The sequence below is a fragment of the Triticum dicoccoides genome, chromosome 7B, assembly GCF_002162155.2.
Source record: "Triticum dicoccoides isolate Atlit2015 ecotype Zavitan chromosome 7B, WEW_v2.0, whole genome shotgun sequence".
Lineage (NCBI taxonomy): Eukaryota > Viridiplantae > Streptophyta > Magnoliopsida > Poales > Poaceae > Triticum > Triticum dicoccoides.
In genome coordinates, this window is record NC_041393.1 from 733,139,441 (window position 1) to 733,206,981 (window position 67,541).

The 67,541-nt window shown below is 42.2% G+C and overlaps 2 long non-coding RNA genes across 3 annotated transcripts; both read left to right on the forward strand.

The window, feature by feature from the left end:
• The first annotated feature begins 2,301 nt into the window (after positions 1–2,301).
• LOC119336001 lies at positions 2,302–4,051 on the forward strand. Its single transcript, XR_005162152.1, has 3 exons — positions 2,302–2,486; positions 3,109–3,253; positions 3,899–4,051. It is a non-coding gene; the product is annotated as an uncharacterized LOC119336001 (long non-coding RNA).
• A 35,730-nt stretch (positions 4,052–39,781) lies between these two features.
• LOC119338177 lies at positions 39,782–47,133 on the forward strand. 2 transcript variants are annotated; one of them, XR_005163824.1, is made up of 11 exons: positions 39,782–39,923; positions 40,410–40,715; positions 41,339–41,483; positions 42,066–42,275; positions 42,899–43,043; positions 43,626–43,835; positions 44,459–44,594; positions 45,566–45,711; positions 45,952–46,368; positions 46,613–46,671; positions 46,774–47,133. It is a non-coding gene; the product is annotated as an uncharacterized LOC119338177 (long non-coding RNA). The 2 variants fall into 2 exon arrangements; XR_005163823.1 differs by having other exon boundaries at positions 45,952–46,671.
• The last annotated feature ends 20,408 nt before the right edge of the window (positions 47,134–67,541 follow it).

Genomic DNA, 67,541 nt, shown 5'->3' on the forward strand with positions numbered 1-67,541 from the left:
TTTAAGCTTCAGAAAAATATGAAGCAGTTGCTGGCTGGTATATCTTTAGAAAAGAAATATTGAGGGTTTTGTTATTCTCAAGAAGTCAAGAGAGAAGTGGATGAAACCGTGTGGTTACCTATAACCTGTTATTCTAATTTTCATGTGCAAATGTGTGCGTAGTTTCATGCGTCCGGTTAAGCCCCTTGTCCCATTTTGCTTTATATATATATACACCGCCTCTATTAATCTGATTTTCATGTTCAAACCGTGGGGTCTCTGCTATGCCTTCATATAGACATGATTTATTAGTACTACACTTTGCTTGGTTTGAGCTGCTAGTTTGTATTGCACCGCCTTCACTCAATGACTAAACTAAGATGATCATTTTCTTTTTTGCTACTGAATGCAAGATAATCTTTATAGATTATGTGTTTTATGTATGTATTAATAGTAGAAGAAAGTTGCTGATTGTAAACATGCATTACTGATAATTGTTGTTAACTTCCAAATGAATATATACCTTATTTTATCTTTCTCATTATCTGGGAAGTTTGGCAGCAACTAATATTGATGTATTAGCAGGTTGGTCTTAACGTCGCATGCATGTAGACCCGCAGCTTCATTCGGAACATTGCGCGACCTAGTGGTTACCATCGTTGTCCCTAGCGACGGTGGTGCGCCTTCTAGAACCTTGGTGTCGTCTCCTCCCCTACCACTATTCGGTGAGTCCCTGGCCTCTCCTTTCTCCTCTGTCTATTCTGCGACATAGCATCGAGCTAATGGCCATACCACGCTGTGCTTTGGTCATCGAGCCGATGATCTGGTGCTTGTATATGTTATCATTCAAAGAATGTTTATTTGTTTGTAGCTCCTTGCTTTGGTATTTGTATGCCATTCTGCATACTTTCATATACAAATCGGTGTCATTATTTCAAAGGCTCCCATTTCTAGATATTGCAAAGTCATGATTAGGAGAGCATTAGTACTTGTAGAATAATGATCTTCTGTTATTTTCATGCTTTCATGATGTTTTCCTCATCTTTCAACATTAAAAATATATTAAAAGCAATGCTGATTCCTGTAGCGCTTGCCTTGACTTGTTTGAACCACCTGCATTGAGCTCCTGATGCAATTATTTGGTATCTTTCTTGTCTTCCATGAGGCATTTTGTTTTAGTGGACTATCACAAGCTCGCAGTAAGATCTAACCTGAGAAGCATGTCGCTTCCTAATCATTTCTGCTAAGCTTTCGTATCAACACAATCAATTAGTATTACAATTCGCTAGAGTTGAGCTGCTAGTTTGTATTGCACCATCTTGACTCAACGACTACTCGGGATTCTGATTTTAAATCCCATGAGTTTCACATGCAGATGATCATTTTCTATTTTGCTACCGTAATGCAAGATAATCGTTTTATGCATGTATTAATACTAGAACAAAGTTGCGGATTGCAAACATGCATTGCTGACAATTGTTGTTAACTTCTGAACAAATATATTCCTTATTTTATCTTCCTCGTTATCTGGGATGATTGGCAGTGACTAATACTATTGATGTATAAGCAGGTTGGTCCTAGAGTCGCGTGCACACAGACCAACAGCTCTCTTTGGCACTTGGCATGACCTGGTGTTTACCATCCCAGTCTCCTGCGATGGTGATGCGCCGCCTTGTTTCCAGAACTTTGGCGTTGGCTCCTCGGCTACCTCTTAGGTGAGTCCCAGGTCTCACCGAGCTAATGGCCATGCTATGCTCTGCTCCAGCCATCGAGTTGTTGATCTAGTGCTTGTATACATTGTTATCAAAAGAATTGTTTATTTGTTTGTAGCTTCTTGCTCGTCTTTGTATGCTAGCCTGCATACTTTCATATACAAAGTAGTGTCCTTATTTCAAAGGATCCCATCTCTAGATATTGCCAACTCATGTATAGGAGAGCATTAGTAGTTGTAGATTAGCGACCTTGTAGCATTTGCATGCTTTCATGCTGTAATCTTCAGCTTTCCCCATTACAAGTATGTTTGAACCACTGTCGATTCCTGTAGCACTTCCTTTTAGAAAATATTCCTGTAACACTTGCATTGAGCTCATGATTCAATTATTATTTGCGATGCTTCTAGAAAAAAGTAACTCTACATTGCCATGATTCTTTTGCAACTACATTTCATGGCCTCCCCTTTTTACATGCTTAGTGTTTTGCAGGTCCATGTTATCATGTCGAACCAACGTGTATACTTTAGAATTTATTCCAATCAGTTATAACTTTTGTCACGACATCTTCTCTTGATGTATGAGCAGGTTAATCCTTGCATTGTACCACCTGCGGCTCTCCTCGGTGTGACCTGGTGGTTGTTGCCGCAGTCTGTTGCAAAGGTTCTGGGCCCCAACCGTAGCCTCTTGCGAGGTTTGAAGCCTTGGTTTGGTGTCCCATGGCCTTGTCTGCGTGGGCCTTTTGTCGTGCAACATCAGTGGCGTGTTGTATGTCCTTGGCTACAACAACCCTTTGTGGTAAGTTCCTAGTTTCTGTGGGTCCTCCCCAATCGGTATAAACTGGTTAGTGTTCTCAAATTAATGTTCTCCTCAGCTTTCAGCATTAAAAGTATATTAAAAGCATTGCTGATGCTTGTAGTGCTTGCCTTGACTTGTTTCAACCACCTGCATTGAGCTCGTGATGCAATTATTAAGTATGTTTATTGTCTGCCATGAGGCATTTTGGTTTAGTGGACTATCACAGGCAATGAAGTAATATCTAACATGATAAACATGTCGCTTCTTAATCATTTCTGCTATGCTTTCGTATCGACACAATAGATAGGTATTACACTTCGCTGGCATTGAGCTGCTAGTTTGTATTGCACTGTCTTGACTGAATGACTAGACTAAGGATTCTGATTTTAAACCCCATGAGTTTCCCATGCAGATGATCATTTTCTATTTTGCTACCGTAATGCAAGATAATCTTTACTGATTGTAAGTGTTTTATGTATGTATTAGTACTAGAACAAAGTTGCGGATTGCAAAATGCCTTATTGACAATTATTGTTAACTTCCGAGCAAATATATTCCTTATTTTATCTTCCTCGTTATCCGGGATGATTGGCGGTGACTAATACTATTGATGTATAATCAGGTTGGTCCTAGAGTCGCGTGCACACAGACCAACAGCTCTCTTTGGCACTTGGCATGACCTGGTGTTTACCATCCCAGTCTCCTGCGATGGTGATGCGCCGCCTTGTTTCCAGAACTTTGGCGTCGGCTCCTCGGCTACCTCTTAGGTGAGTCCCAGGTCTCACCGAGCTAATGGCCATGCTATGCTCTGCTCCAGCCATCGAGTTGTTGATCTAGTGCTTGTATACATTGTCATCAAAAGAATTGTTTATTTGTTTGTAGCTTCTTGCTCGTCTTTGTATGCTAGCCTGCATACTTTCATATACAAAGTAGTGTCCTTATTTCAAAGGATCCCATTTCTAGATATTGCCAACTCATGTATAGGAGAGGATTAGTAGTTGTAGATTAGCGACCTTGTAGCATTTGCATGCTTTCATGCTGTAATCTTCAGCTTTCCCCATTACAAGTATGTTTGAACCACTGTCGATTCCTGTAGCACTTCCTTTTAGAAAATATTCCTGTAACACTTGCATTGAGCTCATGATTCAATTATTATTTGCGATGCTTCTAGAAAAAAGTAACTCTACATTGCCCTGATTCTTTTGCAACTACATTTCATGGCCTCCCCTTTTTACATGCTTAGTGTTTTGCAGGTCCATGTTATCATGTCGAACCAACTTGCATACTTTAGAATTTATTCCATTCAGTTATAACTTTTGTCACGACGTCTTCTCTTGATGTATGAGCAGGTTAATCCTTGCATTGTGCCACCTGCGGCTCTCCTCAGTGTGACCTGGTGGTTGTTGCCGCAGTCTGTTGCAAAGGTTCTGGGCCCCAACCGTAGCCTCTTGCGAGGTTTGAAGCCTTGGTTTGGTGTCCCATGGCCTTGTCTGCGTGGGCCTTTTGTCGTGCAACATCAGTGGCGTGTTGTATGTCCTTGGCTACAACAACCCTTTGTGGTAAGTTCCTAGTTTCTGTGGGTCCTCGCCAATCGGTATAAACTGGTTAGTGTTCTCAAATTAATGTTCTCCTCAGCTTTCAGCATTAAAAGTATATTAAAAGCACTGTTGATGCTTGTAGTGCTTGCCTTGACTTGTTTCAACCACCTGCATTGAGCTCGTGATGCAATTATTAAGTATGTTTATTGTCTGCCATGAGGCATTTTGGTTTAGTGGACTATCACAGGCAATGAAGTAATATCTAACATGATAAACATGTCGCTTCTTAATCATTTCTGCTATGCTTTCGTATCGACACAATAGATAGGTATTACACTTCGCTGGCGTTGAGCTGCTAGTTTGTATTGCACTGTCTTGACTGAATGACTAGACTAAGGATTCTGATTTTAAACCCCATGAGTTTCCCATGTAGATGATCATTTTCTATTTTGCTACCGTAATGCAAGATAATCTTTACAGATTGTAAGTGTTTTGTGTATGTATTAGTACCAGAACAAAGTTGCGGATTGCAAACATGCCTTATTGACAATTATTGTTAACTTCCGAGCAAATATATTCCTTATTTTATCTTCCTCGTTATTTGGGATGATTGGCAGGGACTAATACTATTGATGTATAAGCAGGTTGGTCCTAAAGTCGCGTGCACACAGACCAACAGCTCTCTTTGGCACTTGGCATGACCTGGTGTTTACCATCCCAGTCTCTTGCGATGGTGATGCGCCGCCTTGTTTCCAGAACTTTGGCGTCGGCTCCTCGGCTACCTCTTAGGTGAGTCCCAGGTCTCACCGAGCTAATGGCCATGCTATGCTCTGCTCCGGCCATCGAGTTGTTGATCTAGTGCTTGTATACATTGTCATCAAAAGAATTGTTTATTTGTTTGTAGCTTCTTGCTCGTCTTTGTATGCTAGCCTGCATACTTTCATATACAAAGTAGTTTCCTTATTTCAAAGGATCCCATTTCTAGATATTGCCAACTCATGTATAGGAGAGCATTAGTAGTTGTAGATTAGCGACCTTGTAGCATTTGCATGCTTTCATGCTGTAATCTTCAGCTTTCCCCATTACAAGTATGTTTGAACCACTGTCGATTCCTGTAGCACTTCCTTTTAGAAAATATTCCTGTAACACTTGCATTGAGCTCATGATTCAATTATTATTTGCGATGCTTCTAGAAAAAAGTAACTCTACATTGCCATGATTCTTTTGCAACTACATTTCATGGCCTCCCCTTTTTACATGCTTAGTGTTTTGCAGGTCCATGTTATCATGTCGAACCAACGTGTATACTTTAGAATTTATTCCATTCAGTTATAACTTTTGTCACGACGTCTTCTCTTGATGTATGAGCAGGTTAATCCTTGCATTGTGCCACCTGCGGCTCTCCTCGGTGTGACCTGGTGGTTGTTGCCGCAGTCTGTTGCAAAGTTTCTGGGCCCCAACCGTAGCCTCTTGCGAGGTTTGAAGCCTTGGTTTGGTGTCCCATGGCCTTGTCTCCGTGGGCCTTTTGTCGTGCAACATCAGTGGCGTGTTGTATGTCCTTGGCTACAACAACCCTTTGTGGTAAGTTCCTAGTTTCTGTGGGTCCTCCCCAATCGGTATAAACTGGTTAGTGTTCTCAAATTAATGTTCTCCTCAGCTTTCAGCATTAAAAGTATATTAAAAGCACTGCTGATGCTTGTAGTGCTTGCCTTGACTTGTTTCAACCACCTGCATTGAGCTCGTGATGCAATTATTAAGTATGTTTATTGTCTGCCATGAGGCATTTTGGTTTAGTGGACTATCACAGGCAATGAAGTAATATCTAACATGATAAACATGTCGCTTCTTAATCATTTCTGCTATGCTTTCGTATCGACACAATAGATAGGTATTACACTTCGCTGGCGTTGAGCTGCTAGTTTGTATTGCACTGTCTTGACTGAATGACTAGACTAAGGATTCTGATTTTAAACCCCATGAGTTTCCCATGCAGATGATCATTTTCTATTTTGCTACCGTAATGCAAGATAATCTTTACAGATTGTAAGTGTTTTGTGTATGTATTAGTACCAGAACAAAGTTGCGGATTGCAAACATGCCTTATTGACAATTATTGTTAACTTCCGAGCAAATATATTCCTTATTTTATCTTCCTCGTTATTTGGGATGATTGGCAGGGACTAATACTATTGATGTATAAGCAGGTTGGTCCTAAAGTCGCGTGCACACAGACCAACAGCTCTCTTTGGCACTTGGCATGACCTGGTGTTTACCATCCCAGTCTCTTGCGATGGTGATGCGCCGCCTTGTTACCAGAACTTTGGCGTCGGCTCCTCGGCTACCTCTTAGGTGAGTCCCAGGTCTCACCGAGCTAATGGCCATGCTATGCTCTGCTCCGGCCATCGAGTTGTTGATCTAGTGCTTGTATACATTGTCATCAAAAGAATTGTTTATTTGTTTGTAGCTTCTTGCTCGTCTTTGTATGCTAGCCTGCATACTTTCATATACAAAGTAGTGTCCTTATTTCAAAGGATCCCATTTCTAGATATTGCCAACTCATGTATAGGAGAGCATTAGTAGTTGTAGATTAGCGACCTTGTAGCATTTGCATGCTTTCATGCTGTAATCTTCAGCTTTCCCCATTACAAGTATGTTTGAACCACTGTCAATTCCTGTAGCACTTCCTTTTAGAAAATATTCCTGTAACACTTGCATTGAGCTCATGATTCAATTATTATTTGCGATGCTTCTAGAAAAAAGTAACTCTACATTGCCATGATTCTTTTGCAACTACATTTCATGGCCTAGCCTTTTTACATGCTTAGTGTTTTGCAGGTCAATGTTATCATGTCGAACCAACATGTACACTTTAGAATTTATTCCATTCAGTTATAACTTTTGTCACGACGTCTTCTCTTGATGTATGAGCAGGTTAATCCTTGCATTGTGCCACCTGCGGCTCTCCTCGGTGTGACCTGGTGGTTGTTGCCGCAGTCTGTTGCAAAGGTTCTGGGCCCCAGCCGTAGCCTCTTGCGAGGTTTGAAGCCTTGGTTTGGTGTCCCATGGCCTTGTCTGCGTGGGCCTTTTGTCGTGCAACATCAGTGGCGTGTTGTATGTCCTTGGCTACAACAACCCTTTGTGGTAAGTTCCTAGTTTCTGTGGGTCCTCCCCAATCGGTATAAACTGGTTAGTGTTCTCAAATTAATGTTCTCCTCAGCTTTCAGCATTAAAAGTATATTAAAAGCACAGCTGATGCTTGTAGTGCTTGCCTTGACTTGTTTCAACCACCTGCATTGAGCTCGTGATGCAATTATTAAGTATGTTTATTGTCTGCCATGAGGCATTTTGGTTTAGTGGACTATCACAGGCAATGAAGTAATATCTAACATGATAAACATGTCGCTTCTTAATCATTTCTGCTATGCTTTCGTATCGACACAATAGATAGGTATTACACTTCGCTGGCGTTGAGCTGCTAGTTTGTATTGCACTGTCTTGACTGAATGACTAGACTAAGGATTCTGATTTTAAACCCCATGAGTTTCCCATGCAGATGATCATTTTCTATTTTGCTACCGTAATGCAAGATAATCTTTACAGATTGTAAGTGTTTTATGTATGTATTAGTACCAGAACAAAGTTGCGGATTGCAAACATGCCTTATTGACAATTATTGTTAACTTTCGAGAAAATATATTCCTTATTTTATCTTCCTCGTTATTTGGGATGATTGGCAGTGACTAATACTATTGATGTATAAGCAGGTTGGTCCTAGAGTCGCGTGCACACAGACCAACAGCTCTCATTGGAACTTGGCATGACCTGGTGTTTACCATCCCAGTCTCCTGCGATGGTGATGCGCCGCCTTGTTTCCAGAACTTTGGCGTCGGCTCCTCGGCTACCTCTTAGGTGAGTCCCAGGTCTCACCGAGCTAATGGACATGCTATGCTCTGCTCCGGCCATCGAGTTGTTGATCTAGTGCTTGTATACATTGTCATCAAAAGAATTGTTTATTTGTTTGTAGCTTCTTGCTCGTCTTTGTATGCTAGCCTGCATACTTTCATATACAAAGTAGTGTCCTTATTTCAAAGGATCCCATTTCTAGATATTGCTAACTCATGTATAGGAGAGCATTAGTAGTTGTAGATTAGCGACCTTGTAGCATTTGCATGCTTTCAAGCTGTAATCTTCAGCTTTCCCCATTACAAGTATGTTTGAACCACTGTCGATTCCTGTAGCACTTCCTTTTAGAAAATATTCCTGTAACACTTGCATTGAGCTCATGATTCAATTATTATTTGCGATGCTTCTAGAAAAAAGTAACTCTACATTGCCATGATTCTTTTGCAACTACATTTCATGGCCTCCCCTTTTTACATGCTTAGTGTTTTGCAGGTCCATGTTATCATGTCGAACCAACGTGTATACTTTAGAATTTATTCCATTCAGTTATAACTTTTGTCACGACGTCTTCTCTTGATGTATGAGCAGGTTAATCCTTGCATTGTGCCACCTGCGGCTCTCCTCGGTGTGACCTGGTGGTTGTTGCCGCAGTATGTTGCAAAGGTTCTGGGCCCCAACCGTAGCCTCTTGCGAGGTTTGAAGCCTTGGTTTGGTGTCCCATGGCCTTGTCTGCGTGGGCCTTTTGTCGTGCAACATCAGTGGCGTGTTGTATGTCCTTGGCTACAACAACCCTTTGTGGTAAGTTCCTAGTTTCTGTGGGTCCTCCCCAATCGGTATAAACTGGTTAGCGTTCTCAAATTAATGTTCTCCTCAGCTTTCAGCATTAAAAGTATATTAAAAGCACCGCTGATGCTTGTAGTGCTTGCCTTGACTTGTTTCAACCACCTGCATTGAGCTCATGATGCAATTATTAAGTATGTTTATTGTCTGCCATGAGGCATTTTGGTTTAGTGGACTATCACAGGCAATGAAGTAATATCTAACATGATAAACATGTCACTTCTTAATCATTTCTGCTATGCTTTCGTATCGACACAATAGATAGGTATTACACTTCGCTGGCGTTGAGCTGCTAGTTTGTATTGCACTGTCTTGACTGAATGACTAGACTAAGGATTCTGATTTTAAACCCCATGAGTTTCCCATGTAGATGATCATTTTCTATTTTGCTACCGTAATGCAAGATAATCTTTACAGATTGAGTGTTTGATGTATGTATTAGTACCAGAACAAAGTTGCGGATTGCGAACATGCCTTATTGACAATTATTGTTAACTTCTGAGAAAATATATTCCTTATTTTATCTTCTCGTTATTTGGGATGATTGGCAGTGACTAATACTATTGATGTATAAGCAGGTTGGTCCTAAAGTCGCGTGCACACAGACCAACAGCTCTCTTTGGCACTTGGCATGACCTGGTGTTTACCATCCCAGTCTCCTGCGATGGTGATGCGCCGCCTTGTTTCCAGAACTTTGGCGTCGGCTCCTCGGCTACCTCTTAGGTGAGTCCCAGGTCTCACCGAGCTAATGGCCATGCTATGCTCTACTCCGGCCATCGAGTTGTTGATCTAGTGCTTGTATACATTGTCATCAAAAGAATTGTTTATTTGTTTGTAGCTTCTTGCTCGTCTTTGTATGCTAGCCTGCATACTTTCATATACAAAGTAGTGTCCTTATTTCAAAGAATCCCATTTCTAGATATTGCCAACTCATGTATAGGAGAGCATTAGTAGTTGTAGATTAGCGACCTTGTAGCATTTGCATGCTTTCATGCTGTAATCTTCAGCTTTCCCCATTACAAGTATGTTTGAACCACTATCGATTCCTGTAGCACTTCCTTTTAGAAAATATTCCTGTAACACTTGCATTGAGCTCATGATTCAATTATTATTTGCGATGCTTCTAGAAAAAAGTAACACTACATTGCCATGATTCTTTTGCAACTACATTTCATGGCCTCCCCTTTTTATATGCTTAGTGTTTTGCAGGTCCATGTTATCATGTCGAACCAACGTGTATACTTTAGAATTTATTCCATTTAGTTATAACTTTTGTCACGACGTCTTCTCTTGATGTATGAGCAGGTTAATCCTTGCATTGTGCCACCTGCGGCTCTCCTCGGTTTGACCTGGTGGTTGTTGCCGCAGTCTGTTGCAAAGGTTCTGGGCCCCAACCGTAGCCTCTTGCGAGGTTTGAAGCCTTCGTTTGGTGTCCCATGGCCTTGTCTGCGTGGGCCTTTTGTCGTGCAACATCAGTGGCGTGTTGTATGTCCTTGGCTACAACAACCCTTTGTGGTAAGTTCCTAGTTTCTGTGGGTCCTCCCCAATCGGTATAAACTGGTTAGTGTTCTCAAATTAATGTTCTCCTCAGCTTTCAGCATTAAAAGTATATTAAAAGCACTGCTTATGCTTGTAGTGCTTGCCTTGACTTGTTTCAACCACCTGCATTGAGCTCGTGACACAATTATTAAGTATGTTTATTGTCTGCCATGAGGCATTTTGGTTTAGTGGACTATCACAGGCAATGAAGTAATATCTAACATGATAAACATGTCGCTTCTTCATCATTTCTGCTATGCTTTCGTATCGACACAATAGATAGGTATTACACTTTGCTGGCGTTGAGCTGCTAGTTTGTATTGCACTGTCTTGACTGAATGACTAGACTAAGGATTCTGATTTTAAACCCCATGAGTTTCCCATGCAGATGATCATTTTCTATTTTGGTACCGTAATGCAAGATAATCTTTACAGATTGTAAGTGTTTTATGTATGTATTAGTACTAGAACAAAGTTGCGGATTGCAAACATGCCTTATTGACAATTATTGTTAACTTCTGAGCAAATATATTCCTTATTTTATCTTCCTCGTTATCTGGGATGATTGGCAGTGACTAATACTATTGATGTATAAGCAGGTTGGTCCTAGAGTCGCGTGCACACAGACCAACAGCTCTCTTTGGCACTTGGCATGACCTGGTGTTTACCATCCCAGTCTCCTGCGATGGTGATGCGCCGCCTTGTTTCCAGAACTTTGGCGTCGGCTCCTCGCCTACCTCTTAGGTGAGTCCCAGGTCTCATCGAGCTAATGGCCATGCTATGCTCTGCGCCAGCCATCGAGTTGTTGATCTAGTGCTTGTATACGTTGTCATCAAAAGAATTCTTTATTTGTTTGTAGCTTCTTGCTCGTCTTTGTATGCTAGCCTGCATACTTTCATATACAAAGTAGTGTCCTTATTTCAAAGGATCCCATTTCTAGATATTGCCAACTCATGTATAGGAGAGCATTAGTAGTTGTAGATTAGCGACCTTGTAGCATTTGCATGCTTTCATGCTGTAATCTTCAGCTTTCCCCATTACAAGTATGTTTGAACCACTGTCAATTCCTGTAGCACTTCCTTTTAGAAAATATTCCTCTAACACTTGCATTGAGCTCATGATTCAATTATTATTTGCGATGCTTCTAGAAAAAAGTAACTCTACATTGCCATGATTCTTTTGCAACTACATTTCATGGCCTCCCCTTTTTACATGCTTAGTGTTTTGCAGGTCCATGTTATCATGTCGAACCAACGTGTATACTTTAGAATTTATTCCATTCAGTTATAACTTTTGTCACGACGTCTTCTCTTGATGTATGAGCAGGTTAATCCTTGCATTGTGCCACCTGCGGCTCTCCTCGGTGTGACCTGGTGGTTGTTGCCGCAGTCTGTTGCAAAGTTTCTGGGCCCCAACCGTAGCCTCTTGCGAGGTTTGAAGCCTTGGTTTGGTGTCCCATGGCCTTGTCTGCGTGGGCCTTTTGTCGTGCAACATCAGTGGCGTGTTGTATGTCCTTGGCTACAACAACCCTTTGTGGTAAGTTCCTAGTTTCTGTGGGTCCTCCCCAATCGGCATAAACTGGTTAGTGTTCTCAAATTAATGTTCTCCTCAGCTTTCAGCATTAAAAGTATATTAAAAGCACTGCTGATGCTTGTAGTGGTTGCCTTGACTTGTTTCAACCACCTGCATTGAGCTCGTGATGCAATTATTAAGTATGTTTATTGTCTGCCATAAGGCATTTTGGTTTAGTGGACTATCACAGGCAATGAAGTAATATCTAACATGATAAACATGTCGATTCTTAATCATTTCTGCTATGCTTTCGTATCGACACAATAGATAGGTATTACACTTCGCTGGCGTTGAGCTGCTAGTTTGTATTGCACTGTCTTGACTGAATGACTAGACTAAGGATTTTGATTTTAAACCCCATGAGTTTCCCATGCAGATGATCATTTTCTATTTTGCTACCGTAATGCAAGATAATCTTTACAGATTGTAAGTGTTTTATGTATGTATTAGTACTAGAACAAAGTTGCGGATTGCAAACATCCCTTATTGACAATTATTGTTAACTTCCAAGCAAATATATTCCTTATTTTATCTTCCTCGTTATCTGGGATGATTGGCAGTGACTAATACTATTGATGTATAAGCAGGTTGGTCCTAGAGTCGCGTGCACACAGACCAACAGCTCTCTTTGGCACTTGGCATGACCTGTTGTTTACCATCCCAGTCTCCTGCGATGGTGATGCGCCGCCTTGTTTCCAGAACTTTGGCGTCGGCTCCTCGGCTACCTCTTAGGTGAGTCCCATGTCTCACCGAGCTAATGGCCATGCTATGCTCTGCTCCAGCCATCGAGTTGTTGATCTAGTGCTTGTATACATTGTCATCAAAAGAATTGTTTATTTGTTTGTAGCTTCTTGCTCGTCTTTGTATGCTAGCCTGCATACTTTCATATACAAAGTAGTGTCCTTATTTCAAAGGATCCCATTTCTAGATATTGCCAACTCATGTATAGGAGAGCATTAGTAGTTGTAGATTAGCGACCTTGTAGCATTTGCATGCTTTCATGCTGTAATCTTCAGCTTTCCCCATTACAAGTATGTTTGAACCATTGTCGATTCCTGTAGCACTTCCTTTTAGAAAATATTCCTGTAACACTTGCATTGAGCTCATGATTCAATTATTATTTGCGATGCTTCTAGAAAAAAGTAACTCTACATTGCCATGATTCTTTTGCAACTACATTTCATGGCCTCCCCTTTTTACATGCTTAGTGTTTTGCAGGTCCATGTTATCATGTCGAACCAACGTGTATACTTTAGAATTTATTCCAATCAGTTATAACTTTTGTCACGACGTCTTCTCTTGATGTATGAGCAGGTTAATCCTTGCATTGTGCCACCTGCGGCTCTCCTCGGTGTGACCTGGTGGTTGTTGCCGCAGTCTGTTGCAAAGGTTCTGGGCCCCAACCGTAGCCTCTTGCGAGGTTTGAAGCCTTGGTTTGGTGTCCCATGGCCTTGTCTGCGTGGGCCTTTTGTCGTGCAACATCAGTGGCGTGTTGTATGTCCTTGGCTACAACAACCCTTTGTGGTAAGTTCCTAGTTTCTGTGGGTCCTCCCCAATCGGTATAAACTGGTTAGTGTTCTCAAATTAATGTTCTCCTTAGCTTTCAGCATTAAAAGTATATTAACAACACTGCTGATGCTTGTAGTGCTTGCCTTGACTTGTTTCAACCACCTGCATTGAGCTCGTGATGCAATTATTAAGTATGTTTATTGTCTGCCATGAGGCATTTTGGTTTAGTGGACTATCACAGGCAATGAAGTAATATCTAACATGATAAACATGTCGCTTCTTCATCATTTCTGTTATGCTTTCGTATCGACACAATAGATAGGTATTACACTTCGCTGGCGTTGAGCTGCTAGTTTGTATTGCACTGTCTTGACTGAATGACTAGACTAAGGATTCTGATTTTAAGCCCCATGAGTTTCCCATGCAGATGATCATTTTCTATTTTGCTACCGTAATGCAAGATAATCTTTACAGATTGTAAGTGTTTTATGTATGTATTAGTACTAGAACAATGTTGCGGATTGCAAACATGCCTTATTGACAATTATTGTTAACTTCCGAGCAAATATATTCCTTATTTTATCTTCCTCGTTATCTGGGATGATTGGCAGTGACTAATACTATTGATGTATCAGCAGGTTTGTCTTGGCGTCGCGTGCAGGCCAACCAACAGCTCTCTTTGGCACTTGGCTTGTCCTGGTGTTTACCATCCCAGTCTCCTGCGATGGTGATGCGCCGCCTTGTTTCCAGAACTTTGGCGTCGGCTCCTCGGCTACCTCTTAGGTGAGTCCCAGGTCTCACCGAGCTAATGGCCATGCTATGCTCTGCTCCGGCCATCGAGTTGTTGATCTAGTGCTTGTATACATTGTCATCAAAATAATTGTTTATTTGTTTGTAGCATCTTGCTTGTCTTTGTATGCTAGCCTGCATACTTTCATATACAAAGTAGTGTCCTTATTTCAAAGGATCCCATTTCTAGATATTGCCAACTCATGTATAGGAGAGCATTAGTAGTTGTAGATTAGCGACCTTGTAGCATTTGCATGCTTTCATGCTGTAATCTTCAGCTTTCCCCATTACAAGTATGTTTGAACCATTGTCGATTCCTGTAGCACTTCCTTTTAGAAAATATTCTTGTAACACTTGCATTGAGCTCATGATTCAATTATTATTTGCGATGCTTCTAGAAACAAGTAATTCTACATTGCCATGATTCTTTTGCAACTACATTTCATGGCCTCCCCTTTTTACATGCTTAGTGTTTTGCAGGTCCATGTTATCTTGTCGAACCAACGTGTATACTTTAGAATTTATTCCAATCAGTTATAACTTTTGTCACGACGACTTATCTTGATGTATGAGCAGGTTAATCCTTGCATTGTGCCACCTGCGGCTCTCCTCGGTGTGACCTGGTGGTTGTTGCCGCAGTCTGTTGCAAAGGTTCTGGGCGCCAACCGTAGCCTCTTGCGAGGTTTGAAGCCTTGGTTTGGTGTCCCGTGGCCTTGTCTGCGTGGGCCTTTTGTCGTGCAACATCAGTGGCGTGTTGTATGTCCTTGGCTACAAAACCCTTTGTGGTAAGTTCCTAGTTTCTGTGGGTCCTCCCCAATCGGTATAAACTGGTTAGTGTTCTCAAATTAATGTTCTCCTTAGCTTTCAGCATTAAAAGTATATTAACAGCACTGTTGATGCTTGTAGTGCTTGCCTTGACTTGTTTCAACCACCTGCATTGAGCTCGTGACGCAATTATTAAGTATGTTTATTGTCTGCCATGAGGCATTTTGGTTTAGTGGACTATCACAGGCAATGAAGTAATATCTAACATGATAAACATGTCGCTTCTTCATCATTTCTGCTATGCTTTCGTATCGACACAATAGATAGGTATTACACTTCGCTGGCGTTGAGCTGCTAGTTTGTATTGCACTGTCTTGACTGAATGACTAGACTAAGGATTCTGATTTTAAACCCCATGAGTTTCCCATGCAGATGATCATTTTCTATTTTGCTACCGTAATGCAAGACAATCTTTACAGATTGTAAGTGTTTTATGTATGTATTAGTACTAGAACAAAGTTGCGGATTGCAAACATGCCTTATTGACAATTATTGTTAACTTCCGAGCAAATATATTCCTTATTTTATCTTCCTCGTTATCTGGGATGATTGGCAGTGACTAATACTATTGATGTATCAGCAGGTAGGTCTTGGCGTCGCGTGCAGGCCAACCAACAACTCTCTTTGGCACTTGGCTTGACCTGGTGTTTACCATCTCAGTCTCCTGCGATGGTGATGCGCCGCCTTGTTTCCAGAACTTTGGCGTCGGCTCCTCGGCTACCTCTTAGGTGAGTCCCAGGTCTCACCGAGCTAATGGCCATGCTATGCTCTGCTCCGGCCATCGAGTTGTTGATCTAGTGCTTGTATACATTGTCATCAAAAGAATTGTTTATTTGTTTGTAGCTTCTTGCTCGTCTTTGTATGCTAGCCTGCATACTTTCATATACAAAGTAGTGTCCTTATTTCAAAGGATCCCATTTCTAGATATTGCCAACTCATGTATAGGAGAGCATTAGTAGTTGTAGATTAGCGACCTTGTAGCATTTGCATGCTTTCATGCTGTAATCTTCAGCTTTCCTCATTACAAGTATGTTTGAACCACTGTCGATTCCTGTAGCACTTCCTTTTAGAAAATATTCCTGTAACACTTGCATTGAGCTCATGATTCAATTATTATTTGCGATGCTTCTAGAAAAAAGTAACTCTACATTGCCATGATTCTTTTGCAACTACATTTCATGGCCTCCCCTTTTTACATGCTTAGTGTTTTGTAGGTCCATGTTATCATGTCGAACCAACGTGTATACTTTAGAATTTATTCCAATCAGTTATAACTTTTGTCACGACGTCTTCTCTTGATGTATGAGCAGGTTAATCCTTGCATTGTGCCACCTGCGGCTCTCCTCGGTGTGACCTGGTGGTTGTTGCCGCAGTCTGTTGCAAAGGTTCTGGGCCCCAACCGTAGCCTCTTGCGAGGTTTGAAGCCTTGGTTTGGTGTCCCATGGCCTTGTCTGCGTGGGCCTTTTGTCGTGCAACATCAGTGGCGTGTTGTATGTCCTTGGGTACAACAACCCTTTGTGGTAAGTTCCTAGTTTCTGTGGGTCCTCCCCAATCGGTATAAACTGGTTAGTGTTCTCAAATTAATGTTCTCATCAGCTTTCAGCATTAAAAGTATATTAAAAGCACTGCTGATGCTTGTAGTGCTTGCCTTGACTTGTTTCAACCACCTGCATTGAGCTCGTGACGAAATTATTAAGTATGTTTATTGTCTGCCATCAGGCATTTTGGTTTAGTGGACTATCACAGGCAATGAAGTAATATCTAACATGATAAACATGTCGCTTCTTCATCATTTCTGCTATGCTTTTGTATCGACACAATAGATAGGTATTACACTTCGCTGGCGTTGAGCTGCTAGTTTGTATTGCACAGTCTTGACTGAATGACTAGACTAAGGATTCTGATTTTAAACCCCATGAGTTTCCCATGCAGATGATCATTTTCTATTTTGCTACCGTAATGCAAGATAATCTTTACAGATTGTAAGTGTTTTATGTATGTATTAGTACTAGAACAAAGTTGCGGATTGCAAACATGCCTTATTGACAATTATTGTTAACTTCCGAGCAAATATATTCCTTATTTTATCTTCCTTGTTATCTGGGATGATTGGCAGTGACTAATACTATTGATGTATCAGCAGGTTGGTCTTGGCGTCGCGTGCAGGCCAAGCAACAACTCTCTTTGGCACTTGGCTTGACCTGGTGTTTACCATCCCAGTCTCCTGCGATGGTGATGCGCCGCCTTGTTTCCAGAACTTTGGCGTCGGCTCCTCGGCTACCTCTGAGGTGAGTCCCAGGTCTCACCGAGCTAATGGCCATGCTATGCTCTGCTCCGTCCATCGAGTTGTTGATCTAGTGCTTGTATACATTGTCATCAAAAGAATTGTTTATTTGTTTGTAGCTTCTTGCTCGTCTTTGTATGCTAGCCTGCATACTTTCATATACAAAGTAGTATCCTTATTTCAAAGGATCCCATTTCTAGATATTGCCAACTTATGTATAGGAGAGCATTAGCAGTTGTAGATTAGCGACCTTGTAGCATTTGCATGCTTTCATGCTGTAATCTTCAGCTTTCCCCATTACAAGTATGTTTGAACCACTGTCGATTCCTGTAGCACTTCCTTTTAGAAAATATTCCTGTAACACTTGCATTGAGCTCATGATTCAATTATTATTTGCGATGCTTCTAGAAAAAAGTAACTCTACATTGCCATGATTCTTTTGCAACTACATTTCATGGCCTCCCCTTTTTACATGCTTAGTGTTTTGCAGGTCCATGTTATCATGTCGAACCAACGTGTATACTTTAGAATTTATTCCAATCAGTTATAACTTTTGTCACGACGTCTTGTCTTGATGTATGAGCAGGTTAATCCTTGCATTGTGCCTCCTGCGGCTCTCCTCGGTGTGACCTGGTGGTTGTTGCCGCAGTCTGTTGCAAAGGTTCTGGGGCCCAACCGTACCCTCTTGCGAGGTTTGAAGCCTTGGTTTGGTGTCCCAGGGCCTTGTCTGCGTGGGCCTTTTGTCGTGCAACATCAGTGGCGTGTTGGATGTCCTTGGCTACAACAACCGTTTGTGGTAAGTTCCTAGTTTCTGTGGGTCCTCCCCAATCGGTATAAACTAGTTAGTGCTCTCAAATTAATGTTCTCCTCAGCTTTCAGCATTAAAAGTATATTAAAAGCACTTCTGATGCTTGTAGTGCTTGCCTTGACTTGTTTCAACCACCTGCATTGAGCTCGTGATGCAATTATTAAGTATGTTTATTGTCTGCCATGAGGCATTTTGGTTTAGTGGACTATCACAGGCAATGAAGTAATATCTAACATGATAAACATGTCGCTTCTTAATCATTTCTGCTATGCTTTCGTATCGACACAATAGATAGGTATTACACTTTACTGGCGTTGAGCTGCTAGTTTGTATTGCACTGTCTTGACTGAATGACTAGACTAAGGATTCTGATTTTAAACCCCATGAGTTTCCCATGCAGATGATCATTTTCTATTTTGCTACCGTAATGCAAGATAATCTTTACAGATTGTAAGTGTTTTATGTATGTATTAGTACTAGAACAAAGTTGCGGATTGCAAACATGCCTTATTGACAACTATTGTTAACTTCCGAGCAAATATATTCCTTATTTTATCTTCCTCGTTATCTGGGATGATTGGCAGTGACTAATACTATTGACGTATCAGCAGGTTGGTCTTGGCGTCGCGTGCAGGCCAACCAACAACTCTCTTTGGCACTTGGCTTGACCTGGTGTTTACCATCCCAGTCTCCTGCGATGGTGATGCGCCGCCTTGTTTCCAGAACTTTGGCGTCGGCTCCTCGGCTACCTCTTAGGTGAGTCCTAGGTCTCACCGAGCTAATGGCCATGCTATGCTCTGCTCCGGCCATCGAGTTGTTGATCTAGTGCTTGTATACATTGTCATCAAAAGAATTGTTTATTTGTTTGTAGCTTCTTGCTCGTCTTTGTATGCTAGCCTGCATACTTTCATATACAAAGTAGTGTCCTTATTTCAAAGGATCCCATTTCTAGATATTGCCAACTCATGTATAGGAGAGCATTAGTAGTTGTAGATTAGCGACCTTGTACCATTTGCATGCTTTCATGCTGTAATCTTCAGCTTTCCCCATTACAAGTATGTTTGAACCACTGTCGATTCCTGTAGCACTTCCTTTTAGAAAATATTCCTGTAACACTTGCATTGAGCTCATGATTCAATTATTATTTGCGATGCTTCTAGAAAAAAGTAACTCTACATTGCCATGATTCTTTTGCAACTACATTTCATGGCCTCCCCTTTTTACATGCTTAGTGTTTTGCAGGTCCATGTTATCATGTCGAACCAACGTGTATACTTTAGAATTTATTCCAATCAGTTATAACTTTTGTCACGACGTCTTCTCTTGATGTATGAGCAGGTTAATCCTTGCATTGTGCCACCTGCGGCTCTCCTCGGTGTGACCTGGTGGTTGTTGCCGCAGTCTGTTGCAAAGTTTCTGGGCCCCAACCGTAGCCTCTTGCGAGGTTTGAAGCCTTGGTTTGGTGTCCCATGGCCTTGTCTGCGTGGGCCTTTTGTCGTGCAACATTAGTGGCGTGTTGTATGTCCTTGGCTACAACAACCCTTTGTGGTAAGTTCCTAGTTTCTGTGGGTCCTCCCCAATCGGTATAAACTGGTTAGTGTTCTCAAATTAATGTTCTCCTCAGCTTTCAGCATTAAAAGTATATTAAAAGCACTGCTGATGCTTGTAGTGCTTGCCTTGACTTGTTTCAACCATCTGCATTGAGCTCGTGACGCAATTATTAAGTATGTTTATTGTCTGCCATGAGGCATTTTGGTTTAGTGGACTATCACAGGCAATGAAGTAATATCTAACATGATAAACATGTCGCTTCTTCATCATTTCTGCTATGCTTTCGTATCGACACAATAGATAGGTATTACACTTCGCTGGCGTTGAGCTGCTAGTTTGTATTGCACTGTCTTGACTGAATGACTAGACTAAGGATTCTGATTTTAAACCCCATGAGTTTCCCATGCAGATGATCATTTTCTATTTTGCTACCGTAATGCAAGACAATCTTTACCGATTGTAAGTGTTTTATGTATGTATTAGTACTAGAACAAAGTTGCGGATTGCAAACATGCCTTATTGACAATTATTGTTAACTTCCGAGCAAATATATTCCTTATTTTATCTTCCTCGTTATCTGGATGATTGGCAGTGACTAATACTATTGATGTATCAGCAGGTTGGTCTTGGCGTCACGTGCAGGCCAACCAACAGCTCTCTTTGGCACTTGGCTTGACCTGGTGTTTACCATCCCAGTCTCCTGCGATGGTGATGCGCCGCCTTGTTTCCAGAACTTTGGCGTCGGCTCCTCGGCTACCTCTTAGGTGAGTCCCAGGTCTCACCGAGCTAATGGCCATGCTATGCTCTGCTCCGGCCATCGAGTTGTTGATCTAGTGCTTGTATGCATTGTCATCAAAAGAATTGTTTATTTGTTTGTAGCTTCTTGCTCGTCTTTGTATGCTAGCCTGCATACTTTCATATACAAAGTAGTGTCCTTATTTCAAAGGATCCCATTTCTAGATATTGCCAACTCATGTATAGGAGAGCATTAGTAGTTGTAGATTAGCGACCTTGTAGCATTTGCATGCTTTCATGCTGTAATCTTTAGCTTCCCCCATTACAAGTATGTTTGAACCATTGTCGATTCCTATAGCACTTCCTTTTAGAAAATATTCCTGTAACACTTGCATTGAGCTCATGATTCAATTATTATTTGCGATGCTTCTAGAAATAAGTAACTCTATATTGCCATGATTCTTTTGTAACTACATTTCATGGCCTCCCCTTTTTACATGCTTAGTGTTTTGCAGGTCCATGTTATCATGTCGAACCAACGTGTATACTTTAGAATTTATTCCAATCAGTTATAACTTTTGTCACGACGTCTTCTCTTGATGTATGAGCAGGTTAATCCTTGCATTGTGCCACCTGCGGCCCTGTCGGTGTGACCTGGTGGTTGTTGCCGCAGTCTGTTGCAAAGGTTCTGGGCCCCAACCGTAGCCTCTTGCGAGGTTTGAAGCCTTGGTTTGGTGTCCCATGGCCTTCTCTGCGTGGGCCTTTTGTCGTGCAACATCAGTGGCGTGTTGTATGTCCTTGGCTACAACAACCCTTTGTGGTAAGTTCCTAGTTTCTGTGGGTCCTCCCCAATCGGTATAAACTGGTTAGTGTTCTCAAATTAATGTTCTCCTTAGCTTTCAGCATTAAAAGTATATTAACAGCACTGTTGATGCTTGTAGTGCTTGCCTTGACTTGTTTCAACCACCTGCATTGAGCTCGTGACGCAATTATTAAGTATGTTTATTGTATGCCATGAGGCATTTTGGTTTAGTGGACTATCACAGGCAATGAAGTAATATCTAACATGATAAACATGTCGCTTCTTCATCATTTCTGCTATGCTTTCGTATCGACACAATAGATAGGTATTACACTTCGCTGGCATTGAGCTGCTAGTTTGTATTGCACTGTCTTGACTGAATGACTAGACTAACGATTCTGATTTTAAACCCCATGAGTTTCCCATGCAGATGATCATTTTCTATTTTGCTACCGTAATGCAAGACAATCTTTACAGATTGTAAGTGTTTTATGTATGTATTAGTACTAGAACAAAGTTGCGGATTGCAAACATGCCTTATTGACAATTATTGTTAACTTCCGAGCAAATATATTCCTTATTTTATCTTCCTTGTTATCTGGGATGATTGGCAGTGACTAATACTATTGATGTATCAGCAGGTTGGTCTTGGCGTCGCGTGCAGGCCAAGCAACAACTCTCTTTGGCACTTGGCTTGACCTGGTGTTTACCATCCCAGTCTCCTGCGATGGTGATGCGCCGCCTTGTTTCCAGAACTTTGGCGTCGGCTCCTCGGCTACCTCTGAGGTGAGTCCCAGGTCTCACCGAGCTAATGGCCATGCTATGCTCTGCTCCGTCCATCGAGTTGTTGATCTAGTGCTTGTATACATTGTCATCAAAAGAATTGTTTATTTGTTTGTAGCTTCTTGCTCGTCTTTGTATGCTAGCCTGCATACTTTCATATACAAAGTAGTATCCTTATTTCAAAGGATCCCATTTCTAGATATTGCCAACTTATGTATAGGAGAGCATTAGCAGTTGTAGATTAGCGACCTTGTAGCATTTGCATGCTTTCATGCTGTAATCTTCAGCTTTCCCCATTACAAGTATGTTTGAACCACTGTCGATTCCTGTAGCACTTCCTTTTAGAAAATATTCCTGTAACACTTGCATTGAGCTCATGATTCAATTATTATTTGCGATGCTTCTAGAAAAAAGTAACTCTACATTGCCATGATTCTTTTGCAACTACATTTCATGGCCTCCCCTTTTTACATGCTTAGTGTTTTGCAGGTCCATGTTATCATGTCGAACCAACGTGTATACTTTAGAATTTATTCCAATTAGTTATAACTTTTGTCACGACGTCTTGTCTTGATGTATGAGCAGGTTAATCCTTGCATTGTGCCTCCTGCGGCTCTCCTCGGTGTGACCTGGTGGTTGTTGCCGCAGTCTGTTGCAAAGGTTCTGGGGCCCAACCGTACCCTCTTGCGAGGTTTGAAGCCTTGGTTTGGTGTCCCAGGGCCTTGTCTGCGTGGGCCTTTTGTCGTGCAACATCAGTGGCGTGTTGGATGTCCTTGGCTACAACAACCGTTTGTGGTAAGTTCCTAGTTTCTGTGGGTCCTCCCCAATCGGTATAAACTAGTTAGTGCTCTCAAATTAATGTTCTCCTCAGCTTTCAGCATTAAAAGTATATTAAAAGCACTTCTGATGCTTGTAGTGCTTGCCTTGACTTGTTTCAACCACCTGCATTGAGCTCGTGATGCAATTATTAAGTATGTTTATTGTCTGCCATGAGGCATTTTGGTTTAGTGGACTATCACAGGCAATGAAGTAATATCTAACATGATAAACATGTCGCTTCTTAATCATTTCTGCTATGCTTTCGTATCGACACAATAGATAGGTATTACACTTTACTGGCGTTGAGCTGCTAGTTTGTATTGCACTGTCTTGACTGAATGACTAGACTAAGGATTCTGATTTTAAACCCCATGAGTTTCCCATGCAGATGATCATTTTCTATTTTGCTACCGTAATGCAAGATAATCTTTACAGATTGTAAGTGTTTTATGTATGTATTAGTACTAGAACAAAGTTGCGGATTGCAAACATGCCTTATTGACAATTATTGTTAACTTCCGAGCAAATATATTCCTTATTTTATCTTCCTCGTTATCTGGGATGATTGGCAGTGACTAATACTATTGACGTATCAGCAGGTTGGTCTTGGCGTCGCGTGCAGGCCAACCAACAACTCTCTTTGGCACTTGGCTTGACCTGGTGTTTACCATCCCAGTCTCCTGCGATGGTGATGCGCCGCCTTGTTTCCAGAACTTTGGCGTCGGCTCCTCGGCTACCTCTTAGGTGAGTCCTAGGTCTCACCGAGCTAATGGCCATGCTATGCTCTGCTCCGGCCATCGAGTTGTTGATCTAGTGCTTGTATGCATTGTCATCAAAAGAATTGTTTATTTGTTTGTAGCTTCTTGCTCGTCTTTGTATGCTAGCCTGCATACTTTCATATACAAAGTAGTGTCCTTATTTCAAAGGATCCCATTTCTAGATATTGCCAACTCATGTATAGGAGAGCATTAGTAGTTGTAGATTAGCGACCTTGTACCATTTGCATGCTTTCATGCTGTAATCTTCAGCTTTCCCCATTACAAGTATGTTTGAACCACTGTCGATTCCTGTAGCACTTCCTTTTAGAAAATATTCCTGTAACACTTGCATTGAGCTCATGATTCAATTATTATTTGCGATGCTTCTAGAAAAAAGTAACTCTACATTGCCATGATTCTTTTGCAACTACATTTCATGGCCTCCCCTTTTTACATGCTTAGTGTTTTGCAGGTCCATGTTATCATGTCGAACCAACGTGTATACTTTAGAATTTATTCCAATCAGTTATAACTTTTGTCACGACGTCTTCTCTTGATGTATGAGCAGGTTAATCCTTGCATTGTGCCACCTGCGGCTCTCCTCGGTGTGACCTGGTGGTTGTTGCCGCAGTCTGTTGCAAAGTTTCTGGGCCCCAACCGTAGCCTCTTGCGAGGTTTGAAGCCTTGGTTTGGTGTCCCATGGCCTTGTCTGCGTGGGCCTTTTGTCGTGCAACATTAGTGGCGTGTTGTATGTCCTTGGCTACAACAACCCTTTGTGGTAAGTTCCTAGTTTCTGTGGGTCCTCCCCAATCGGTATAAACTGGTTAGTGTTCTCAAATTAATGTTCTCCTCAGCTTTCAGCATTAAAAGTATATTAAAAGCACTGCTGATGCTTGTAGTGCTTGCCTTGACTTGTTTCAACCATCTGCATTGAGCTCGTGACGCAATTATTAAGTATGTTTATTGTCTGCCATGAGGCATTTTGGTTTAGTGGACTATCACAGGCAATGAAGTAATATCTAACATGATAAACATGTCGCTTCTTCATCATTTCTGCTATGCTTTCGTATCGACACAATAGATAGGTATTACACTTCGCTGGCGTTGAGCTGCTAGTTTGTATTGCACTGTCTTGACTGAATGACTAGACTAAGGATTCTGATTTTAAACCCCATGAGTTTCCCATGCAGATGATCATTTTCTATTTTGCTACCGTAATGCAAGACAATCTTTACCGATTGTAAGTGTTTTATGTATGTATTAGTACTAGAACAAAGTTGCGGATTGCAAACATGCCTTATTGACAATTATTGTTAACTTCCGAGCAAATATATTCCTTATTTTATCTTCCTCGTTATCTGGATGATTGGCAGTGACTAATACTATTGATGTATCAGCAGGTTGGTCTTGGCGTCACGTGCAGGCCAACCAACAGCTCTCTTTGGCACTTGGCTTGACCTGGTGTTTACCATCCCAGTCTCCTGCGATGGTGATGCGCCGCCTTGTTTCCAGAACTTTGGCGTCGGCTCCTCGGCTACCTCTTAGGTGAGTCCCAGGTCTCACCGAGCTAATGGCCATGCTATGCTCTGCTCCGGCCATCGAGTTGTTGATCTAGTGCTTGTATGCATTGTCATCAAAAGAATTGTTTATTTGTTTGTAGCTTCTTGCTCGTCTTTGTATGCTAGCCTGCATACTTTCATATACAAAGTAGTGTCCTTATTTCAAAGGATCCCATTTCTAGATATTGCCAACTCATGTATAGGAGAGCATTAGTAGTTGTAGATTAGCGACCTTGTAGCATTTGCATGCTTTCATGCTGTAATCTTTAGCTTCCCCCATTACAAGTATGTTTGAACCATTGTCGATTCCTATAGCACTTCCTTTTAGAAAATATTCCTGTAACACTTGCATTGAGCTCATGATTCAATTATTATTTGCGATGCTTCTAGAAATAAGTAACTCTACATTGCCATGATTCTTTTGTAACTACATTTCATGGCCTCCCCTTTTTACATGCTTAGTGTTTTGCAGGTCCATGTTATCATGTCGAACCAACGTGTATACTTTAGAATTTATTCCAATCAGTTATAACTTTTGTCACGACGTCTTCTCTTGATGTATGAGCAGGTTAATCCTTGCATTGTGCCACCTGCGGCTCTGCTCGGTGTGACCTGGTGGTTGTTGCCGCAGTCTGTTGCAAAGGTTCTGGGCCCCAACCGTAGCCTCTTGCGAGGTTTGAAGCCTTGGTTTGGTGTCCCATGGCCTTCTCTGCGTGGGCCTTTTATCGTGCAACATCAGTGGCGTGTTGTATGTCCTTGGCTACAACAACCCTTTGTGGTAAGTTCCTAGTTTCTGTGGGTCCTCCCCAATCGGTATAAACTGGTTAGTGTTCTCAAATTAATGTTCTCCTTAGCTTTCAGCATTAAAAGTATATTAACAGCACTGTTGATGCTTGTAGTGCTTGCCTTGACTTGTTTCAACCACCTGCATTGAGCTCGTGACGCAATTATTAAGTATGTTTATTGTATGCCATGAGGCATTTTGGTTTAGTGGACTATCACAGGCAATGAAGTAATATCTAACATGATAAACATGTCGCTTCTTCATCATTTCTGCTATGCTTTCGTATCGACACAATAGATAGGTATTACACTTCGCTGGCATTGAGCTGCTAGTTTGTATTGCACTGTCTTGACTGAATGACTAGGCTAACGATTCTGATTTTAAACCCCATGAGTTTCCCATGCAGATGATCATTTTCTATTTTGCTACCGTAATGCGAGACAATCTTTACAGATTGTAAGTGTTTTATGTATGTATTAGTACTAGAACAAAGTTGCGGATTGCAAACATGCCTTATTGACAATTATTGTTAACTTCCGAGCAAATATATTCCTTATTTTATCTTCCTCGTTATCTGGGATGATTGGCAGTGACTAATACTATTGATGTATCAGCAGGTAGGTCTTGGCGTCGCGTGCAGGCCAACCAACACCTCTCTTTGGCACTTGGCTTGACCTGGTGTTTACCATCCTAGTCTCCTGCGATGGTGATGCGCCGCCTTGTTTCCAGAACTTTGGCGTCGGCTCCTCGGCTACCTCTTAGGTGAGTCCCAGGTCTCACCGAGCTAATGGCCATGCTATGCTCTGCTCCGGCCATCGAGTTGTTGATCTAGTGCTTGTATACATTGTCATCAAAAGAATTGTTTATTTGTTTGTAGCTTCTTGCTCGTCTTTGTATGCTAGCCTGCATACTTTCATATACAAAGTAGTGTCCTTATTTCAAAGGATCCCATTTCTAGATATTGCCAACTCATGTATAGGAGAGCATTAGTAGTTGTAGATTAGCGACCTTGTAGCATTTGCATGCTTTCATGCTGTAATCTTCAGCTTTCCTCATTACAAGTATGTTTGAAATACTGTCGATTCCTGTAGCACTTCCTTTTAGAAAATATTCCTGTAACACTTGCATTGAGCTCATGATTCAGTTATTATTTGCGATGCTTCTAGAAAAAAGTAACTCTACATTGCCATGATTCTTTTGCAACTACATTTCATGGCCTCCCCTTTTTACATGCTTAGTGTTTTGCAGGTCCATGTTATCATGTCGAACCAACGTGTATACTTTAGAATTTATTCCAATTAGTTATAACTTTTGTCACGACGTCTTCTCTTGATGTATGAGCAGGTTAATCCTTGCATTGTGCCACCTGCGGCTCTCCTCGGTGTGACCTGGTGGTTGTTGCCGCAATCTGTTGCAAAGGTTCTGGGCCCCAACCGTAGCCTCTTGCGAGGTTTGAAGCCTTGGTTTGGTGTCCCATGGCCTTGTCTGCGTGGGCCTTTTGTCGTGCAACATCAGTGGCGTGTTGTATGTCCTTGGGTACAACAACCCTTTGTTGTAAGTTCCTAGTTTCTGTGGGTCCTCCCCAATCGGTATAAACGGGTTAGTGTTCTCAAATTAATGTTCTCATCAGCTTTCAGCATTAAAAGTATATTAAAAGCACTGCTGATGCTTGTAGTGCTTGCCTTGACTTGTTTCAACCACCTGCATTGAGCTCGTGACGCAATTATTAACTTTGTTTATTGTCTGCCATGAGGCATTTTGGTTTAGTGGACTATCACAGGCAATGAAGTAATATCTAACATGATAAACATGTCGCTTCTTCATCATTTCTGCTATGCTTTCGTATCGACACAATAGATAGGTATTACACTTCGCTGGCGTTGAGCTGCTAGTTTGTATTGCACTGTCTTGACTGAATGACTAGACTAAGGATTCTGATTTTAAACCCCATGAGTTTCCCATGCAGATGATCATTTTCTATTTTGCTACCGTAATGCAAGATAATCTTTACAGATTGTAAGTGTTTTATGTATGTATTAGTACTAGAACAAAGTTGCGGATTGCAAACATGCCTTATTGACAATTATTGTTAACTTCCGAGCAAATATATTCCTTATTTTATCTTCCTCGTTATCTGGGATGATTGGCAGTGACTAATACTATTGATGTATCAGCAGGTTGGTCTTGGCGACGCGTGCAGGCCAAGCAACAACTCTCTTTGGCACTTGGCTTGACCTGGTGTTTACCATCCCAGTCTCCTGCGATGGTGATGCGCCGCCTTGTTTCCAGAACTTTGGCGTCGGCTCCTCGGCTACCTCTGAGGTGAGTCCCAGGTCTCACCGAGCTAATGGCCATGCTATGCTCTGCTCCGGCCATCGAGTTGTTGATCTAGTGCTTGTATACATTGTCATCAAAAGAATTGTTTATTTGTTTGTAGCTTCTTGCTCGTCTTTGTATGCTAGCCTGCATACTTTCATATACAAAGTAGTATCCTTATTTCAAAGGATCCCATTTCTAGATATTGCCAACTCATGTATAGGAGAGCATTAGTAGTTGTAGATTAGCGACCTTGTAGCATTTGCATGCTTTCATGCTGTAATCTTCAGCTTTCCCCATTACAAGTATGTTTGAACCACTGTCGATTCCTGTAGCACTTCCTTTTAGAAAATATTCCTGTAACACTTGCATTGAGCTCATGATTCAATTATTATTTGCGATGCTTCTAGAAAAAAGTAACTCTACATTGCCATGATTCTTTTGCAACTACATTTCATGGCCTCCCCTTTTTACATGCTTAGCGTTTTGCAGGTCCATGTTATCATGTCGAACCAACGTGTATACTTTAGAATTTATTCCAATCAGTTATAACTTTTGTCACGACGTCTTCTCTTGATGTATGAGCAGGTTAATCCTTGCATTGTGCCACCTGCGGCTCTCCTCGGTGTGACCTGGTGGTTGTTGCCGCAGTCTGTTGCAAAGGTTCTGGGCCCCAACCGTAGCCTCTTGCGAGGTTTGAAGCCTTGGTTTGGTGTCCCATGGCCTTGTCTGCGTGGGCCTTTTGTCGTGCAACATCAGTGACGTGTTGTATGTCCTTGGCTACAACAACCCTTTGTGGTAAGTTCCTAGTTTCTGTGGGTCCTCCCCAATCGGTATAAACTGGTTAGTGTTCTCAAATTAATGTTCTCCTCAGCTTTCAGCATTAAAAGTATATTAAAAGCACTGCTGATGCTTGTAGTCCTTGCCTTGACTTGTTTCAACCACCTGCATTGAGCTCGTGATGCAATTATTAAGTATGTTTATTGTCTGCCATGAGGCATTTTGGTTTAGTGGACTATCACAGGCAATGAAGTAATATCTAACATGATAAACATGTCGCTTCTTAATCATTTCTGTTATGCTTTCGTATTGACACAATAGATAGGTATTACACTTCGCTGGCGTTGAGCCGCTAGTTTGTATTGCACTGTCTTGACTGAATGACTAGACTAAGGATTCTGATTTTAAACCCCATGAGTTTCCCATACAGATGATCATTTTCTATTTTGCTAACGTAATGCAAGATAATCTTTACAGATTGTAAGTGTTTTATGTATGTATTAGTACTAGAACAAAGTTGCGGATTGCAAACATGCCTTATTGACAATTATTGTTAACTTCCGAGCAAATATATTCCTTATTTTATCTTCCTCGTTATCTGGGATGATTGGTAGTGACTAATACTATTGATGTATCAGCAGGTAGGTCTTGGCGTCGCGTGCAGGCCAACCAACAACTCTCTTTGGCACTTGGCTTGACCTGGTGTTTACCATCCCAGTCTCCTGCGATGGTGATGCGCCGCCTTGTTTCCAGAACTTTGGCGTTGGCTCCTCGGCTACCTCTTAGGTGAGTCCCAGGTCTCACCGAGCTAATGGCCATGCTATGCTCTGCTCCAGCCATCGAGTTGTTGATCTAGTGCTTGTATACATTGTTATCAAAAGAATTGTTTATTTGTTTGTAGCTTCTTGCTCGTCTTTGTATGCTAGCCTGCATACTTTCATATACAAAGTAGTGTCCTTATTTCAAAGGATCCCATCTCTAGATATTGCCAACTCATGTATAGGAGAGCATTAGTAGTTGTAGATTAGCGACCTTGTAGCATTTGCATGCTTTCATGCTGTAATCTTCAGCTTTCCCCATTACAAGTACGTTTGAACCACTGTCGATTCCTGTAGCACTTCCTTTTAGAAAATATTCCTGTAACACTTGCATTGAGCTCATGATTCAATTATTATTTGCGATGCTTCTAGAAAAAAGTAACTCTACATTGCCATGATTCTTTTGCAACTACATTTCATGGCCTCCCCTTTTTACATGCTTAGTGTTTTGCAGGTCCATGTTATCATGTCGAACCAACGTGTATACTTTAGAATTTATTCCAATCAGTTATAACTTTTGTCACGACATCTTCTCTTGATGTATGAGCAGGTTAATCCTTGCATTGTACCACCAGCGGCTCTCCTCGGTGTGACCTGGTGGTTGTTGCCGCAGTCTGTTGCAAAGGTTCTGGGCCCCAACCGTAGCCTCTTGCGAGGTTTGAAGCCTTGGTTTGGTGTCCCATGGCCTTGTCTGCGTGGGCCTTTTGTCGTGCAACATCAGTGGCGTGTTGTATGTCCTTGGCTACAACAACCCTTTGTGGTAAGTTCCTAGTTTCTGTGGGTCCTCCCCAATCGGTATAAACTGGTTAGTGTTCTCAAATTAATGTTCTCCTCAGCTTTCAGCATTAAAAGTATATTAAAAGCACTGCTGATGCTTGTAGTGCTTGCCTTGACTTGTTTCAACCACCTGCATTGAGCTCGTGACGCAATTATTAAGTATGTTTATTGTCTGCCATGAGGCATTTTGGTTTAGTGGACTATCACAGGCAATGAAGTAATATCTAACATGATAAACATGTCGCTTCTTCATCATTTCTGCTATGCTTTCGTATCGACACAATAGATAGGTATTACACTTCGCTGGCGTTGAGCTGCTAGTTTGTATTGCACTGTCTTGACTGAATGACTAGACTAAGGATTCTGATTTTAAACCCCATGAGTTTCCCATGCAGATGATCATTTTCTATTTTGCTACCGTAATGCAAGATAATCTTTACAGATTGTAAGTGTTTTATGTATGTATTAGTACTAGAACAAAGTTGCGGATTGCAAACATGCCTTATTGACAATTATTGTTAACTTCCGAGCAAATATATTCCTTATTTTATCTTCCTCGTTATCTGGGATGATTGGCAGTGACTAATACTATTGATGTATCAGCAGGTTGGTCTTGGCGACGCGTGCAGGCCAAGCAACAACTCTCTTTGGCACTTGGCTTGACCTGGTGTTTACCATCCCAGTCTCCTGCGATGGTGATGCGCCGCCTTGTTTCCAGAACTTTGGCGTCGGCTCCTCGGCTACCTCTGAGGTGAGTCCCAGGTCTCACCGAGCTAATGGCCATGCTATGCTCTGCTCCGGCCATCGAGTTGTTGATCTAGTGCTTGTATACATTGTCATCAAAAGAATTGTTTATTTGTTTGTAGCTTCTTGCTCGTCTTTGTATGCTAGCCTGCATACTTTCATATACAAAGTAGTATCCTTATTTCAAAGGATCCCATTTCTAGATATTGCCAACTCATGTATAGGAGAGCATTAGTAGTTGTAGATTAGCGACCTTGTAGCATTTGCATGCTTTCATGCTGTAATCTTCAGCTTTCCCCATTACAAGTATGTTTGAACCACTGTCGATTCCTGTAGCACTTCCTTTTAGAAAATATTCCTGTAACACTTGCATTGAGCTCATGATTCAATTATTATTTGCGATGCTTCTAGAAAAAAGTAACTCTACATTGCCATGATTCTTTTGCAACTACATTTCATGGCCTCCCCTTTTTACATGCTTAGCGTTTTGCAGGTCCATGTTATCATGTCGAACCAACGTGTATACTTTAGAATTTATTCCAATCAGTTATAACTTTTGTCACGATGTCTTCTCTTGATGTATGAGCAGGTTAATCCTTGCATTGTGCCACCTGCGGCTCTCCTCGGTGTGACCTGGTGGTTGTTGCCGCAGTCTGTTCCAAAGGTTCTGGGCCCCAACCGTAGCCTCTTGCGAGGTTTGAAGCCTTGGTTTGGTGTCCCATGGCCTTGTCTGCGTGGGCCTTTTGTCGTGCAACATCAGTGACGTGTTGTATGTCCTTGGCTACAACAACCCTTTGTGGTAAGTTCCTAGTTTCTGTGGGTCCTCCCCAATCGGTATAAACTGGTTAGTGTTCTCAAATTAATGTTCTCCTCAGCTTTCAGCATTAAAAGTATATTAAAAGCACTGCTGATGCTTGTAGTGCTTGCCTTGACTTGTTTCAACCACCTGCATTGAGCTCGTGATGCAATTACTAAGTATGTTTATTGTCTGCCATGAGGCATTTTGGTTTAGTGGACTATCACAGGCAATGAAGTAATATCTAACATGATAAACATGTCGCTTCTTAATCATTTCTGTTATGCTTTCGTATTGACACAATAGATAGGTATTACACTTCGCTGGCGTTGAGCTGCTAGTTTGTATTGCACTGTCTTGACTGAATGACTAGACTAAGGATTCTGATTTTAAACCCCATGAGTTTCCCATACGGATGATCATTTTCTATTTTGCTACCGTAATGCAAGATAATCTTTATAGATTGTAAGTGTTTTATGTATGTATTAGTACTAGAACAAAGTTGCGGATTGCAAACATGCCTTATTGACAATTATTGTTAACTTCCGAGCAAATATATTCCTTATTTTATCTTCCTCGTTATCTGGGATGATTGGTAGTGACTAATACTATTGATGTATCAGCAGGTAGGTCTTGGCGTCGCGTGCAGGCCAACCAACAACTCTCTTTGGCACTTGGCTTGACCTGGTGTTTACCATCCCAGTCTCCTGCGATGGTGATGCGCCGCCTTGTTTCCAGAACTTTGGCGTTGGCTCCTCGGCTACCTCTTAGGTGAGTCCCAGGTCTCACCGAGCTAATGGCCATGCTATGCTCTGCTCCAGCCATCGAGTTGTTGATCTAGTGCTTGTATACATTGTTATCAAAAGAATTGTTTATTTGTTTGTAGCTTCTTGCTCGTCTTTGTATGCTAGCCTGCATACTTTCATATACAAAGTAGTGTCCTTATTTCAAAGGATCCCATCTCTAGATATTGCCAACTCATGTATAGGAGAGCATTAGTAGTTGTAGATTAGCGACCTTGTAGCATTTGCATGCTTTCATGCTGTAATCTTCAGCTTTCCCCATTACAAGTACGTTTGAACCACTGTCGATTCCTGTAGCACTTCCTTTTAGAAAATATTCCTGTAACACTTGCATTGAGCTCATGATTCAATTATTATTTGCGATGCTTCTAGAAAAAAGTAAATCTACATTGCCATGATTCTTTTGCAACTACATTTCATGGCCTCCCCTTTTTACATGCTTAGTGTTTTGTAGGTCCATGTTATCATGTCGAACCAACGTGTATACTTTAGAATTTATTCCAATCAGTTATAACTTTTGTCACGACATCTTCTCTTGATGTATGAGCAGGTTATTCCTTGCATTGTACCACCTGCGGCTCTCCTCGGTGTGACCTGGTGGTTGTTGCCGCAGTCTGTTGCAAAGGTTCTGGGCCCCAACCGTAGCCTCTTGCGAGGTTTGAAGCCTTGGTTTGGTGTCCCATGGCCTTGTCTGCGTGGGCCTTTTGTCGTGCAACATCAGTGGCGTGTTGTATGTCCTTGGCTACAACAACCCTTTGTGGTAAGTTCCTAGTTTCTGTGGGTCCTCCCCAATCGGTATAAACTGGTTAGTGTTCTCAAATTAATGTTCTCCTCAGCTTTCAGCATTAAAAGTATATTAAAAGCACTGTTGATGCTTGTAGTGCTTGCCTTGACTTGTTTCAACCACCTGCATTGAGCTCGTGACGCAATTATTAAGTATGTTTATTGTCTGCCATGAGGCATTTTGGTTTAGTGGACTATCACAGGCAATGAAGTAATATCTAACATGATAAACATGTCGCTTCTTCATCATTTCTGTTATGCTTTCGTATCGACACAATAGATAGGTATTACACTTCGCTGGCGTTGAGCTGCTAGTTTGTATTGCACTGTCTTGACTGAATGACTAGACTAAGGATTCTGATTTTAAACCCCATGAGTTTCCCATGCAGATGATCATTTTCTATTTTGCTACCGTAATGCAAGATAATCTTTACAGATTGTAAGTGTTTTATGTATGTATTAGTACTAGAACAAAGTTGCGGATTGCAAACATGCCTTATTGACAATTATTGTTAACTTCCGAGCAAATATATTCCTTATTTTATCTTCCTCGTTATCTGGGATGATTGGCAGTGACTAATACTATTGATGTATAAGCAGGTTGGTCCTAGAGTCGCGTGCACATAGACCAACAGCTCTCTTTGGCACTTGGCATGACCTGGTGTTACCATCCCAGTCTCCTGCGATGGTGATGTGCCGCCTTGTTTCCAGAACTTTGGCGTCAGCTCCTCGGCTACCTCTTAGGTGAGTCCCAGGTCTCACTGAGCTAATGGCCATGCTATGCTCTGCTCCAGCCATCGAGTTGTTGATCTAGTGCTTGTATACATTGTCATCAAAAGAATTGTTTATTTGTTTGTAGCTTCTTGCTCGTCTTTGTATGCTAGCCTGCATACTTTCATATACAAAGTAGTGTCCTTATTTCAAAGGATCCCATTTCTAGATATTGCCAACTCATGTATAGGAGAGCATTAGTAGTTGTAGATTAGCGACCTTGTAGCATTTGCATGCTTTCATGCTGTAATCTTCAGCTTTCCCCATTACAAGTATGTTTGAACCACTGTCGATTCCTGTAGCACTTCCTTTTAGAAAATATTCCTGTAACACTTGCATTGAGCTCATGATTCAATTATTATTTGTGATGCTTCTAGAAAAAAGTAACTCTACATTGCCATGATTCTTTTGCAACTACATTTCATGGCCTCCCCTTTTTACATGCTTAGTGTTTTGCAGGTCCATGTTATCATGTCGAACCAACGTGTATACTTTAGAATTTATTCCAATAAGTTATAACTTTTGTCACGACGTCTTCTCTTGATGTATGAGCAAGTTAATCCTTGCATTGTGCCACTTGCGGCTCTCCCCGGTGTGACCTGGTGGTTGTTGCCGCAGTCTGTTGCAAAGGTTCTGGGCCCCAACCGTAGCCTCTTGCGAGGTTTGAAGCCTTGGTTTGGTGTCCCATGGCCTTGTCTGCGTGGGCCTTTTGTCGTGCAACATCAGTGGCGTGTTGTATGTCCTTGGCTACAACAACCCTTTGTGGTAAGTTCCTAGTTTCTGTGGGTCCTCCCCAATCCGTATAAACTGGTTAGTGTTCTCAAATTAATGTTCTCCTCAGCTTTCAGCATTAAAAGTATATTAAAAGCACTGCTGATGCTTGCTTTGCTTGCCTTGACTTGTTTCAACCACCTGCATTGAGCTCGTGACGCAATTATTAAGTATGTTTATTGTCTGCCATGAGGCATTTTGGTTTAGTGGACTATCACAGGCAATGAAGTAATATCTAACATGATAAACATGTCGCTTCTTAATCATTTCTGCTATGCTTTCGTATCGACACAATAGATAGGTATTACACTTCGCTGGCGTTGAGCTGCTAGTTTGTATTGCACTGTCTTGACTGAATGACTAGATGTGACGCCCGGATAAATAAGCTACAGTGACCCTCCACTAATGATGCCATGTCACCTAGATTACTGTTGCTAGCCTCGCGTCAGTTCGAAACCGATTCGAATTCAAATTCAAAATCAATGAAACAATAAAAGTTTTCAAATATTAAAACTAAAATGTTCTGAGTGATCCAACCAATGCATATGTAATTATGATGGAGAAACCACATTTTTACAAAAATGTTTAAATACCCTTAGGTGAATAAAACAGTAGCAAAAACTATTTTTTTTGCTTTTATAATTAACAAAATACTAAACTAAATTGTTTTGGGGTATAACCTTTTGATCTAGTGGGTTTTAATGTATTACTAAATTAGGGATCATGTTAATATTAGATAAAAACTAAATAAAAGAGAAACTAGAAATAAAATGAGAAAAACCCCTTTTGCCAACTGGGCCAAACGGCCCAGCTGGCTAGCCCACCAGGCCACAACCGGTCAGCCCACACCCCACTCATCCCCTTCCTCCTGCTACAGGAGGCAGAGGAGGGTGTGGCAGCCATCCCAGCCACCCTGCCCGCCGGATGCCGTCGTGGCAGACATCCAACGCTTCCCCCATTCGGATAAGGTCGCGCCCAACCTCCTCTCCATCGCGGTCAAACCCTAGCGCCCACTTTCCCCTCTCCTTCGCTCGCTCTCGCATCCGCATCGCGCAGTCGGGCCTCGTCGCCATGGCCGAACTCGCCCACATAGCCACCGTCGTCCCCGGGCCGTGAGACAGTGTCCGACCGCTCCATCGTCGTCCGCTACGTCGTCCTCGTAGAGCAAATCGAGCAGGAGAGCCCCACGTCGCCACCATCGAACTCGTCTTCGACCGTTTGCATCACCGGCCGTCGTCGTCGATTCGCTCGACCCCGACCTTCCCTGGCCTCCTCGAGCTCGTCTTCGGCACCGCAGTGAGCTCCTCCGCCACCCCCTGCTTGCCCCCCTCGATTCATTGTTGTAGCCTTTGTCCCCGAGCTCATCCGATCTCGCGCATACGCGTGCATACGAGCGTGCGTGCTCGGAGTTGCTGCTGCTCCTGCGTACTTGCTGTTGCCACTCGCGCCGCCCGCGTGGCCGACCCCCATCGCCCCGTGGCCGCGACCGTGACCCTGAACCCCGCTCCTGCCTGCTGCCGCCTAGGGTCGTGCCCTGCTCCCGTTACTCGCAAGCGCCAGCGCGCCTCCTCCCTGTTGTTGCCCGATGCTTCTGCTAGTTCTATTCCTTCTGCTGCTGTAGCGTGCTCTAACTGCTGCTGCCCGGGGCCGCGTAATGGCTGCGCCCAGCCGCGGGTGCATGCGTGCCTGCGTCCCAGCTGATGGCGTCGCTGGTTTCAGCCGCCAGCACCCTTGTGTGCTCGTGCGTGCTGCGGCTGCAGCTACTGCCTCTGTCCAGGAGGCTGACCCCATTAGATTAGTACTAATCCCTCTAGTACTAATCTCCGTTTAGTACTAATTCTCTCTTGGACTAACGCACCCCACTTTGGGCCTAATACATGTGGTCCCACTAGGTAAATTGATTAACAAAAATAATTTTATCACATATTACACTTACATGTGGGTCCACTAACCCTGTTGACTGGTCAATCATTGACCTGGTCAACAGTCAACCAAACCCCCCTGACCCTACTGTCATAGACTAGGCTAGGCAACCCCTGGCTACACTTAGAATTTCTGTTTTAATTTCGAATTAATAATAAATCCAGGAATTTCAAAAATGAATTAAAACTTTAAAAATTATTATAAAATAATCCGTAGCTTGGATGGAAAAACTTTTTACATGAAAGTTGTTCAGAAAGACGAGACGGATCCGGATATGTAGCCCGTTCGTCCGCTACACGTCCCTAGCATAGTGAACCTGCAACTTTTCACCTCCAGTTCATCTGTCCGAAAATGCGAAACACCGGGAATACTTTCCCGGATGTTTCCCCCCTTCGCCGATATCACCTACCACTACGATAGGTCACCCCTAGCACCGCATATTGCCGCGTCTTGCTTTGTGTTACATTTTATTGCTATGTTATTTATTGTGTTCCCCCTTTGTTACTTCTTTCCGGTAGACTCTGAGACCGGTGCCGATGTCCGTGTGTTCGACTACACCGAAGATGACCCTTCCTTGCGAGAGCAACCAGGCAAGCCCCCCCCTTGATCACCAGATATCGCCTATTCTCCTCTATACTGCTTGCATTAGAGTAGTGTAGCATGTTACTGCTTTCCGTTAATCCTATTCTGATGCATAGCCTGACATTGTTGCTACATCTGTTGATACCTTACCTGCAATCCTAAATACTTAGTATAGGATGCTAGTTTATCATCATTGGCCCTCCATTCTTGTCAGTCTGCCTTGCTATACTATTGGGCCGTGATCACTCGGGAGGTGATCACGGGTATATACTATACATAGATACATACTATACAGATGGTGACTAAAGTCGGGTCAGCTCAATGAGTACCCGCAAGTGATTCTGATGAGGGGGCTGAAAGGACAGGTGGCTCCATCCCGGTAGAGGTGGGCCTGGGTTCCCGACGGCCCCCGACTGTTACTTTGTGGCGGAGCGGCAGGGCAGGTTGAGACCACCTAGGAGACAGGTGGGCCTGGCCCTGGTCGGCGTTCGCGGATACTTAACACGCTTAACGAGATCTTGGTATTTGATCTGAGTCTGGCCATTTGGTCTATACGCACTAACCATCTACGTGGGAGTAGTTATGGGTATCCCGACGTCGTGGTATCAGCCGAAGCACTTCAGACGTCAGCGACGGAGCGGCGCGCGCCGGATTGGACTGGAACGCCTGCTAGGCTAGGTCTGCTTCCGGCCGCCCTCGCAACGTGCAGGTGTGCTATGGGCGATGGGCCCAGACCCCTGTGCGCTTAGGTTTAGACCGGCGTGCTGGCCTCTCTGTTTTGCCTAGGTGGGGCTGCGACGTGTTGATCTTCCGCGGCCGGGCATGACCCAGGAAAGTGTGTCCGGCCAAATGGGATCAAGCGTGTTGGGTTATGTGGTGCACCCCTGCAGGGAAGTTAATCTATTCGAATAGCCGTGATCTTCGGTAACAGGACGACTTGGAGTTGTACCTTGACCTTATGACAACTCGAATCGGATACTTAATAAAACACACCCTTCCAAGTTCCACAGACAACCCGGTGATCGCTTTTCCACAGGGCGACGAGGGGAGAATCGCTGGGTAGGATTATGCTATGCGATGCTACTGGAGAGGGTACTTGAAGATGCTACTTGGAGATGCTACTTGGAGGACTTCAATCTACTCTCTTCTACGTGCTGCGAGACGGAGGCTGCCAGAAGCGTAGTCTTCGATAGGACTAGCTATCCCCCTTTTATTCTGGCATTCTGCAGTTCAGTCCACCGATATGGCCTCCTTACACATATACCCATGCATATGTAGTGTAGTTCCTTGCTTGCGAGTACTTTGGATGAGTACTCACGGTTGCTTTCTCCCCCCTTTTTCTCCCTTTCCTTTCTTTCTGGTTGTCGCAACCAGATGCTGGAGTCCAGGAGCCAGACGCCACCGTCGACGACGACCCCTACTACACCGGAGGTGCCTACTACTACGTGCAGCCCGCTGACGATGACTAGGAGTAGTTAGGAGGATCCCAGGCAGGAGGCATGCGCCTCTTTCGATCTGTATCCCAGTTTGTGCTAGCCTTCTTAAGGCAAACTTGTTTAACTTATGTCTGTACTCAGATGTTGTTGCTTCCGCTGACTCGTCTATGATCGAGCACTTGTATTCGAGCCCTCGAGGCCCCTGGCTTGTATTATGATGCTTGTATGACTTATTTATGTTTTAGAGTTGTGTTGTGATATCTTCCCGTGAGTCCCTGATCTTGATCGTACACATTTGCGTGCATGATTAGTGTACGATTGAATCGGGGGCGTCACACTAGACTAAGGATTCTGATTTTAAACTCCATGAGTTTCCCATGCAGATGATCATTTTCTATTTTGCTACCGTAATGCAAGATAATCTTTACAGATTGTAAGTGTTTTATGTATGTATTAGTACTAGAACAAAGTTGCGGATTGCAAACATGCCTTATTGACAATTATTGTTAACTTCTGAGCAAATATATTCCTTATTTTATCTTCCTCGTTATCTGGGATGATTGGCAGTGACTAATACTATTGATGTATCAGCAGGTTAGTCTTGGCGTCACGTGCAGGCCAACCAACAACTCTCTTTGGCACTTGGCTTGACCTGGTGTTTACCATCCCAGTCTCCTGCGATGGTGATGCGCCGCCTTGTTTCCAGAACTTTGGCGTCGGCTCCTCGGCTACCTCTTAGGTGAGTCCCAGGTCTCACCGAGCTAATGGCCATGCTATGCTCTGCTCCAGCCATCGAGTTGTTGATCTAGTGCTTGTATACATTGTCATCAAAAGAATTGTTTATTTGTTTGTAGCTTCTTGCTCGTCTTTGTATGCTAGCCTGCATACTTTCATATACAAAGTAGTGTCCTTATTTCAAAGGATCCCATTTCTAGATATTGCCAACTCATGTATAGGAGAGCATTAGTAGTTGTAGATTAGCGACCTTGTACCATTTGCATGCTTTCATGTTGTAATCTTCAGCTTTCCCCATTACAAGTATGTTTGAACCACTGTCGATTCCTGTAGCACTTCCTTTTAGAAAATATTCCTGTAACACTTGCATTGAGATCATGATTCAATTATTATTTGTGATGCTTCTAGAAAAAAGTAACTCTACATTGCGATGATTCTTTTGCAACTACATTTCATGGCCTCCCCTTTTTACATGCTTAGTGTTTTGCAGGTCCATGCTATCATGTCGAACCAACGTGTATACTTTAGAATTTATTCCAATAAGTTATAACTTTTGTCACGACGTCTTCTCTTGATGTATGAGCAAGTTAATCCTTGCATTGTGCCACCTGCGGCTCTCCCCGGTGTGACCTGGTGGTTGTTGCCGCAGTCTGTTGCAAAGGTTCTGGGCCCCAACCGTAGCCTCTTGCGAGGTTTGAAGCCTTGGTTTGGTGTCCCATGGCCTTGTCTGCGTGGGCCTTTTGTCGTGCAACATCAGTGGCGTGTTGTATGTCCGTGGCTACAACAACCCTTTGTGGTAAGTTCCTAATTTCTGTGGGTCCTCCCCAATCGGTATAAACTGGTTAGTGTTCTCAAATTAATGTTCTCCTCAGCTTTCAGCATTAAAAGTATATTAAAAGCACTGCTGATGCTTGTAGTGCTTGCCTTGACTTATTTCAACCACCTGCATTGAGCTCGTGATGCAATTATTAAGTATGTTTATTGTCTGCCATGAGGCATTTTGGTTTAGTGGACTATCACAGGCAATGAAGTAATATCTAACATGATAAACATGTCGCTTCTTAATCATTTCTGCTATGCTTTCGTATCGACACAATAGATAGGTATTACACTTCGCTGGCGTTGAGCTGCTAGTTTGTATTGCACTGTCTTGACTGAATGACTAGACTAAGGATTCTGATTTTAAACCCCATGAGTTTCCCATGCAGATGATCATTTTCTATTTTGCTACCGTAATGCAAGATAATCTTTACAGATTGTAAGTGTTTTATGTATGTGTTAGTACTAGAACAAAGTTGCGGATTGCAAACATGCCTTATTGACAATTATTATTAACTTCCGAGCAAATATATTCCTTATTTTATCTTCCTCGTTATCTGGGATGATTGGCAGTGACTAATACTATTGATGTATAAGCAGGTTGGTCCTAGAGTCGCGTGCACACAGACCAACAACACTCTTTGGCACTTGGCAAGACCTGGTGTTTACCATCCCAGTCTCCTGCGATGGTGATGCGTCGCCTTGTTTCCAGAACTTTGGCGTCGGCTCCTCGGCTACCTCTTAGGTGAGTCCAAGGTCTCACCGAGCTAATGGCCATGCTATGCTCTGCTCCGGCCATCAAGTTGTTGATCTAGTGCTTGTATACATTGTCATCAAAAGAATTGTTTATTTGTTTGTAGCTTCTTGCTCGTCTTTGTATGCTAGCCTGCATACTTTCATATACAGAGTAGTGTCCTTATTTCAAAGGATCCCATTTCTAGATATTGCCAACTCATGTATAGGAGAGCATTAGTAGTTGTAGATTAGCGACCTTGTAGCATTTGCATGCTTTCATGCTGTAATCTTCAGCTTTCCCCATTACAAGTATGTTTGAACCACTGTCGATTCCTGTAGCACTTCCTTTTACAAAATATTGCTGTAACACTTGCATTGAGCTCATGATTCAATTATTATTTGCGATGCTTCTAGAAAAAAGTAACTCTACATTGCCATGATTCTTTTGCAACTACATTTCATGGCCTCCTCTTTTTACATGCTTAGTGTTTTGCAGGTCCATGCTATGATGTCGAACCAACGTGTATACTTTAGAATTTATTCCATTGAGTTATAACTTTTGTCACGACGTCTTCTCTTGATGTATGAGCAGGTTAATCCTTGCATTGTGCCACCTGCGGCTCTCCTCGGTGTGACCTGGTGGTTGTTGCCGCAGTCTGTTGCAAAGGTTCTGGGCCCCAACCGTAGCCTCTTGCGAGGTTTGAAGCCTTGGTTTGGTGTCCCATGGCCTTGTCTGCGTGGGCCTTTTGTCGTGCAACATCAGTGGCGTGTTGTATGTCCTTGGCTACAACAACCCTTTGTGGTAAGTTCCTAGTTTCTGTGGGTCCTCCCCAATCGGTATAAACTGGTTAGTGTTCTCAAATTAATGTTCTCCTCAGCTTTCAGCATTAAAAGTATATTAAAAGCACTGCTGATGCTTGTAGTGCTTGCCTTGACTTATTTCAACCACCTGCATTGAGCTCGTGATGCAATTATTAAGTATGTTTATTGTCTGCCATGAGGCATTTTGGTTTAGTGGACTATCACAGGCAATGAAGTAATATCTAACATGATAAACATGTCGCTTCTTAATCATTTCTGCTATGCTTTCGTATCGACACAATAGATAGGTATTACACTTCGCTGGCGTTGAGCTGCTAGTTTGTATTGCACTGTCTTGACTGAATGACTAGACTAAGGATTCTGATTTTAAACCCCATGAGTTTCCCATGCAGATGATCATTTTCTATTTTGCTACCGTAATGCAAGATAATCTTTACAGATTGTAAGTGTTTTATGTATGTGTTAGTACTAGAACAAAGTTGCGGATTGCAAACATGCCTTATTGACAATTATTGTTAACTTCCGAGCAAATATATTCCTTATTTTATGTTCCTCGTTATCTGGGATGATTGGCAGTGACTAATACTATTGATGTATAAGCAGGTTGGTCCTAGAGTCGCGTGCACACAGACCAACAGCACTCTTTGGCACTTGGCATGACCTGGTGTTTACCATCCCAGTCTCCTGCGATGGTGATGCACCGCCTTGTTTCCAGAACTTTGGCGTCGGCTCCTCGGCTACCTCTTAGGTGAGTCCAAGGTCTCACCGAGCTAATGGCCATGCTATGCTCTGCTCCGGCCATCAAGTTGTTGATCTAGTGCTTGTATACATTGTCATCAAAAGAATTGTTTATTTGTTTGTAGCTTCTTGCTCGTCTTTGTATGCTAGCCTGCATACTTTCATATACAAAGTAGTGTCCTTATTTCAGAGGATCCCATTTCTAGATATTGCCAACTCATGTATAGGAGAGCATTAGTAGTTGTAGATGAGCGACCTTGTAGCATTTGCATGCTTTCATGCTGTAATCTTCAGCTTTCCCCATTACAAGTATGTTTGAACCACGGTCGATTCCTGTAGCACTTCCTTTTAGAAAATATTGCTGTAACACTTGCATTGAGCTCATGATTCAATTATTATTTGCGATGCTTCTAGAAAAAAGTAACTCTACATTGCCATGATTCTTTTGCAACTACATTTCATGGCCTCCCCTTTTTACATGCTTAGTGTTTTGCAGGTCCATGTTATCATGTCGAACCAACCTGTATACTTTAGAATTTATTCCAATGAGTTATAACTTTTGTCACGACGTCTTCTCTTGATGTATGAGCAGGTTAATCCTTGCATTGTGCCACCTGCGGCTCTCCTCGGTGTGACCTGGTGGTTGTTGCCGCAGTCTGTTGCAAAGGTTCTGGGCCCCAACCGTAGCCTCTTGCGAGGTTTGAAGCCTTGGTTTGGTGTCCCATGGCCTTGTCTGCGTGGGCCTTTTGTCGTGCAACATCAGTGGCGTGTTGTATGTCCTTGGCTACAACAACCCTTTGTGGTAAGTTCCTAGTTTCTGTGGGTCCTCCCCAATCGGTATAAACTGGTTAGTGTGCTCAAATTAATGTTCTCCTCAGCTTTCAGCATTATAAGTATATTAAAAGCACTGCTGATGCTTGTAGTGCTTGCCTTGACTTGTTTCAACCACCTGCATTGAGCTCGTGACGCAATTATTAAGTATGTTTATTGTCTGCCATGAGGCATTTTGGTTTAGTGGACTATCACAGGCAATGAAGTAATATCTAACATGATAAACATGTCGCTTCTTCATCATTTCTGCTATGCTTTCGTATCGACACAATAGATAGGTATTACACTTCGCAGGCGTTGAGCTGCTAGTTTGTATTGCACTGTCTTGACTGAATGACTAGACTAAGGATTCTGATTTTAAACCCGATGAGTTTCCCTTGCAGATGATCATTTTTTATTTTGCTACCGTAATGCAAGATAATCTTTACAGATTGTAAGTGTTTTATGTATATACTAGTACTAGAACAAAGTTGCGGATTGCAAACATGCCTTATTGACAATTATTGTTAACTTCCGAGCAAATATATTCCTTATTTTATCTTCCTCGTTATCTGGGATGATTGGCAGTGACTAATACTATTGATGTATCAGCAGGTTGGTCTTGGCGTCGCGTGCAGGCCAACCAACAACTCTCTTTGGCACTTGGCTTGACCTGGTGTTTACCATTCCAGTATCCTGCAGCGGTGATGCGCCGCCTTGTTTCGGCGTCGGATCCTCGGCTACCTCTTACGTGAGTCCTTGGTCTCACCGAGCTAATGCCCATATCATGCTCTGCTCCGGCAATCGAGCTGTTGATCTAGTGCTTGTACACATTGTCATCAGAAGAATTGTTTATTTGTGTGTAGAATCTTGCTCTCGTCTTTGTATGCTAGTCTACATACTTTCATATACAAAGTAGTGTCACTTATATCAAAGGCTCCCATTTCTAGATGTTGCCAAGTCATGTATATGAGAGCATTAGTAGTTGTAGATTAGTGATCTTCTATCATTTTCATGCTTTCGTGCGGTAATCTTCAGCTTTCCCCATTATAAGTATATTTGAAGCACTGCAGATTCCTGTAGCACTTTCTTTTAGAAAATATTTCTGTAGCACTTGCATTGAGCTCCTGATTCAATTATTATTTGTGATGCTTCTGGAAAAAAGTAACTCTACATTGTCACGTTTCTTGTGCAACTACATTTCCTGGCCTCCCCTTTTTACATGCTTAGTGTTTTGCGGGTCCATGTTATCATGTCAAACCAACGTGTAGGCTTTAAAATGTCATGGCATTTGAAACCACTTTGATTTGCAATAACATATATTATTATGGTCCAGAATTTTAGTTTTATGCACTGTTTCAAATAGCCCGCTATAGCTCCGCTATAGCACGCTATAGCGTTTAAAAAAGGTCTTGCGCTAAGAGACTTTGGTCCAAACAAATGAACAAACATTTTAAATAGCGCGCTATAGCTTCGCTATAGCACGCTATAGCATTTGAAAGAGGTCTGGCGCTAAGATGCTTAGCGCGCTATTTAAAACTTTGGTTTTATGCCTTTGGAACTTTGAGAAGTTCAAACTTGCTTGGTTTGCTTTTAAGTCTGCTTTGGTCCCCTGACTGTTATGTTCCGTTCTCTGTTCTTGGGCTCAAATGTTGTGTTAGTGTCCAAAGAAATTTGTGAACTAGTTGTGCACTCGTCTAATATTTTTTGTTTTCCTTGCAGCCACATCACTTGCAGGTATGGAGTTTGATGGTGGCAAAGCTATGTATGCCACCAGTTTGTCAGAGATGAGATGCTGTAGCGGCATGAAGTTTGATAAGTTGCTCAGGTTGATGATCCATTGAGAATGTTGATGACACCCAGAATTGGTAAGGAAATCTACCTGCGGGAGCCGAGCGTTGGAAGCACTAGACAAAATTCCTTATCTTATATGTCTGTCTTAGTAAGACTTGAGAAGCATTCTTTTCCCCTGCGTCGCTATGTGATTCTGTAATAAATAACTATACTTGAAAATTTCTTGTTTCGATCAGTCTTGTGCGGAATATATAGCTTTTTTACTGTAGCAGACTATCTGTGCATTGGTCTAATATTTTTTGTTTTCCTTGCAGCTGCAGCACTTGCGAGTGTGGAATTTGATGGTGGGAAAGTTATGTTTGTCAGAGATGAGATGTTGTAGCGACAGGGAGTTTGTGAAGTTGCTCCGGTCGATGATCTTGTTGATGACCCCCAAAACTGGCAAGGAAATCTACCCTCAGGAGCCAATGGTTTGAAGCACTAGACAACATTTCCCAAATTGCAATGTGATGAGTCGTTGTTTCTTGTCGGACTGGCAGGCTTCGTAGTTTGTTTGGATAGATATGGACTCCTCGCCACTGCACCAAAGAGTTCTTCGTTGGCTGTGGTTCCAATGTCAAAGGTTCTTGCTGCTGAATTCTAATTTTTGGTGACCAGGTTCTTACGACCAGATCCTTGGGTCACCTGGCCTCCTGGTGAAGATCTTCGTGTGGGTCCTCGAGATGCCGATGGTGGGCTGGGTCTTGCTTTAAATCCTAAAGAAGGATGATCTTCTCTTCCTCTCAAACTGCATTCATATGCCTGACAATTTTAATTCTCAGTTCACCATGCATGTTGTTCAACTGTGAACATAACATCACAGACTCACATTGATCAGTAAAGCTATTTTACAACAATGAATTCACTCTTCCGTGTTGTTTTTACTTTTTGCCATTCACTTTCTTGCTGAAATGCTCTACTCTGTTCTGTTTGCAGCTTGTCTCGGAAGTTGAGATCCACTGTTTACTTCAATGGTTCAATCCACAGCTGGAAAGGTTCTCTCTGCTTCACTCTGATAACTACCAAATTCCTTCCTTAATTAGTGCCAGTCTAGTTTGATTGTGACTCAGAAAAACCGTTTGATGCTATTTATGCAGACATTGCAGAGCTGAACCTCAGCCTAACGAAGACCGGCCTGTTACCCGTGGAGTGAGTCCGGGATGCCGTCGAAGACATATCAAAGCCCTAGGCCGGTATCCCTGAGCACTGGAGTTGGACGGGTGTTTTGCCCTTTGTTTGCACCGTCAGCACAAGATGATCGTCGTCATGTGCAAACCTCTAGTGTTGGGATTGGTTGTAGCTTGTATACGTATGGTTTGGTGCCTTTTTTTGTTTTGATTCAACAAAACATGGACTAGTGCTTGTATGTACCCACCCAATCTTTTTTGTTTTGATGAATTTGTAATGGCGCCAGAGATGTAAGATTTTGTGGAAATTCAAATGCTCGCTCATATGTAATGAATGTGCTCCTGGAGCCATTTTTGTTTCCATTTTGCTTCCTGGTGTATATCAAGCTAGGTTGTTCTGATCCTCACATCACATCCGGGGCAGGCCGTTGAATCTGCCTGGTAGTAGATTTTCTTTCTGTTATATACAAAAACCTACAAGAGCGCTCATTTTATCTTACTTTTGTTCTCTTCTCTATAATATACTACCTATCTATTTAGCTGGTCCATTTTTCAGTATCTTAGTAATTAGGAGATAAATTAGAGTTAGTTTAAAAATTCCACGTATGAAACTACTACCTGGAATTATTTGAGGGAGTACTACTTATATTAGGAAACATAAGAACCATATTGTGGAAAAAAAGGAAACTTAACAGGCAGATAGGGAAATCAAACCCAAAAACGAAAATGAAACGTAACAGATCTTTTTTTTTCAGTTAAAGAAAACATAACAGATCTTAGATAGAGGGAAATCAAATCAAAGGAAATCAAACCCAAAGAAGAAGAAGAAGCGTAACAGATCTTAGAGAGGAAAATCAAACCCCTGTGCATGCGCTTCAAAAGGCATGAATCAATCAATCCCAGCGCTTTCCAAGCTGGATGGATCAATTATACTAGCGCTTTCCAAGAGACCTGGGAATCAATCCGTCAATCCTAGCGCTTTCCAAGCCGGATTAGTCAACCTCGTTCAGTATCCCACCTCGAAACAAGGAAACCATCCTTTAATTCTCTACCAAAACCAACGCTTTCACCTCGAAATTAGGCAATCCTTTAATCCCGCAGCCTCCTTTATTACACCCGCATTTCCCGTTCTCGTTGAAAACTCTGCATGCTTCGATCCATCCTGTTAGGATCCATTGGTTGTCGCCCTCTGTAGCATGCCTCACGCGGATCATTCTACGATCCAACGTCTCCCCGCGTCCCTCGCACGCTCATCGCTGGTGAAGCCAGACGCAACCTTCTCTCTATAAATGAGCGCCCCTTGCTCGCGATCTGAACGCCCCACGTATTGCGCATCGTTTCTCCTCAGTCTAACGCCCGCTTCAGGTTGCCTGATTGTGAAGCTCCTCGGTCTGAAAGACGAGGATTTTCGTCCAAGGATGCAGGATTTTTGAGAGTCAAGGATGAGATGAGAATTTCGTTGGCAGCCTTCTACCTGTCTACTTCGCTGAATACTTGCAGTGTTCTGGTGCGCCGCAAATCTTTATGAAAGATTTCTTGTTTCAGGTAACACTAGATTACAAATTTTGTTACTACTAGGGGTTGCGATGTTTCACGGAACACTAGATTATAAGTTTCTACCACTAACAGTTCACAAAGCATCCAAATTTACAGTGAGCACACACTCAAAGAATCATGCTCTGTTTAACGAGAACAGTAGGATATTATATTGGTTTCTTTTGCCCAAAATATTTTTTTATATTCATACCTATCCCAATTTATGCACATTTATTTGACATTTTTTGTTGCTTGGTGGAGACCTATGTAGCGGTAAGTTAAATTAGATAGTGTCACGGGACCAGCGTATGTATATTTTTCCTTAGACATGAGCACAAGAATCCATCGCGTTACAAAAGTAGACACATGGACCTATCAGGTATGCCTTTTTTTATCATGTAGAGCCACATAAATCCTTTGCCCATGTCTGAATCCGTGACTATGTCTTCCTGAGCTCACGCAGTGTGTTATCGCACTAAGTTTTGTGTTTTTAGCAAGTGGCCAATGATACAATATATTTTGTCTTTTAGGATTTAGCATATCAAATAAATATATTTTGCTCTGACGCCTATTTACTGAGAAGTTACCCTTGCTTGGTGTTAGGGATTGGATATATCAAGGAAACGTGTTATGTAGATAATAGATCATACTCCCAGTCCCATGTTTCTGTCTATTGCTTTTAGTATTTGACCTACTCTGAAAAGCCTTATAACTATATAATAGTACAAGCATCGAGTGAAAATATAAGAGATTTTTCAGTGTGGAGTTAGCTTTTTTTCTTCTTGCTAGACAAGATGATAAAAACTTCAAATGAAATAAAAGAATCTATCAGTGAATACATAGATCATGTAGACTAACCTCTAGCTGTTGGCCACATAAGAAATATAGCAATGTATTGGCCATAGTTCTCTTGCAGGATCAACTGATATTCTTATTGTTATACAACTTCTAAAACATTTATAAGTTCATATTTATCCAACACTTCCCAGATGGAATTTTGTACGTTTATGGTTGTATGCTCATTGGAGATTTCTCTTTTGTGTAAAGCTTTAGCGGCACACCAGAATCTTCTATCAGAAGATGATGGGGCAGTAGCAACATGATATTGCTATATTTATCGTTGTCAATCTCGATCAAAAGATCCACTAACGACAAGGTATGCATCATTCATGAAATAATCCTAAAACTTTAATGTGCAACCCTTCGTAAAGCCTAGATAGCTATTAGTCTAAACAACATTTATTTCCACAAATTTGTAATCCTTTCATGAAGCTTTTATTTCAAAAAGATAGCCCACCCATGTCCTCCCAGTTTTTCTTCCAGGACCAACTTAGTAACTTGTATATTCACAATTCCTACCATTGATAATGCATGTTTTTCAGGTCAATACTGAATTATGCCTCTTCAAATAAAATCTATGAATTTTATCTTTTGACAAGTTGATTCAATGGGATGTTTACTTGCTCCTATAAAATTTGTAGGTTATGGTAATTACACTTGCTCCTTGGATAGCAGCTGCTAAAATTTGCCTTCCATGGCAGCTGCTAAAATTTGTGTGGTTATGCCTGCAGGAGTCTTGATTATGGCAACCAAACTCAAATCCAATTGATCTGGCAGGTAAGCAATTGCGCCTATACTCTTTGGAGTCAACTTCCGGAGCTTACCTGCTGCCTCCACCCAATCATGGTACTATAACATTGGCTATTGCATGTATGGTAGGGTATTGATAATGGGATCTTGATCGCCCGTGATTGATTCTGTACACCAATCCTTTCGCTTGGTCATATGTAATCCTAGTTGAACATAAGCTACACTTAGCAAATCAATTCCAGCAACTATTGCTTGATCTAAATGGGCCTTCATATTTGGTCTGCTATTTCCTTTGTTCGCTGCGCTACATGTATCGACAGAATTATTGGATGCAAATATCAATAGTCAGATGGTTGAGATGTAAGACCTATGATACCTGTAGATAGTTGTGCACATGCTTTCACTCCGCATAGATGCAGCATGTTAAGCCTATATATTTTTCTGTAATAAGTGGCATTAAAAAGTGATATCCTAACATACACTTGAGAGTACAAAGAATTGAGCTACCTTCTAGAAGTTGCAGCTCACATGAATGTCTCCTCTCAAGGAATGCCAACTCTGTCTCTACCTTTTGCCACAATTCTATCCCATCAAACAAATTGATATAGTTGTTACTAACCATTTTTCCATTGGTACATACAGTGTGTAAGTTTTGAAGGCAGGCAACATCAGTAAATGTTATTGTTTTATATCCCCTTCACTAGCAGAATTCCATTACCGTCCTAAGTGATGGCAGGTAGTGTTTACTAAGATTTCCCAGTCTGAATGTGCAAGTAGATTCCGACAACTCGAATTTGGATTGATGGCTAGCTAGTATATGTTTCACAAAATGATCACCTTAATTATCAACATATTAGGGCCATTATAAGTGCTTTGGATAACTTCAAGGATATAGTAGATTTTAACTGCAGTAACTCAATATAGTACAATGTCATCAAGACAATGTCCATATTATCAGTTAAGTTTGCTTATTTTGAAACAATGTATGGTATTTGCTACATCTATGCGTTGTGAAAGTTTTGCTGGGTAGTTTATTTTTTTGATGTATTGTTTGGTAGTTTCTTTAGACTTGTCCAAGAAAATCAGTGCAAGTCCTCCTGTTCCAAATTATTTTCAGACTGAGAACTTGTAACAACTATCATCTGGTTCGAGAAGAAAGAAAAAACAGAACAGCATGTAAAGAAAATATCATTTTAAGTTTAAAGCGACTAATACTCCCAAGAGTATGCACTCCCATGTCTAATCGGGTGTTTGACTAGTGGATAATCCTGTAATGTGGCTAACCGGCTATGAAACAACCTCCTATAAAAACGTGGAATCTGGTGCATGGCCTTTTTGCATGCACCGTAGCCTACTAATTGAATATATGGTACGTACTTTACAGGATGATTGTTAAGCTACCTGACAAACAGATGAATGAGTATATACTACATGGGATGACATATATACTCCATACTTTACAGGATGTTAGTTAAGCTAGTAGTATATGTTCTCCTTATTTGAAAAACACATACTCCAAGTACAAAAAGCAGTGTGCACTCCATTGGGTGATACATGGTATATACTACTTAATTGGATTAAAAACAAATTAGTTATTTATACTCTCCTTGTTATAAAATCAGTATACAGTTATGTAAAAACATACAGTATATACTTCATTGGGCGATTAGTAGTATATACGTCATTGAATTGGAAAGCAGTATATACTTTAGCGGGATCTCAGATAATTTTAGTTTTCACTGGTGCTATATGTATGATGTTGTCTTTTTTGAAGGAGTGCATACATATTTTATATTTGTTGAATTGGATGTATATACTTATTAGAACTGAAAGAAAATAGGTACCACCCTCATCAAGAAATATGTAAAAATATTCTTTAGAATGTAAATGTGCACAAATATTACCGTAGGAGTATATACTGCCTCTTGGGGAAGGAAGTATATAATTGTTAAGTGGCGGTCAACAGGATAAAGCTGTATCATATAACAAACATTTTTTCAGAATGCAAATACATACAATTTTAAAGGAGTTTATACTGCTTCTTGGAAAGGGAGTATATACTTGTCAAGTGGCCACAACAAGATACCTACTTTTCACGTAGATATAACTGATATTTTCTAGATTGAAAATATGTAGAATTTTAAATGAATTTATACTGCCTCTTTAGAAAGGAGTATATACTTGTCAAGTGGCGGACAACAATATACATACTTCTCTGGTAGTGGACACTGTTTCAAATAGCCCGCTATAGCTCCGCTATAGCTCGCTATAGCGTTTAAAAAAGGTCTTGCGCTAAGAGACTTTGGTCCAAACAAATGAACAAACATTTTAAATAGCGCGCTATAGCTCCGCTATAGCACGCTATAGCATTTGAAAGAGGTCTGGCGCTAAGATGCTTAGCGCGCTATTTAAAACTTTGATAGTGGTACAGGAAGTTGTATCTTATAATAAATTTGTATCTTGAACAGAACATGGAACTACCCTTACATCTTTAAGAAGGATTAAATGCTAGAAAAATAGGGAGTGCAAAAAAGATAGTATCTTCCGCCAAGCTCCACATGACATAGAATATACTTCAAGAAAAATCGAATAGACGATCCTTGGTCAAATGAATTCAACATGCTTTATGATTAGTCCGAGTACAAGATCGGTATCAGTATGGGGTATTTTTTATAGTTAGTTCCCATGGACAATCATGCTAGTTGTGAAGGCAAGGAACATAGTGCTCCTGAAGTTAAGCTAAATTCCTCGGATCTTTGACTGGAGAAATAGATTTCGACTGGCATTGTTTGCCCCCCGGAGGAGCTCTGGTGATTGCAAATGGCGAACATAGGAAACAGAAAAAGTTATTATTTATTTCCTCGTATCATGATAAATGTTTATTATTCATGCTAGAATTGTATTAACTGGAAACATGATACATGTGTCAATACATGGACAAACATAGTGTCAGTAGTATGCCTCTACTTGACTAGCTCATTAATCAAAGATGATTATGTTTCCTAATCATAGACATGTGTTGTCATTTGATTAATGGGATCACATCATTAGGAATGCTGTGATTGACTTGACCCATTCCGTTAGCTTAGCACTTGATCGTTTAGTATGTTGCTATTGCTTTCTTCATGACTTATACATGTTCCTACAACTATGAGATTGTGCAACTCCCGTTTTCCGGAGGAACACTTTGTGTGCTACCAAACGTCACAATGTAATTGGGTGATTATAAAAGTACTCTACAGGTGTCTCCAAAGGTACATGTTGAGTTGGCATAATTCGAGATTAGGTTTTGTCACTCCGATTGTCGGAGAGGTATTTCTGGGCCATCTCGGTAATACTCATCACTTAAGCCTTGCAAACATTGTAACTAATGAGTTAGTTATGAAATGATGTATTACAGAACGAGTAAAGAGACTTGCCGGTAACGAGATTGAACTAGGTATTGGATACTGACGATCGAATCTCGGGCAAATAACATACCGATGACAAAGGGAACGACGTATGTTGTTATGCGGTTTGACCGATAAAGATCTTCGTACAATATGTAGGAACCAATATGAATATCCAGGTTCCACTATTGGTTATTGACCGAGAATAGTTCTAGGTCATGTCTACATAGTTCTCGAATCCGTAAGGTCCGCACGCTTAATGTTACGATGACAATTTTATTATGAGTTTATAAGTTTTGATGTACTGAAGGAGATCGGAGTCCCGGATGAGATCGGGGACATGACGAGGAGTCTCGAAATGGTCGAGACATAAAGATCGATATATTGGACGACTATATTCAGAGTTCGGAAAGGTTCCGAGTGATTCGGGTATTTTTCGGAGTACCGGAGAGTTACGGGAATTCGCCGGGAGAAGTATTGGGCCATACGGGAAAGAGAGAGGGGCTGCCTAGGGCAGGCTGCACGCCCCCCAAGGCCTAGTCCGAATTGGACTAGGGGGAGGGGCTGCACCCCCTCCTTCCTTCCCTTCTCTCTTCCCTTTCCTTCTCTCCTACTCCTACTACATGGAAGGTCTCCTAGTTGGACTAGGAAGGAGGGTGTCCTACTCCAGGTGGGAGTAGGACTCCTCCCTGGCGCGCCCTCCCTTGGCCGGCCGCCTCCTCCTCCCTTGCTCCTTTATATACGGGGGCAGGGGGGCACCCCATGACACACAAGTTGATCTATGGATTGTTCCTTAGCCGTGTGCGGTGCCCCCCTCCACCATATTCCACCTCGGTCATATCGTCGCGGAGTTTAGGCGAAGCCTTGCGCCGGTAGAACATCATCATCGTCACCACGCCGTCGTGCTGACGGAACTCATCCCCAACGCTTTGCTGGATTGGAGCCCGGGGAACGTCATCGAGCTGAACGTGTGCTGAACACGGAGGTGCCGTACGTTCGGTGCTTGGATTGGTCGAGTCGTGAAGACGTACGACTACATCTACCGTGTTGTGATAACGCTTCCGCTTATGGTCTACGAGGGTACGTGGACAATACTCTCCTCTCTCGTTGCTATGCCATCACCATGATCTTGCATGTGCGTAGGAAATTTTTTGAAATTACTACGTTACCCAACAGTGGCATCCGAGCCTGGTTTTATGCGTAGATGTCATATGCACGAGTAGAACACAAGTGAGTTGTGGGCAATACAAGTCATACTGCTTACCAGCATGTCATACTTTGGTTCGGCGGTATTGTGAGATGAAGCGGCCCGGACCGACATTACGCGTACGCTTACGCGAGACTGGTTTCACCGTTACGAGCACTCGTGCTTAAAGGTGGCTGGCGGGTGTCTGTCTCTCTCACTTTAGCTGAATCGAGTGTGGCTACGCCCGGTCCTTGCGAAGGTTAAAACAACACCAACTTGACGAACTATCGTTGTGGTTTTGATGCGTAGGTAAGAACGGTTCTTGCTCAGCCCGTAGCAGCCACGTAAAACTTGCAACAACAAAGTAGAGGACGTCTAACTTATTTTTGCAGGGCATGTTGTGATGTGATATGGTCAAGACGTGATGAGATATAAGTTGTTGTATGAGATGATCATGTTTTGTTGAAGTTATTGGCAACTGGCAGAAGCTCTATGGTTGTCTCTTTATTGCATAAGATGCAAGTGCCAAATAATTGCTTTACTTTATCGCTATGCGATAGCAATAGTTGCAAGAGCAATAGTTGGCGAGACGACCATGTGACGACACATTGATATAGATCAAGATGATGAAGATCATGGTGTCGTGTCGGTGACGATAGAGATCATGACAGTACTTTGGAGATGGAGATCAAAGGCGCAAGATGATCATGGCCATATCATGTCACATATTTTGATTGCATATGATGTTTATTTGTTATACATCTTATTCAGTTTTGTTTGACGGTAGCATTATAAGATGATTTCTCACTAATTATCAAGAAGTGTTCTCCCTGAGTATGCACCGTTGCCAAAGTTCGTCGTGCCCAAACACCACGTGATGATCGGGTGTGATAAGATCTACGTCCATCTACAACGGGTGCAAGCCAGTTTTGCACACGCGGAATACTCAGGTTAAACTTGACGAGCCTAGCATATGCAGATATGGCCTCGGAACACGGAGACCGAAAGCTCGAGCGTGAATCATATAGTAGATATGATCAACATAATGATGTTCACCATTGAAAGCCACACCATTTCACGTGATGATCGATTATGGTTTAGTTGATTTGGATCACGTGATCACTTAGTGGGAGTTCTTAAGTAATATGATTAATTGAACTTAAATTTATCATGAACTTAGTCCTGGTAGTATTTTATAAATTATGTTGTAGATCAATAGCTCGCGTTGTTGCTTTCATATGTTTATTTTGATATGTTCCTAGAGAAATTTGAGTTGAAAGATGTTAGTAGCAATGATGCGGATTGGATCCGTGATCTGAGGTTTATCCTCATTGATGCACAGAAGAATTATGTTCTTGATGCACCGCTAGGTGACAAACCTATTGCAGGAGCAGATGCAGACGTTATGTTTGGCTAGCTCAATATGATGACTACTTGATAGTTTAGTGCACCATGCTTAACGGCTTAGAATCGGGACTTCAAAGACGATTTGAACGTCATGGACCATATGAGATGTTCCAGGAGTTGAAGTTAATATTTCAAGAAAATACCCGAGTTGAGAGATATGAAGTCTTCAACATGTTCTATAGCTAAAAGATGGAGGAGAATCGCTCAACTAGTGAGCATGTGCTCAGATTGTCTGGGTACTACAATCGCTTGAAACAAGTGGGAGTTAATCTTCCAGATAAGATAGTGATTGACAGAATTCTCTAGACACCACCACCAAGTTAGTAGAACTTCGTGATGAACTATAATGCAAGGGATGACGAAAACGATTCCCGAGCTCTTCGTGATGTTGAAATAGACGAAGGTAGAAATCAAGAAAGAGCATCAAGTGTTGATGATTGACAAGACCACTAGTTTCAAGAAAAGGGCAAAGGGAAAGAAAGGGAACTTCAAGCAGAATGACAAGCAAGTTGTCACTCCCGTGAAGAAGACCAAAGCTGGACCAAAGCATGAAACTGAGTGCTTACACTGCAAAGGAAATGGTCACTGGAAGCGGAAATGCCCTGAATATTTGGTGGATAAGAAGGATGGCAAAGTGAACAAGGGTATATTTGATATACAAGTTATTGATGTGTGCCTTACTAGTGTTTATAGTAGCCCCTGAGTATTTGATACTTGTTCGGTTACTAAGATTAGTAACTCGAAACAAGAGTTACAGAATAAACAGAGACTAGTTGAGGGGAAGTGACGATGAGTGTTGGAAATAGTTCCAAGATTGATATGATCATCATCACACACTCCCTATACTTTCGGGATTAGTGTTAAACCTAAATAAATGTTATTTAGCGTTTGCGTTGAGCATGAATATGATTTGATCATGTTTATTGCGATACAGTTATTCATTTGAAGTTGAATAATTGTTATTCTGTTTACATGAATAAGACCTTCAATGGTTATACACCCAATGAAAATAGTTTGTTGGATCTCGATCGTAGTGATACACATATTCATAATATTGATGCCAAAAGATGCAAAGTTAATAATGATAGTGCAACCTATTTGTGGCACTGCCGTTTGGGTCATATCGGTGTAAAGCGCATGAAGAAACTCCATAAAGATGGATTTTAGGAATCACTTGGTTATGAATCATTTGATGCTTGCGAACCGTGCCTTTTGGGCAAGATGACTAAAACTCCGTTCTCCGGAACAATGGAACAAGCTACTGACTTATTGGAAATAATACATACCGATGTATGTGATCCAATGAGTGTTGATGCTCGTGGCAAGTATCGTTATTTTCTGACCTTCACAAGATGAATTGAGCAGATATGAGTATATCTACTTGATGAAACATAAGTCTGAAATAATTGAAAGGTTCAAAGAATTTCAGAGTGAAGTGGAAAAAATCATCGTAACAAGAAAATAAAGTTTCTACGATCTGATCGCGGAGACGAATATTTGAGTTACGAGTTTGGTCTTCAATTAAAACAATGTGTAATAGTTTCACAGCTCACGCCACCTGGAACACCACAACGTTATGGTGTGTCCAAACGTCCTAACCGCACTTTATTGCATATGGTGCGATCTATGATGTCTCTTATCGGTTTACCACTATTATTTTGGGGTTATGCATTAGAGACAGCTGCATTCATGTTTAATAGGGCACCATCTAAATCCGTTGAGACGACACCGTATGAATTATGGTTTAGCAGTAAACCTAAGTTGTCGTTTCTTAAAGCTTGGAGTTGCGATGCTTATATGAAAATGTTTCAACCTGATAAGCTCGAACCCAAATCGGATAAGTGCGTCTTCATTGAATACCCAAAGGAAACTGTTGGGTACTCCTTCTATCACAAATCCAAAGGCAAAACATTCGTTGCTAAGAATGGATCCTTTCTATAGAAGGAGTTTCTCTCGAAAGAAGTGAGTGGGAGGAAAGTAGAACTTGATGAGGTAATTATACCTGCTCCCTTATTTGAAAGTAGTTCATCACAGAAATCTGTTCCTGTGACTACTACACCAATTAGTGAGGAAGCTAATGATGATGATCATGAAACTTCAAATCAAGTTACTACAGAACCTCGTAGGTCTTCCAGAGTACGGTCCGCACCAGAGTGGTACGGTAATCCTATTCTGGAGGTCATGTTACTTGACCATGATGCACCTACGAACTATGAGGAAGCGATGATGAGCCCAGATTCCGCGAAATGGTTTGAGGCCATGAAATCTGAGATAGGATCCATATATGAGAACAAAGTATGGACTTTGATTGACTTGCCCAATGATCGGCAAGCCATTGAGGTTAAATGGATCTTCAAGAGGAAGACGGACGCTGATAGTAGTGTTACTATCTACAAAGCTAAAATTGTTGCAAAAGGTTTTCGACAAGTTCAAGGTGTTGACTATAATGAGATTTTCTCAACTGTAGCGATGCTTAAGTCTGTCCGAATCATGTTAGCAATTGCCGCATTTTATGAAATATGGCAAATGGATAAACAAAATTGCATTCCTTAATGGATTTATTAAAGAAGAGTTGTGTATGATGCAACCAGAAGGTTTTGTAAATCCTAAAAGTGCTAACAAAATATGCAAGCTCCAGCGATCCATCTATGGACTGGTGCAAGCATCTCGGAGTTGGAATATATGCTTTGATGAGTTGATCAAAGCATATAGTTTTATACAGACTTGCGGTGAAGCTTGTATTTACAAGAAAGTGAGTGGGAGCACTACAACATTTCTGATAAGTATATGTGAATGACATATTGTTGATCGGAAATAATGTAGAATTATTTTGCAAAGCATAAAGGAGTGTTTGAAAGGAGTTTTTTCAAAGAAAGACCTCGGAGAAGCTACTTACATATTGAGCATCAAGATCTATTGAGATAGATCAAGACGCTTGATAAGATTTTCAATGAGTACATACCTTGACAAGTTTTTGAAGTAGTTCAAAATGGAACAGTCAAAGAAAGAGTTCTTGCCTGTGTTGCAAAGGTATGAAATTGAGTAAGACTCAAATTCCGACCACGGCAGAAAATAGAAAGAGAATGAAAGTCATTCCCTATGCATCAGTCATAGGTTCTATAAAAGTATGCCATGCTATGGACCAGACCTATTGTATACTCTGCCATGGTTTGGCAAGAGAGTACAATAGTGATCTAGGAGTAGATCACCGGACATTGGTCAAAATTATCCTTAGTGGAATAAGGATATGTTTCTCGATTATGGAGGTGACAAAAAGGTTCGTCGTAAAGGGTTACGTCGATACAAGTTTTGGCACTGATCTAGATGACTCTAAGTCTTAATCTGGATACATATTAAAAGTGGGAGCAATTAGCTAGAGTAGCTCCGTGCAGAGCATTGTAGACATAGAATATTTGCAAAATACATACGGCTCTAAATGTGACAGACCCGTTGACTAAACTTCTCTCACAAGCAAAACATGATCATACCTTAGTACTCTTTGGGTGTTAATCACATAGCGATGTGAACTAGATTATTTACTCTAGTAAACCCTTTGGGTGTTGATCACATGAGAATGTGACATATTGGTGTTAAATCACATGGTGATGTGAACTAGATTATTGACTCTAGTGCAAGTGGGAGATTGAAGGAAATATTCCCTAGAGGCAATAATAAAGTTATTATTTATTTCCTCAAATCATGATAAATGTTTATTATTCATGCTAGAATTGTATTAACCGGAAACATGATACATGTGTGAATACATAGACAAACATAGTGTCACTAGTATGCCTCTACTTGACTAGCTCATTAATCAAAGATCGTTATGTTTCCTAATCATAGACATGTGTTGTCATTTGATTAATGGGATCACATCATTAGGAATGTTGTGATTGACTTGACCCATTCCGTTAGCTTAGCACTTGATCATTTAGTATGTTGCTATTGCTTTCTTCATGACTTATACATGTTCCTACAACTATGAGATTGTGCAAATCCCGTTTTCCGGAGGAACACTTTGTATGCTACCAAATGTCACAACGTAATTGGGTGATTATAAAGGTACTCTACAGGTGTCTCCAAAGGTACATGTTGAGTTGGCATAATTCGAGATTAGGTTTTGTCACTCCGATTGTCGGAGAGGTATCTCTGGGCCATCTCGGTAATACTCATCACTTAAGCCTTGCAAGCATTATAACTAATGAGTTAGTTATGAAATGATGTATTACAGAACGAGGAAAGAGACTTGCCGGTAACGAGATTGAACTAGGTATTGGATACCTACGATCGAATCTCAGGCAAGTAACATACCGATGACAAAGGGAACGACATATGTTGTTATGCGGTTTGACCGATAAAGATCTTCGTAGAATATGTAGGAACCAATATGAACATCCAGGTTCCACTATTGGTTATTGACCGAGAATAGTTCTAGGTCATGTCTACATAGTTCTCGAACCCGTAGGGTCCGCACGCTTAACGTTACGATGACCGTTTTATTATGAGTTTATAAGTTTTGATGTACCGAAGGAGTTTGGAGTCCCGGATGAGATCGGGGACATGACGAGGAGTCTCGAAATGGTCGAGACGTAAAGATCGATATATTGGACGACTATATTCGGAGTACGGAAAGGTTCTGAGTGATTCGGGTATTTTTCGGAGTACCGGAGAGTTACGGGAATTCGCCGGGAGAAGTATTGGGCCTTATTAGGCCATATGGGAAAGAGATAGGGGCTGCCTAGGGCAGGCCGCACGCCCCCCAAGGCCTAGTCCGAATTGGACTAGGGGAAGGGGCCGCACCCCCTCCTTCCTTCCCTTCTCTCTTCCCTTTCCTTCTCTCCTACTCCTACTACATGGAAGGTCTCCTAGTTGGACTAGGAAAGGAGGGTGTCCTACTTCCGGTGGGAGTAGGACTCCTCCCTGGCGCGCCCTCCCTTGGCCGGCCGCCTCCTCCTCCCTTGCTCCTTTATATACGGGGGCAGGGGGCACCCCATGACACACAAGTTGATCTACGGATCATTCCTTAGCCGTGTGCAGTGCCCCCCTCCACCATATTCCACCTCGGTCATATCGTCGCGGAGTTTAGGCGAAGCCTTGCGCCGGTAGAACATCATCATCGTCATCACGCCATCGTGCTGACAGAACTCATCCCCGACGCTTTGCTGGATTGGAGCCCGGGGAACATCATCGAGCTGAACGTGTGCTGAACACGGAGGTGCCGTACGTTCGGTGGTTGGATCGGTTGAGTCGTGAAGACGTACGACTACATCAACCGCCTTGTGATAACGCTTCCGCTTACGGTCTACGAGGGTACGTGGACAAGACTCTCCTCTCTAGTTGCTATGCCATCACCATGATCTTGCATGTGCGTAGGAAATTTTTTGAAATTACTACGTTACCCAACAATATGACCCATCCAGGAGGGGCCAGGTTATACCTATGGGGATTCAAGATATGAAGCCCATGAGGATATTGAAGATGACGGTTCACATGCAAGGGACCAAGGCCCAAGAGCGACTTAAGGCCCATAGGAGTAAACCGTCATATGTGTAAGACTTGTATTGTAATGCATATATAGTTATTCACCGAGCCGGACACGTTGTCTATGAGCCGGCCAGGACTCCATGAGCCGCTGGGCATCAACCTATGTATATAAAGGGACGACCCGGCGGTAGTTCAGGCGCCACCGGAAGCAAGGGGGATAGGGCCCGCCTTCTTCTTGTTCTTCCTTGACCTCCTCCCTAGATGGGAGAAGGGTTTCCCCTCTGGTCCTTGGCTCCCATGGCTTGGGAGGGGTGAGAGCCCTTCCGAGATTGGATCTATCTCTCTGTTTCTGCGTTCTCAAATTCTACCCCTTCACCGTTTCTTTAATATCCGGAGATCCGTACCTCGGATTGGGGTGAATCTTTCGTCCAGATTTTTCTTATAAAATTAGCTTTCTTGCGGCAAAAGAAGGGCATCAACCGCCTTACCGGTGGCCCACGAGAGTGCCAGGCGTGCCCAGGGGGTGTGGGCTCGGCCCCTGTCTTGTGGCCACCTCGGACACCGTTTCGCGTTGATTCTTCCCCCGGAAAATTCCAAATATTCCAAAATAATTCTCCGTCTGTTTTTATCCCGTTTGGACTCCGTTTCATATTGGTTTTCTGCGAAACATAAAACATGCAACAAACAGGAACTGGCACTGGGCACTGGATCAATATGTTAGTCCCAAAAATAGTATAAAGAGTTGCCAAAAGTATATGAAAGTTGAAGAATATTGGCATGGGACAATCAAAAATTATAGATAAGACGGAGACGTATCAGCATCCCCAAGCTTAATTCCCGCTCGTCCTCGAGTAGGTAAATGATAAAAAAGATAATTTTTGATGTGGAATGCTACCTAGCATAATCTTGATCATATGTATGTGGTAGCTATATGATGAATGGATGTGGCTATGTATGTATGAATTTAACGTTGATAGCATTTTTTTCTTTATATATGTTTTTTCATATATGTATTAATTTTTTATTTAGGTTGTTAGTAGATATCGATTTTAGGTTAGTGCATTTTAATTAGGTTAGTGTAGAGGAAAAAGTAAAATAAGGAAAAGGAAGAAAAGAGGAAGAAGGAAGAAGGAAGAAAAAGAAGAAAAAGAATGAGAGGAAAAAGGAAAATAAGAAGAGAAGAAAGGAGAAGAAGAGGAGAGGAAAAGAAGAGGAGAAATAAATAAGAAGAAGAAAAAATAAGAAAAAGAAGAGGAGAAGAAGAAAGGAATAGAGGAGAAGAAGAAAAAATAGAAAAAAAATCTATTTTTTCTTCTTGTCCTCTATTCCTTTCTTCTTCTTCTTCCTTCTTCCTTCTTCCTTCTTCCTCTTTTCTTCCTTTTTCTTAATTATTTTCCTTTCTCAAGGGAGAAGAAGAAAAATAAGATGAGAAGAAGAAAGAAAGGAATAGAGGAGAAATAAATAAGAAGAACAAAAACGAAGAAAAGGAAGAGGAGAAGAAGAAATCTGATTTCTTCTTCTTCTCCTCTATTCCTTTCTTCTTCTCCTCTTTTTTTATTCTTTTTTCTTCGATATTCTCCTCTATTCCTTTCTTCTTCTCCTCTTTTTATTTCTTCTTCGTTTTCTTATGTTTTATCGGGTCTGTCGCCGTCAGGCTGCTCGCCTTCGCCCTCGCCGCCCCCTCGAGATAACTTCGACATGAGGGGCGGTCGATATATATACCCCCTCTCGACCGTGATAACCTATACAACGGCAGCACCCCCCTCAGCCTTCTCGCTCGACCAAAACTCTCGAGGCCACCCAAATTTACCAAGTTAAAAGAGCGTTGTCATCGAGACCACCCCAAACCCTTGAAGCGTTGTGTCGAGGCGATCCCAAACCCTAGAGAAGCAACGTCGAGGCCACTAACATGATTCTTTTTTGTGATTAGCTAGATAGTTCTACGTTTGCCACTAATATATATCCATCTGTACCATGTTTGAATAATAATTGACATGTTGTAAATATTTGCAGAAACTATGGAGCACTACCGAGACGAAGCAACAGAAGTGATGTTGGGGGAGATGACCGCAGAAGGAACTGATGTCATTGCGTCATTTTTCAACGACGTCGTTGGTCAGGAAGGACTGGGTGAAGAAGAGGGCTATGTTCATGATGGCTCCGGCCAATTAATGCCGGTACAAGAAGAGGGCTATGTTCACGATGGCTCTGGTGATGACCCAATGGAGGTACAAGGAGACCGTGCTGACAGCTCCGGTGACCGAACCGAGTCCGGCCAGGTATATATATATTAATTACTCTCGTCTTTCTTCCTTTTAATTTCTAGCCCTCCGGATCGAGCACAACTTCGGTAAGGAGACGAGGCCCGAATAAAAAGTTGAGCTCGGATGAAAGGTTTGAGATCATAGAAATCGCGCCCGACGGCGAACCGATTGAACCCATCCGGACAAAGAACGCATTTTCTGCTCAGTGCGGGGTTCTTGTTAGGGACAAGATCCCGATCAGCATCCAGCAATGGTATAAGCCTAAGGACGACCCTGAGGTGTCTTATGTCAATGATATGCAGAAGGAAGATCTTTGGACTCAACTGAAGGCAAATTTCACCCTACCGCCAGAGGAGGATCCGGAGAAGCCAGTTAAAAAGCAATTAATCAAGTCTTGTGCTCTTAAGAAGATGGCAACCCTATTCAGGAGGTGGAGGAAAGAGTTGAACCATTTTGTCGAAAAAAAAGACACCAGAATTCATCGGCAAATATGAGAAGATCAAAGATCACTGGCCCGCATTTGTGGCCCACAAGACATCGGAAAAGAGTAAGAAGATGTCGGCGACCAACAAGCAAAATGCTGCGAAGAAGAAGCTTCACCATCGCACGGGGTCAGGTGGCTACCTCAAAGCCCGTCCTAAGTGGTCCAAGGAGGAGAATGATCTGCTTGAAAAAGGGATCGAACCAGAGACAATGAGATGGCCAGACCATTGCCGGACTTGGTTCTTCGGGGCTGGCGGAACCTTGGACCCTGTATCAGGGATGTGTCATTGGACAGACGAGCAACTGGAAATACCAGTCAGGAACCTTCGACACTATATCAATGCAGCGTAGAAAGGGACGTTCATACCAGACAGGGAGAAGGACGAGCTCACAATGGCCCTCGGGAATCCTGAGCACCCTGGACGGACACGAGGCACGCCAGGCTCCATTCCGTGGAAGATTGGTTTTCCAGACGCAGGGGGTTACAAAACCCACGAGAGGAGGAAGAAACTGAAGCAGGGCCAACTACAGGTGCTGCACGAAAGGGTAATGGGGCTAGAGGAATGAGAAGCAGCAGATCGCAGCAAACTACCTGCCGAAGCTTCCCCGAAGCTACCCCGCCATCTCAGCGGAGAAGCAGTGTGGCTTCCACCGAGCTGCTTCAGCCGGAGCATGTCTTGACGACTCCTGCCAGCTATCCCGTGGATGCTATCACGGAGTCTCAACATTGCCACATTATGGCGTGATGGATGAATTTGAAGGTCAAGCGGCTGTTGGCTCTGTTTATCCTACTGGATCCGGAGCAACTTATCACTGCCGGCCGATTCCAGAAGGATATGCTAAGGTGATGGTGGATGAAATAATGGAGGGATTTGAGGACCTCGTGCTTGACCACCCTACCGGTGAAGGGGAAATTAGGCTGGGTTCTGCTCTGAAGACTCCATGCCTATGGCGGAAGGAGCTCATCAACCTTCCAAACTGGACGCCTCCACCTCCTCCTCCTCCTCCAGCGAGTCAGGGCACTGCGCCTCCTCCACCGCCGCCTCCTCCGGCGAGTGATGATCAGGGCACGCGTGGCGGCACTCCGCCTCCTTCTCCGGCGCGTGGCGGCACTCCGCCTCCTTCTCCGCCTGCGCCGGCGCTCCCGAGCAGCCAGCAGCCTCCTCCTTCTCCGCCTCGCCAGCAAGGGCGGAAGAGACCCGCCGCCGCCCCGGCTGCTCCGGCGCGTCGTACTCCTTCTCCTCCGCCTCGTAAGCAAGCACGAAAGAAGACAGACACCGCAGCCGCTCCGTCTGCTCCGGCGTCTAGCAGCAGAACCAGAGGCGGGAGGCAATACAGATACGGTCCACCTCTCAAGCCTCTAGAGAAGTTACCGTACGAGAGGACCGAGGAGGAAAACGATACGATTGTGCGGACCCACGTGAAGGAGTTCTTTGAAGGGGTGAAAGCAAAGAGACATCCACCTCCGGAGGAGAAGGTAGATCCGGTGAAAGGAAAGCGCACTATCGATGCCCTGAGGAAACCCCCAAAGTCTCCGCCGAGAACCAACTATGAGCGCATTACTGAACAGACATATCTCCAAGCCCAGCGGTCGGGAACTACTGTCAGTGCTAAAAGGTTAAAAGAACAAGCAAAGGGGAAAAAATTGCCCAACTCGGTGAACAAGCACAACAATCAGGCCCCGCGCTCAATGTGTCTAATGCTCCGGGGACAGTGGCCGGTTATGGCAATCTTGCAGATTACCTGCCTGACGATCAACTTCCTGATTTCTTGGAGGTGGACGAACACAGATACGAGTACGGGAAGCCTCTCGTCAAAGATGAAAAATCTCTGACAACAATGATGCGAAGATTCCATAATTGATACATGGAAACCTGCAGAGAGTCTGGGGGTATGAATGCTTTGTATCTGAATATTAAAGAGGAGCACGACCTCGTTGCAAATGATCTGTTGACTGTTCCATTTGATGAGTTCTTCGTGTTCTTCAATCAAAAGGCCATCGATAAACTAATGGTCTTTTGCTACTGTCTATAAGTACTATTCTGTCATTAAGTCTCTATATATAGCTCGGCTCTTTCATTTCACGTATTTATAATTAATTATCCTTAATATATTATGCGGATTGAAGATCGTCGAGTGCAAAAAACAAGAAATTTATGATATTGGGTTCATTAACACAAATGTCATAGATGAATTTCTGGTTAAAAAGGACGTCAAAGAGGCCGAGGACAACTTGCTACGATCGTTGATAAAAAATCAAAACAAAGATTACATACTCTTTCCTTACAACGGCAAGTGAGTGTTACTGTTGTGTGCATATTCGGTTTCCCTTATTACTCGAGCAAGGTTATAGTAATGTAATTGATGAGTTATGCATGCGTGCGCAGGTACCACTATGTTCTTCTGGAGATTAAGCTTGAGCGGGGACTAGTAACCGTCTTAGACTCGAGACGGAAAGATCCCAAAACCTATGCGGACATGACTGAATTGCTCAACAAGTAAGTTCAATCGATCATTATCGCACCATATCGGCAACTTTTTGTTCATTTCCTGATATCTCAAGTAATAATAATTATTTTCTTTGTCCTGCAGGGTTTGGAAACAGTTCACCGCAGAAGCTCCGGGACTGCCGAAGGAGCTGCGATATACATACCCGAAAGTAAGTACTACTGGCTAGCTAGTTGCGCGCATCTCCCTTTGATTCTATAGCTATACTTTCATCAATGCCATTTATAATGCTTCATTATCAGTTTGATTGACCTCTATTTCTCGTAAAGTGCTTGTGGCAGGAAGAAGGGAATGATTTCTGTGGATACTACGTGTGCGAGTTCATCCACAACGCGACTTTGAAAAACAAGCGAGGCTACTCTCAAAGACAATATGAAGTGCGTAAGCAATAATATTCACAATTTCATTTTATTACACCATCATTTCTGTTGAGTTTCATTCATATATATGTATTAATTAACCCCCTTCTTCAAATTAGACGTGGCAGATGCGGAATGAACTCCTAGAACCAGATTGCATGAAAGCAATTCAAGAGGAATTGGCGGGATTCTTTCTTGACCACGTCATCAATAAAGCCGGAGAATACCATGTGAAAATTGATTTCAATTGCTAGGGGATTGTAATTAAGAGATCTTATACATATTGTACATGTATGTAGCCAGTAGCGTAGGATACATGATATATGAAAACTTATTGTTCGACCAATCTCTCGGAGAAGGAGAGGTCGATCGATCACTTCTCTCGGTATGCATGACGAACTTCTGTACTCAATGGTTCTCTCAATCACTTATGTATATATAGTACGTAGCGTCGACCAAGCACGGACATAAGAGAGGACACTTCTCTCTGTTAATTAGCTAGCTAACACAATATATGAAACACCTAAATTAA